Below are 72089 nucleotides of genomic sequence, written 5' to 3' on the forward strand. Positions count from 1 at the left end.
ACTGTCATGTCTTCTTAGTATCATTTGATTGCAAACAGTTCCTCAGTATTTGTCTTTCATGACCTTGATAGTTGTGACGAGCATAAGCCATTTATTCTGTAAAATGTCCATTTTGTAAGCTTGTCCGATGTTTCCACATGATTAGATTCAGCATATTAATTTTTTTAGCTGGAACACTACTGAAGTGTGTTGTGCCCTTGTGCATCGTATGAGGAAGCACATATCTATCTGTCCCTGTAATTATCTTTCATGCTAATTTTTCTGTCTGCCAATGTCTTTTTCTTGTGTATCTCCAGCATCAAATGCCAAAGTCTGCCTGACTCATGGTATATGTTTAATAAACATTAGTTAAATGAATAAATCTCCCTTCCTCTAAAAGAAAGCTATAGGGGTTTCCCTGGTGGCACAGTGGTTAAGAATCCGCCTGCCAATGCAGGGGACACGGGTTCGAGCCCTGGTCTGGGAAGATCCCATGTGCCGCGGAGCAACTAAGCCCGTGCGCCAAAACTACTGAGCCTGCACTCTAGAGCCCGTGAGCCACAACTACTGAGCCCACATGCCACAACTACCGAAGCCCACACGCCTAGAGCCTGTGCTCTGCAACAAGACAAGCCACTGCAATGAGAAGCCCACGCACAGCAACGAAGAGTAGGCCTCGCTCACTGCAACTAGAGAAAGCCCGTGCACAACAACAAAGACCCAATGCAGCCAAAATTGAATAAATTAAATAAATTAAAAAAAAAGAAAGCTATAACTCAAGCCAAAAATCTGTAAATCATAATGCTAGTTTCTTCACTCTCCTTTCCCCCCACAAGTAATAATCACTAAGCCCCACTGATTCTATGTCCTAAATATCATAGCAATCCCACCTTTCTCCATTCTCACTGCCATTGCACTGGCTCATTACTCCAACATCCTAGCCTCCCTGCCTCCAGTCCTGCCCCCTTTTAATCTATCTTTGGAAGGTGAATTAAAGAAAATACCACTATATCATGGAGAATGGGCACAATAATAGGTTTAATTGGGATAACTTACAAGCCCAAGTGTTAGTAAGATGAGGTAGGTGGTTTCGAGTTCTGTCAGTATCCCACAGTGAGACATTTGGGGACGGAAATTGATTGGCTTTTTCAGTGGGGTTTCTGAAGTTGGTGAGGATGGCAAAGAAGACGTTGTGAAACAAGGAGGCTCCTAAATAAGAGTACAAAGTTCATCATGAAAACTAGAGTTTTCTGAAACCTCTAGTCATGGACTCCAGACCAAGCCATGAGAAAAAGGTCCCAGGGCTTAGATAGGGAGTGGTTTAGAGCCCTGTGGCCAGCTCCTACAGCTTGCAGTGAGGTATTCAGCCAGAAGTTGGCCACAGTACACACTGTCTAGTCAGTAAATAACCCAAAGCTACGCAGATATCCGACACAATCAGAGGCAAGGAGGCAAGAGTATCTTTGGTAGAGAAACTCCCAGCTATCTCTTTGGTAATCTCCCAGGTGAGCCTTAGAAACACCCCTTGATGGGGGAAAATGCATGTAAAATGGTGATGAACTGCATCCATAATGCCCCCAAGGACAGCCTACTAATTGCACCAGAGGCTGGGCATATATAGACTGTGCCCAGTGGATCTTTGAATACCGAAGAGTTGTGTCGCTACCCACACGAAGAGGGTCACCCTGTGTCCAAGTGGGAGGCAGTGGAGGCAAGGGAGGCTGTCTTAGCACACAGAAAATCTAGTCCTGGAAGTGGGTGGGAAGCACATAATGTTGCTTTGAGTTGGGTCCAAGGTGACCCTCTGCATCCATTTAGCATGGACATCACAGGATATGGACACATGAGTGTAGAAGGCAAAGGCAAACAGTGGCTGAGGCCACTGCCTGGTAGAAGTGATACCTGAGGCATTGTTTGATAGTGGGATGCTGATAAGATCCCTCACAGACAACTGAAGTTGGGGGTGACATATCTAGCTTTGTGATAGTTGGCACTATGGTCACTGCCCCAGACAGGTACAGTCTGTCCATTTCTGGATTAGGAAAACGGAGAAGTTATTCACTCCTCAGTGCTCTCCTTGATTCACAGGTTTGAATCTGTCCGTGCCTCACCAGTTGGGGCCCGTGAGCTACCCTCAGGAATGAACCAGACCTGATTTTCTATCCTGGAATGAAAAGTTGCACAGAGACTTGGGCTAACAATTCCTTTACCCAAGGCAGTCTGTTCAGATGAAGGAAGATGGCTTCAGGACAAAGGCGACTTTGTTCATCAGCATAAAAATCACAGAAGTATCCCCCAACTTTCAGAGGAGGTGTGTGGCAAACCCAACATCAGAGTTGTCTGCCCAGTGGGAAAGGACACCAGATGCCATTCCAAATTTGTGTTTATCCACATTTCTGTGATCCATGCAGTAAAATCTTCTTACTCAGCATGGTCAGTGCAGGTCCAAAAAAGGAGGGAAATTATTATTATGTAGTATGGCAGCCAGGCAAGTGTGCCACTCCAGTCCGTTGTGGAGAGCACGATTGCCTAGCAGCCCCATGGTGGTGCCCTGCAGGCTCCACAACTGTGTTTGTGCCAAGGCCATATTGCCTATAGACTACTTGCAGTCAGTAATTGAGCACGGTGGAGGTACTAATGCAGATTCGGCTCAAGAACTCCCCATCTGCCTGCGATACTTGGAACTGCATTATAGTCTAAGATCGTTCTTACCCAATTCTCCTTACTTCCTTTTCCTTCATAGATGTCAGATCTGCATCATGGTCTGAAGTCTCTATTGACCTTCTCTGGCATGTGGCAAAGGTAGTCCGTCAGAGCCTTCACTTTACGTGTGCTATGTGATTGGAGGAGGTGGGCGGCAACCCTATACCTAGAGAGTGTGTCCAGACTATGGAGGGGCAGGGGGGCTGTGAAGTATATCTGCCAGTGTGAGCCAGTCCTATCTTTTGTGGTGTGACCAAGCTAACCCTGAATGCCATGCTTGTGTAGCTGCCACCCAATGCAGGCTCTGGGGGTGCCAGTAGTTTCTTGTGTGTCAAATGACAACCCTTCATGGTGGTTTTGTTACTGTGGTGGGTCTGGATGTGGGTCCCGTAGGTCAATATGGCTATGATGGCTCACAGGCCCGGATGAGTTTCTCATTGCAGATGCTTTGCTTTTCTCAGGATGTGCTCTTTTCTAGGAGACAAGTGCATATGTGACTTATTAACTGAGCTTGTGGGTGAGTTGTGTTTGTTTCTATGGGGTATGACTTTAATAGTCCTGCGTGGCTTAGTGACCTGACTAAAGAGTGAGGCCATTAGCAGCAGCCCCTGAGTCTATGTAAAGGGATATTTCATTCATTGAAGAGTGGAATGCTTTATGACCAAAAAAGCACTGCACTTCCACACAATGTGCAGAGCAGCCAGTGCCAGGGGTTGTCAGCATTTATCACCACATAACAAATGGCTTAGCAGTATTCCACTGAACTTGCTCACCCATCAGTGAAACAGGCTTCCTTGTCTGGTACCAAGTCTCAAAGTTGAGGCCCACTCGAGCCAGTAGCTCAGGCAAAGCAGGCAATAGGGCCATCTCAGTACCTACTGGCTGGGCAGCCACGTGTTCTTGCAGTTGGCTTGACCCCCCGTTGGATGTACCATTTCCATTTCGCATTTTTTTCGGTTTGTTGCACTTTGTCAATTATTAAGCTACTGTATCTCAGTTCCAAACCATCCTTCTACACTCTACTCTATGAGGCTGGGGCTGGGATTCTGCACACCACATTTCTCCTTTGCCGGTGCTGCCTATTAGGGTCTGCCAATAAGAGGCTCTAGAAGGAGACTGGAAGACCATGGTTCTTCACTCTGGCAGGAAGAGTTTGCTCCAGTAGCAGCTGCTGAATCCAATTTCCAGATTCCGATCCCCCCCGCCCCGCTCTCAGAACCAGCATTATCACGTCTCCTTGGTGCTCTAAGCCCAGCCACATGGGGGTCTGCCTGCATGTTATCAAGGTACCTGTACCGACCGATAGTACCCCTTTGCTTGAGATCTGGGTTTTTACTCTGTGGCCCTCATTTTTGAGCCTTTGGGTTCTCACCATCCCAGCCTCCTCCCTTTGTTCCCCCAGGCCTCAGGATGGTAAATGCTTCCCGCAGAACCCACCTCTGTGGAAACTTAATGCTTCTGTTTTGCATTTTCAGTCCTTTAAGGTCTGTTTAACCAATCCCTGTATTAAATTCTCGGTTAAAATCACTGGTGTGATTTCTGTTTTCCCAACTGGACCATCACTGAGACACCCATCTGATGGAATTGATTTCAGTAACAACCCCACTAGCAGGTTGGGAATGTTGGATCTGAGAGTCACACTTTTCCCTTCAGTGAGATAATCTGTCCCCAACAGGGCCAATAATTGTCATTCACAACGCATGTACCATCCAGTAGTGGTGAGATGACCCACCCCCAATATTGGCAGAGTCTTCTTGTCAAGAGACATCAGATGTGAGACTGGTCACAGATAATTAAAACTCCAAGGGATCAGAATGAGTTGGGGGCGGGGCGGAGCTGGTATTGTTTCATTGCTTCTGTGGCTGCTTCCTGCTGGGGTCCTCAATCGAATTTGGCTACCCTTCTGGTGACTTACAGATTCTTGAGTAACATTCCTATGTGCAGGATGTGCTGCCTCTAATACCCGAAGAGGCCAAACAGGCGATAAGGGCTCCTTCTGTGTAGTTAGTGTTTGAAAGGTCAGCAGTTTTTCCTTATTAGGTTGTGGAATATCTCTTTGGGCTGCTGCTCAGATAGCCCCCAACTTATGCACTCCAGTGGCCTGGCTCCGATATCTATCTTCATTCAAGGCCCTGCCACTTGCGCTTAGAGAGCATGCATTATGGTGAAAAGTTTCCTCTGGGCGCCACTATGGAAACTGTCATCAATGGAATGGAATGGAATGGGCTTTCCCAACGTATTATTGATATATTGCAGTATTGCTGGGGAAGTTCAACATGCCTGAGGTAGGACAGTAAAAGTGAGCTCCCTGCTCTGCCAAGTGAAAACAAAATAATTTCTTTTTTCTTCTTGGAGAAATCTAGAGCAAGGAACATGAGCAATGTCTAGGGCTATTCTGTCCAAGAGTAGTATATAATGTGAGCCACACGTGTAATTTTAAATTTCCTAGTAGTCACTATATTAAAAAAAAGGTAAAAAGAGACAGGTATAACTAATTTTACTAACATGGCTCAGTTAACCCAATAGATCCAAAATATTAATATTTCAGCACTTAAATATAAAAAATAGGTATTTTTCATTCTTTTTCTCAAAATAAGTCTTCAAAATCCGTTCTAAATACATGCATTCTAAATACACTGAGAATTGCACATCTCAATTCAGACTAGCCTTTGATCGCTCAGCAGCTACATGTGGCTAGTGGCTGAAGGCCCGGACAGTGCAGCTGCCGGCCACATACTGAGTGCCGGTAATGGATGCAGTCAGTTCAGTCACCTACTGGTATATCAAGTGCTTTGAGTGACATGGCGGCCACTATTAAAGCCACAATGATCTGCAATCAGGGGCCACAGACACTGGATTTACTCACTGGCTACACAGGCTGGGAGTTGGAAGGTAGTATGCGCTACCACTCCCTCCTGGCAACGGAATAAGCCTTGCGGGTTGTCTTTCTCACCTACTGGTACTTGATACTGTTTCAGCTGCACAATCCTGGCAGGCTTTGAAAATACAAGAGGCTCTGTAGTCACCAGGAGGGATGGCGATGACCACACCCACCCGGCAGATGAGGGTACTATGCTGGATTGAGGGAACCCAGCATGTCTGTACCAATCCTGCAGTCTGACAAAGGGACCATGAGCACGGTCCCATCAAAGGGGCCAATGGCATCTGAAGCAACTGTGCCAAGTCTCTGGGTGTAAGTAAAACCAGTCTCAAATCCTGCCAGAGAAACTTACTGTGGACCCATCGGGTCCAAGAATGACAGCTCCTTGGGCTCCAGTGGCTGCCAGGTCTGCAGAATCCTCCCCGCACCTAAGTTCCGGAAGACATGGACTAGGGCACAAACTCAGCAATCCCTATGACGAGGGCAGAGGACTGGCCCCCAGGCCGAGTTTGCTCTTGAGGGCACTCAAATCTGGATTGAAGGGCCCTCTAGCAGTCGGGCTAGAAAATCAGTCTCCTGGGTAGCACAGAGGCCTGTGGGGCTGGGGAGCCTCATTCCAGCTGCATTAACGTGTGCTTAACTGCTTCGCTTCCTCCCCTGCACCCTTCTCCAAGGACACAGGAGGCGGCTTTGGAGACTTGCCGTCCAGGTAGTGGGAAAACTAACGGCCTTCATCACCCAGGATCTCCTTGCGTCAGCTCTCCACAGGGGTCTCCTTGATGCCCGCTCAAAAATCAGTCATTTTTGATTCCTGCACCCCTACCTCCTCTCTGCAACCTCTTTAGAGTGTTTTTCCCATCTCTCCTTCCTTAGCAATCCCTTTGTTCAAGGCCCAGAGCCATAACAGTGCTGCCTGAGGGAGCCTCAGAAGGACGCCTGGAGTGTTCGCCTCCGGCCTTTTCATTTTCGCTGGGTCCTGGGGCAACTTTTACAGGGCCCCTTATCTCCTCTTCCTCTTTTGGGTGGGGCCTAAATCAGCACCGAAGGATTATCCCATCCCTCACTCCCGGGTAGAAGTAGCAAAGTTAGGGACGTCCTGCTCATGTAAGATCCCACTGGCTTCTCCAGCGTTCTCTGAATTAAGGTCACTTGCTCGCAAGTTATCCCTGACGCCCAGGATTTTCATACCGTCGGTCTATAGTGCCAACGTGCCTCAAAGCAGCTGCGACCTCAGTAGGGAAGTCTCCTCTTCGTGGCTACGTGAATCTGATTTCCCCGAGCATCCGATGCAAGCCCAGGGCAGGCACATGTGCTCTCTCCCCATTGGCTGGACTAGCCAGTTCATTCAGCAAACGGAAATCTGGTGGTAAACCTCAAATGCTGGCCATTCAGTGCCACTTACCTCATGGGTGTAGCTTCTTCATCACGCAAGCTGTTCAAGCCTCATGGGACTGCTGTGACTATTGTTGGGAGTCCAGTTCCCTGTGTTTTGAAGCCCCTCGGTCTGGACCTCAATCCCTCACCCTCTGCCTAATAAGCCCCTGGGCGGTACACTGCACAGTGCCAGGTTTCATGTCTGAGGTTAGGTTGCATCTACTGTTCCAGTGGCACTTGAGACCAAGGGCTCTTTTCTGTCAACTTCTTTTCCCTTAGGGCTCACAGGGCTGACTAACTTGTAGGGAGGGCCAAGGGATGGAAGAGTCTCTATCTGCCTCACACGGAGGACTTTCCAGAGCCTCTGTGGCACATGGTATGGCCCTAGACCAAGGCCGAAACATGTTCACCAGTGATTTCAGCTCAGCTAGGCCTCCCACCGCTAGCCCTAGGAGGGGTGTTGTGCAGCCCTCGTATGGCTTAGTTGATCCCTTTTGCAGTTTCCCAAAGGCCAGAGCTGGAATAAGTGGAGTTTGCCTCATGTGGGGCACTCACGTGGGTCACGATCTGTGTGACTCGGTGGGTGAAGGCAAACAGCACACCAGCATGCAAGAGGGGAAGGTTTTAATGAGGGAAAATTACCAGTAAGGGTCAGAAAGGAGAGGCATGTGGACGCCCATTCTCTCCCGCAGAGACACATGCAAAGGCCGCCCCCCCACCCCCACCCCGCGTGCTGCATCCCTGGGGCTGGGCTCCAGGGGAAGGTGTATCTTCCCTGGGAGTCTACCTTTCCACAGGGCAACGCTGATGGTGGTGGCCTTGCAGGCAAAGGATCAAACCAGGGCTCAAATGCCAGCTGTCAGGGGAGCTGTCTGGGAACACAGCCTGCTAGCACCTGTGACCTTTGGGAAGCTGGATTTGGACTGTGGGGCAGAGGAACGTCCAGGAAGTTGGATGTGGGCCCAGTCCCTCCTGCTAGGTGGTTCCAGGCGACCTGACAGAGGCTCCTGGAGTGGTGGGCAATCCTGCCTGTCCCTCCACACTCTTCAAGTGTAAATCTGATCTCGTTTAAAACCCTTCAAAGGTGCCCAAAAGCCAAACCTCTAACATGGCACGTAGGCCTTCCTTGGCCTTATCTCTCGTCTCACCTCTCTCACTCTCTACCTCAAATTCCATGGCCTAGCCACACTGAAGCTTCGGGAAGCTTCCCAAACTGACTTTTTCATGCTTAGATCAATGGCCCCAGCCCTTTTTATCCTGGCTAACCTCTCCAACCTGTCCTCCGTCTTAGGTAAGATTTCACTTTATCCGAGAAGCCCTTTACTGACTCCTCGCCACCCTGATTTGGGTTGTTTCTATGTGCTCCCACCTCACCCTGTGCATCTTAGTACTTACTGTACCATGTGCTGGAACTGCCCACTGACTCACTGAGCTCTCCCACTCGACACTAAGCTTCTTGAAGGCCTGAAATATTATCTCTGTATTCCCAAGAAGCCTGTGAACTGCTTGCTATATAGCGAATGTGCACTAAATATTTAATGAGAACCAGATGAAATCAGGCGGGTGCTTCATTAACAATTACTCTGTAGTTTTCTCCATATAAAACATGAATACCTTCTTAATGCATATACGACTTTGGAGTTAGGATAACTTAGCAACCACTTACTTAGCCCATGAAGAAACTGGAACCTGGAGAGGTGACATGACTCTTCTAGCAACCACCGAGCTAGTCTACGGCCTGGTCAAGTGTGGGATCTACCTCCTGATTCCTCCCTCTTCACAGTATAATTCCTTAGGTTCCTTTTTATCACGTAGTATCCATGCTGAGCTTGCAACTTTTAATGATATATATTCCTTGAGCACTAGTACTCTGTTCTTTGATGTAATACCTTACAGGTTTTGATCTCCAAGGAAATCTGACAAAGATGCCTTAGTATTTACCAAAAATAACACGAATTTTTTTCCTCCTCTTACCATAAACCATCTATGTTCTGTATGATACTGAACAATGATGATATACCCCAAGTTCTCAGGATTGCATGTAACCATCTTCTGTTGACACTTACATCTTCCTTCCAGTTTTGGACCTGTAATCAAGCGTATGGTATATAGAAATTGGTGGGAAGACCTTTAGGCACTTAGTTTTGAAGCCTATCTTTAATCATTTAGCAAGTGCAACTTGCAAAGACTTTTAATGCCTCTCCCATTAACATAGAACTCATCAGCATAAAATACAGATTTCCCCGTTTCTTCATGGAAAGTTCTGAGAGAAATGGAAAGTAGATCTCTAAATAGACCCCAATAAAATTTTTAAACAGCCCTAGATAAACACACAGAGGGAAAGACGATCAAAATTTAAATACTGGTACACATTAAGCCTTCTGAGCAATCAAGACTAGCATCTGGTAATGGCTATTTCAGAATAACTGCTTATCAGAGGCATCAGAGGGTCATGAGGGAAAGATGCTATTTATGGCCATGAACCAAACTGGCTCAAAAGTGATCAAATCGGTATATTGACTCTAAAAGGCACTATATTCCTAACCACCAGGAACGGGAAGATCATGGTCAGATGGGAGAAATGCCTCCGAGTGAGCCAAGTTGAGTCTCAAGCCTGCTGCCACCAATAGGTTGTTCACGTGTAGCGAGCACTGAAATGCGAGACCAGGAAAACCCAACAAAGTTACTTGAGGATGGCTGCTATTTTTCAACAGACATATTTAATATTTTCCAAATGGCAAGGTAAGTTTATGTGTGCTCAGACAAGAGTATGTGTTTAACACGGTTTAGTAGCATCCTATGTAATTAATGTGTTCAAATTCTCTAACTGGGGATATGCAGAATTAGTTTCAAATATCTACTTTTCTGCTTTTTAAGGGCACATAGAAGATTATTTGCAAGGCATAATGTATGCTTTGCATGATTAATACCTCCCCCCATCGTTAATTTTTGTTATATTTAGAAATTTAAGACCAGGAGCAAACATCTGTCAGACTAATTTTTTGCTTTTTCATAAGTGCAACTTTTTAATAAAAATTTACATCTAGATAAACAATCTTCAGATTTTTGAAACTTTAATAAGATTTTAAAAACATGACTTTGAACTGAAAAACATACACGTTTAGCACACAAATATTGTAATATGAATAAACTCCAACTCCGTTTGAAAACATGTGACTCAAATTACAGTTTTAGAAGTTAGTAATTCACATTTAAGCAAGTTAGCGCCTTGCTGAATTCAGCCTTTGTAAAAAAGAGACTTAGTGCATATTGTAATGGCACAATGTGCTTTTGTACCATTTTGTTGACTTTTTTCACCTTATTAAACAAGATCAAGTTCTTGAAAGTTGGTAGATAACGGCTAACTTCCTATGACATGTGAAATTTCCAATGGTAATACAGTTACATTTTGTAACAGAACGTTTTATAGATTTCTTTTCCTATCTTAAAATTTTAAAAGCAATCATTTGTAAGGATTGCATCAACGTCAATTTAGCAGAGGAAGATCAAACTTTATTGAAACTGCTTGCATACAAAATATATTGCACTATAACCAAACAAATGTCAACATAAAATCCAATCTGTTGTTGCTAATATGTACAGAGAATATTGCCCAAGAGCAGTTACATTACAAGGTCATTCTACCTTGGTTAATTATCTACAGTATTTTAAACCAAACAGCTTACAGATGATGTGTGCAAGGTACCAATTTCTGTTTTCAAATACTATACATTCCCAGAATAAATAACTAGAAATCAACATTAATGTTTGGCAATACTTTTAAAAGACTTTTTAATATTCTTGAAATCATGTGCAGTTTGTTGCCATTTTTATATGCTTATTTGTATGCAAGGAAAAGTAACCGTAAAATGAAAATTCAAAGAAACTAACCCACAAAATACATCAGAGGCAGAACTTCGGTTTGTACGGCTCTGTACAGATTCAGTGGTACCCCTACTTGGAGTTATTTTTTAAGAAAAATATAACATCTTAGAGTGAAGGTCCTTCACATATTTTTCCTCTGTAAATCTTGTTCATAAGAAAAAAAAAAAAAAAGAGAGACTCAAACCCAAAATCCAACACATCAAAAAACTAAAGAAAAAAAGTATCATTTGTTAACCAATCCTAGTCTGCTTTCCAATTCTGCTTATACATTTGGACCTAATATTTCAAAGTTTACAAAACATTTAACCTGCTTCCATTGTTTCTTAGACAAAGTACCTGTACTTCACAGGATTATTATGCACACATGGAAATGACCTTCCTATCTCCCCCAAATAAGCTTGAAATTAAAGTATGAAAAACTTCACAAAACATGGGGAGGACAAAATAAAAACAGCTCTAATTTAAAACTGGTCATCAGGCCAAAGAGAAGGCATATCCTACTAACTTTTGACCAGGAAGATTTGCTCCTAGCTGAAAATGTTTTAGCCTCTCTCAAATGAAAAGACAGTTATTTCTTCTCCTGTCTATATAGAAAAATTACACATCCCTCTCAATAACACTATTTGTCAAACTTCAGTGCAACAAAACAAAAACAAAAACAAGTCTTATTCTTTATACTGCCTAACCTGATGTTTATGTAAGAAAAAAAAATATGGAAAGCATGCATTCTTCTATAAAGTACTAATGTTTGACAGGGTTTGCTACATCTTTTAACATTTAGTGTTTCCAACTTATCTTCCCTGAACTCTGCATCCAAATATAATATTCCTACCTGCCAAGATATAAAAAAGGCACAGATCATACAACTTTTTTTTTGCTAATGAAAATGACAAACGTCACATCACACACATCTCAGGGTCCACTAAAATACTGGAAAAGTGGACCAAAACATAAACTGACACAGGACATGAAATGTCATTGGCCTTCCGTATGAGACTGAAAACAGAAGTGTAATATGATTACCATAAATGCTATTTATTCAGAAAAACTGAAATGTACCAGTGAGTTATCACCCAACGCAGGATAACGGTCCAAATTAAGAAAGAATACCACTGCTTGGTATTTAAAAAATAAACCAAACAAAAATCCTGTCCTGAAGTGCTAAGTATACTTAATTACTTAAAAGTAATGTTTCAGGGGCTTCTCTGGTGGCGCAGTGGTTGAGAGTCCGCCTGCCGATGCAGGGGACGTGGGTTCGTGCCCCGGTCCGGGAAGATCTCACTATGCCAGGGAGCGGCTGGGCCCGTGAGCCATGGCCGCTGAGCCTGCGCATCCGGAGCCTGTGCTCCGCAACCGGAGAGGCCACAACAGTGAGAGGCCCGCGTACCGCCAAAAAAAAAAAAAAAAAAAAAAAAAGTAATGTTTCAAAATTTTAAGATCTGTTTCTTTGTGCAAATCTGAAAACTGTTGCTTATGGCCAATATGACAAAAAATAAAATTAACAGAACTGGTGTTCATTTCATGCCCTGTGCCACCTTGCCTACTATTTGTCTTTGGCCTAACAAAGTTTCTAATATGGAATAAGAATTACGGAAATGGTATAGGGAATATAACTCCAGAATTATGCCGTTTAGGGTACTCCATTCACAAGTGGTTGCTGACCATCCGCGCTGTCTGGCTTTTCCTTCTTCTGGTTACGATCTTTACCCGTACGCAGCCGGTTACCTTCACCGGAGGTATTCTGTAATGTTTTAGTGTGGACACTCCTTTCATTATTGCAGTCAACTCTGATCTAAAACAAGTTACAGTTGTTATATACACAGACCATATCCTACTGTAATCTGTAATTGGCCTGATGAGAAATTTAAGCCCGAAGGGTAAATTCCACATCTTAAAAGGGGGATATGGGGGTGAGAATAGAAGAAGTGCAAGAAATTATGGTCAGGTAGGATCTTTATTTGGTTTCTGATTTTAAAACACTCTTCTTTAACTGGAACACACTGGTCATCTCACTGTGTCCAAAGTTAGATAAAAACTCACAATCCTGCCATGTCTTCTTCTAAGCTTTAGTTGACATCTTTCTGTCTATCATGAGTATAATTAAGTTTCCTTACACTGAGGGCTCTCACTGTCTTACAATAAAAAAAAATACGAGCGTTGGTTTCTAGTAGCTTCAGTAAGGCTACTTACTTGCCTTCAGTAAGGCAAGTCAGATGATCATACAACTTGAACTCTGAAGAATAAGAATGGTACAGGGAAATCTGAAGACACTAATGTGTGGAAGAACTGGAATCCCAGGAAGAGTGTAGAGATGAATACAATTTAAAAAATAATATTCTGAGATTTATGCAATATTTTAAGTGCCAACACTGAACACTTAAACACTGCTAAATAGACTTCTAAATGCTGTACAAAAGGAAGATAATATTGACAAATGGGCCTAAAACAATTACAAATATTGATCTGCTTCAAGTACAAATGTGACATATAATCCCAAAATGGTTTGCTGTAATTTCAAAGTGTGTTTAAGTGTTGGTCCTGGGTGACTGTTTTAACTGTTGGGTTGTGAAGAGCGGAATTATAAAACTGGTACATAAATGCCTTACATCTCTGTAAGGCACATGTGTGTGCATTATTTCATCGATCTCTATCTACGTCTAAGGTCTTTTCTATGCTGGTCCTTAAGAACCAGCCAATGGTTAACACCTACTTACAACCGCTATGAATTCTAAGAAATACTCCATCATGGAGTTTCTGCCCTTAAAAATCATCTCTCACTAATCTTGGGTATTGGTCCCAAACCAATCCATAGGCATGAAGGAACCCTAACTACTTGGATTAAGTCTTCAGAATTAAAGAAGCAGCAGAAGAGAACATGGGTTCTGGGAATCAGATACCAGTATTCAAATATCACTCTACCGTATGCCATCTATGTGATTCAATCTTTCTAAACATCAGTTTACTCACCTATAAAACAGAATAATAAAACTTTTTACACTTCAGGGGGCTGCTGAAAGATTAAGTAAGATAAAACACACACAGAGCACTCCGCAAAGGTGTCTGTCTGGACACGCTCAGGGGTAATTTTCAAATTACTTAACAATGGGTTCAGCACAGGTGATTACCACTTGAGATGGGGTTCTCAGAATAGAGGCTGGCTGTATATAAGCAGCTGACTGATTCAGCAAGTACCAGCTGAGTGTCAACAGCCCTGTGTATCATGATTATTACCCTTGAGCCAGACACCTTTTTTCTCTTACTTTCCACTCAAAGAGGACACTCTATCCATGTAACTCAGGGGAGGAGGGACCCACAGGGCTGACGCAAGTCTCTCTTGGTTCATTCCTGGATGTTTCTTTTCTTGGGCAGTTGGTGGGGGGGGGTGGGGGGCGGTTGGACCACCAATGTGGTATTGAAGTCACACTGAAGCTGCAAAGTCTTCAGAAATACTGAGACTGCATATTCTCTCGAGAAATCTTCTTTGTATACTTGTCGCAAAGGACTAAGACTGCCCACAAATGTAGTGTTGAAAGGAAAATATTTCAATGTACCAAATTCACAACCTTTGAACATGCTTAAAAATCAAGTAAAATAAACTCATACATCTCAAAGTACTGTAACTCAAACAATTGAGATGGAAAGAGGCACACAGGTTTACCTGGAGGGATCCATCTGCGGCTCTTCCTTTAGCCTCTCTTGGATTACGTGGACGATTATCTGTTCGGGAGTGATCATCGTTTCCTATAGGGACGTTTTTAAAAGGTTCGATGGTCACTGATTCTGACATGCTTATTGGAAGTTCTTTGTTCCCCCATCCTCAATTTATTTAGATCCACCACAGAATCTAACATAGGATCAACAACCTAGTGATTCCAGTTACACACTGGCTAATAACCTAGCATGCTACCAAGGAACAGAAAATATTTCTAAGGCATCACAATTCTGCATCAGCTGTTACAGGTCAACCTGAGCTAATGATCAGACTGTGATGTTTAGAATACCAGAAGAGGTGAAACTAGTTATCAGTGTTAATTCATGTATTTATTCTATGTGAACCAGAGGGAAAGGAAGGCTGTCTAATATTGCCAATTGCATGAGCCTTTCCCATGGTGACCAGTACAAAACCAGAGAAATGGGGGTCTTGGTAATACATCACTGAATCAGCAAGGTTCTTCACAGAACTTCAGACAGCTGTTACAACTGACCTTCATTTCTCGCCTAATGAAAACCTCTGTACCTTTGAAGCCACCTCCGCGTCCTCTTCCTCCCTGTCCTCTTCCTCCACCTCCACGCCGTCGCCCGTCTCCTCTGCGCAGGAAGTTCTCCCTCTCTTCCTCTGTTGGAGCTAATGACCAATCACTGAGTTCATCTCTGTGGTCAGATTCTGTTTCAGAAGCATTTGATGCTTCAGAATTAGTTCCTATCGAGAGTTAAAAGTTATATACCGTTGTCCGACTTAAAAAAAAAGTTAGGTTAACAGAAGCTTCCAGAGACGTTTCAGGGGTAATCCATTACTCTTCCCAATTTATAAGCCCACCAAAGAGTATTATCACCTTCCATTTTGTAAAACAAATTATCTTAAATTCAAAATGAAGGTCTCCACAATATTTGAGGTAATTTTTGTTTTAAACATTTTTGGTTCTCATTAAAAAAAATAAAAGATTTTATTAGCCATCTAAGTTCAAACCTGAGTATGCCACATCATTAAACAGCTGTGCTCCTTTAAACATCTGTGCTCTCTGGAGGAAAAGTTGTCTACAACAGTTAAATGCAATACCTTGATCAACAAAACCTCTATAAAGAGGGTTCCTTTTAACAAGGTTTGGCCCAGGCACAGAGGGGAATGCATACATTTTGGTCACCTCAGAGAGGGTGGCAAAGGTGGCCACCATGGCTACTATCTCAGGGAAGGGTCTCTTGTGCGATAAGGGATTGGACCTAGCTGAATGGGGATATGCTTGCCTGATGCTTGGTCCACAACCTTCCCTCCCACTCCCACTGGGATAATTGATTATTATAAAGGATTTATTGTAATAAACTTGTTATGCCTGAGGGTCTGGGTTAATGACATAAGGGATGGGAGTGGGGAAAAGAGCTCCACGGTGACGGGGGACTTCAACAGCATAAAGAACAGACTGCTGGGAGAGGGATTAGGGGTTAGGTTCAAGGTTGGCCTTAGGAGTAGGTGTCTCTCTCCCCGACTCCAGAATATCAGCTCTACTACCTCTCTCTCTTCCTCTGTTGGAGCTAATGACCAATTATAGCTTCACCATTATAGCTTCATTCCTGTGGATCTTGAAGGCTTTTCCATCTTAAAGAGTTCCTTTTTGAAATGCAAATATTTGTGAGATGGATTATACCTTATACCATCATAAGCAAGTTACATAGTAGATACACAGTTGAGCAAGAAAGACAGTAGGCACTGGCAGTGGGACAGCGTTCAATGAAAGGTACTGGGAGAGAAGAAAGAAGCACTGAAAGAAGAGCTGAGAAGGCAAAGAGAAGCTTCGCCTACTTCTTGACTGTGCCTAGGGCTCACTTTGGCCATGCCACTCAAAATCACCTGACGAGCCACAGGATGCAGACCCCTGATTTACACAGTCCATCCAGCAAGTATGACCAGCACATGCCTGACAAAAAATGAGCCACAGTACACAAATGAAAAAAGTTTTGGCTATACAGTAATAAAATCAGGAAAGGCCTTAGGAAAGTCATCAACGTACAAGGGCTTAAGCAGTTTTATCCCCAGTCAGAATGTGGACAGACTCACACCTGCCCTGTGAACTCTATGTGTTATTATCAGGTTTTTACTCTATGTCTCTTGCAACACAATTTGACGCACTGTGAATTGGAAACCATGTAGTGAGAAACTGTTATAATGGGGTTCTAATGAGTATTAGAGATTAGCAGCTATTAAGTCTAGGAACAGATAAAGTTACTGAGTAAAATGCTTAGTTTGTACCTGAAGTATATCCAGGACCGCGTCTGCCGTGCCCCCTATTTCTGTAAGGTCTACTACCTCGACCCATTCCTTGACCATCATCAGTCACATAGCCTTTTTCCTTATCTGTACGATTTGGTGGTGGTCTAGAACTAGCTCCAATCTGTCGCAACTGCTCATCAATTTGTAATCTCTCCAAACGCAACTGGTCTACTTCCTATTTAAAATATACAAGATAACAGTAAAAATAGTTTGACATTTTACTTAAAAATACCTTTCTCCTTTTCATCAGATAAAAAGTATACTGGAAATATTTCAATTTCAGTTCTAAATTTATAGTAAACACTGTTACACAGAATTATCAGGAAATTGAATGGTCTCCTTAAAAATAAATTTACTATAGATAACATATTATTGATGTCCAGAATTAGAGATATAACAAAAATACTAAGCATTAAAATTATACTGATAGAATTTAAAGTTATTTAATTTGGCACTATTATCCGATAGATCTCCTAAGGCACAAATATGCTAGTTTTTGGACCTCTTGATAATAGGATATTGAATAAAACAACTCTAAAACGTATGAATACAGATAAATGACATTTAAGGTTTAACCAGCTAACCTTAAAAATCACACATTGTAAATAATCTTAATTGAAATAGATTTGCCACTTAATATCTTAATTAACAAAACACTGAGTCTGGGCCATCTTCTGCTTTCAAAGAACATATACTATGGCAGGTCTTTGGACGTGACTATACAATTAAGAAACAATTATCTTCGATGAACTGAAAATGTTTATATTCCTTATATAGGGGAACTATTTAATAGTTGACAAAAACAAGTTGGATATCTTATATCATGCCTTGAAAACCTCTTAAAGACTACAACTCTGCTAGAACAAGTATGACGAACAGTATAGTCAGTTGATCAAAATATACACATGGGGTCCATTAACAGACCCTCACACACAATGCTTCCAATATGTTGGGTTCTGTCAAATCCAGATGAAGTCTCAATTCTAACCCTTCTTCCAATCTACCCATAAGCATCTATTTACTAGCTATAGGGAACTGGATCCACAACTAGAGTAGCACTGGGTGTCTCAGTCAAGCAGACGCCGTCATAGGGACCGTCCACATGAACAGTCACTGGGGAAGCCTCTGTAAAGCTAGGTTCCTAAAATCTTGGTTATGGCAGCCTCAGGAAAAGGGCAGGTAAGAATCTAGATGAGCTTCATCTGTGCTCTGAACCAGAATTTGTTTTACAGAGGACTTGAACAAAGAAGAGACTGCAGCTGAGTGAGTGGCTTACTCCAAAAGTACAGTTAGAGCTCATGGAATGGGTGTATCTTGCAAAACAGAATGGTAGTCCAGGTTATCCCACTGGGGCAAAGCAGTCACCTTTTGGTGAGAGATGCCAAGCCCACTCGAGGGAAGATCTGGTGATGGAAAGAATGGCAACAACAGGACAGCTGCTGATAACCAAAAAAGATACTCAATTGTGAAGAATAAATCAAAAGATCTAAGGAAGAACATTAGTCAAAAGAACAAGGGACTGATACAATGCAACCCTAACTCTCCAGGTCTTCAAAATTATTTAAGCTAAGAATATGAAGAAAAACACATACAACAGATTACACATAAAACACACTTTAAAACAAAAGTGAATAAGCAAATCAATGGGGTATCCTATCCATGCAAACCTTGCTGGATGAAACCTCCCCACTTGCAATTATTAACTGACCACCATAAGAATGATAAGAAGTGCCTAGCTATTGTATTTTCCTTCCTTGTTTACATATAACTATAAATTATTTAATTTTATTTCTTTAAGAAATCAGCAAAAAAATTCTTATTAAGATAGCATCATAAATAAAATAGAAACTTGGATTGCTTTAAAAATACTATTTAGTACCAGTTACAATGTATTTTTGATACATATGGATACAAAGAAGAAATTATAAAAGTGACATGGGTGAAATTCTATTTTATCGAATTACAGAACATTTGGCCAAAAGAAATTTTAAAAAGCACCTAGTCTAGGGAGGTGATTTGCCTATAGACACAGAGCTAGTTCATGGAAGAAGAGAGACCCCAAGCAAATCACTGGATTGCCAATCCAGTGCTCTTTCTGCTATGCCTTGCAGCCTCCTCGTTCCTGCTTTCCAGTTTGTAAGCTAGAGGAGGCATAACGGTACAAATACTAACTAAAATGTGCATTTATAAAACAACACAAATTGTTTCTATTTTGTAATAACAGAGTATAGAGAAAATTACGAAGGGTAAACATTTAAACAGAGGACTTCATGAAACCCTGGGATTTCCTTGATAAATGACATAAAAGGGACAACAAAGGCAAGTGTTACAGACACGAAATTTGTCCTGGAAAAAACTCACAAGGGCTAGAAAGGATCAATGGGATGAAATGTATTTTTGACAGGATTGTCTAAAGTGAGTATAAGGGTTTAACAGAAGAATAATGGGAAATAGGGGAGTTTCTTGAGAACTGGGATACTGGTCCTTAAATTTATAATGATGGAAAACTGACGTGTTTTCAGAAGGAATATAATAAGCTAAACGAAATGAACATTTTTTTCTATTATCTTTTACAGGTCTTTGATTATCATGTACAGGCTAGTATGAAACTTAATTGCTTTAAGACTTACTATGGAGTTTTTACATTTTAGTGCAAAAGGTTTCAACGTTAAAGTTCTTCCTGTCCTCACCTTTAAATAGTTCAGGTGATAATCCAGAAGAACAGTGGCATTAGCGATGCTGTCTTTTGTTCCCACAAAAACAAATGGTACCATACCCTGAAAAAGAGATGGCAACAATAATCCTATAAAATTAATGGTGAATTAATCTGAAAAATGCAAATAATGACTAAATCCCTAGCACAGGGTCTGACAAACAGTAAGTACATGAAAGTTTGTTGAAAATATAAACCAATACCTAAAAACAAAAGTAGTTGGTATATTTTACCCACCTACTGTGTATAAGGACAGATCAGTATAGCAACCCTTAAATCCATCAGGTTACTATGATATAAACACTACTAATAAATGTTGGTAAACTCATAAATTATGTAACTCAAAATTATATAAGCTTTAACATGAGAAGCATAAACAAAACGAATACTTTAAAATACTCTAAATCATTTACTACAGATTTTATCTAGATCAAATTCTTTAAAAAATAATTCAAAATTAGATACCAGGGTACAAAAGTAGAAACTAAATCAACTTTGCTAGCCGAGTCAACAGAGTACAAACAAAACACAAACAAGAAGAATAAGAAATTAAAATGCACTTAGTAATTATTCTGTGGGGGGGAAAAAAACTAGGCACATCCATGAGCATAAAATTTAGCATTTCAATATACTTCCATAATGCGCTCTGAACATAGTAAAGGACTGAATCATCAGGAAAGTTTGATCTCTCTATGGTACTACTTTAATATAAGGATAGATTTTAAAAAAGGAGTAGACTAAAAATGTATACTTCTAGCCCATCAGTACAAATGAGAAAAAAACTATTTCTTGTCACAGTTATAGGGAAGCCTAGGCCAGTTGTGCAAACTAATAGCTGGCAATTATGACATTCAAAGTTAAGAATAATTCAGGGAGGGTGGGAGGGAGGGAGACGCAACAGGGAAGACATATGGGAACATATGTTTATGTATGACTGATTCACTTTGTTATAAAGCAGAAACTAACACACCATTGTAAAGCAATTATACCCCAATAAAGATGTTAAAAAAAAAAAAAAAGAATAATTCAATATTCGGCTACTGATGAAATTCACATGGTTACTGATATTCACAAGTGACTAAAGAAAAGCACACAGGAGCTTTGATGTAGATACATTAGAATTCTCTAGGTGAAGTTTCTAGGTGTGAGAAGCCAAGAAGCTTACAAGTATCACCCTTTTAAAAAGAGCATTCAGGGCTTCCCTGGTGGCCCGGTGGTTGAGAGTCCGCCTGCCGATGCAGGGGACGCGGGTTCGTGCCCCGGTCCGGGAGGGTCCCGCATGCCACGGAGCGGCTGGGCCCGTGAGCCGTGGCTGCTGCGCCTGAGCTTCCAGAGCCTGGGTTCCGCGACGGGAGAGGTCGCGGCGGTGAGAGGCCCGCGTACCGCATTTAAAAAAAAAAAAAAAAAGAGCATTCATTTGATAGGTGTGGGTACCGCTGGGCTGCTTTTGTTTGCTTGCGCTCAGTACACAGAGTCTTACATGCATGTGGGGTTGAAATAGGTTTTTTCTTTTTCCTTCCACATGAACATGGCTGTTGATAGGGTACAAAACTAAACAATTAGGAAATACTGCTTGCAGACTGACATCCATCTGGTAAGCAAGGCACTGCTTCCTAGTAACAACAACCACCTAATGAATCAGGTGCCATTGAAAACCCATGAGCTTCACATGGATTTTTTTTTGATTGAATATGAACTATGGAAACAATCAGGCCTATGACTCAGATCTTTTTTTCTCAAAAACATTTCTGACGGTTGCGTTTTTCCCCCAGCTTTGTTACAAAGCAGTTAACCATATTATTTTCCAAAATGCCCTATGATGAAATGCTACGCCCTTCCCCCTGGATCACATATGACCAAAATAAGCTTGAAAATCCTATGTCACAGATTTAGTTGATCAACTGTGGAGCAAATAATGAAAAAAAATTCTCTTTCAACATTTCCAAACTGTTGATGTACCCAAGTGCCACTCTAATTTAAGCACATTACTAGTGGACCAGAATGGTTAAATTACGACAAAGAAAGGCAAGAGCAGACACCAGGAAAAAGTGATTTCCTGTTCTGGGATGAGAACTGGCCTGCCCAGCAGAGAGGAATATCCAATCTACTTGCGGTTATATTTCTTTTTACAAAATGGCATTTTTGCTTTTAATCTCTTGTGAGTCATAATATTCTCCCCATAAACAGTTCTCACAGGCCAGGTTGAGGGCGGGTGTCTGCCCTCAAGGAACTAACAATGTGACGAGATAACTAGTAAATATCTATGTAGTAAGCGCTACGATAGGGGCGAACACATCGGAGCATGAAAGGGGGAAAGGCTCTTGAGCCCGTCAGGGGGAGGGGACCTATGGAAAGTATACAAGGAAAGCTGCACAAGGAGTACGGTCAAAGCAAGGTGGCAGGTTGGAGGAAAAAGAGTGCGCCAGGCAGAGGAAACATGTGCATACGTCTAGAAGCAACAGAGAGCAGAGTAGTGTTTCAAGAACTCTAGGTACTTCAGGTATGGCTCAAGCCTCTCTCAAGTACAAGGGAGAGGAGTGGTAAGAGATGATATTGGTCAGGGGACTGTGAAAGAAAGGCCCTTATTATAAGCAACAGGAAGGAATATGAGCTTTTTCCCAGGGCAATGGGTCCACGAACCCACAGACACTCCTCCACATCCCCCAACTCTGACGATCATTTGTAGTCTTTCTTAACCAGGGGAATAAACATTAAAATATAAAATTAAAATGTATTTTTCAAGGAATGTTTTCCTACCTGCCAAGCCTTGAGTTCAGGTTTCTGGGATTCCCCTGCTACAATTGATGAAACCACTAACACCTAAAGCAGTATAAGGAATGCAAGTGATGTCATTAACTATAACAAACGATACACAGAAGCCTGAACGCAGGACTTTCACTGCAGGACTTCTAAATCCATTTCTAAACAATTAGGTTAGTTCAAATATTGAAAGTCAGTTTTAAAAATATGGTTTTAAGTAGTAACTTATGCATCTAACAGAGGGTACATTTTGAGCTACTACAACCTGTAAAATTTCAAGAGCTACAGCATGAAAAAATAAAAGTCCACCCTCAAAAGAAAAATGTGACCACTGAATACAACCCTGTATTTTATGTTTACAGCATAAGATTTGTCACTGTGAATAAACTGAAGAGTAGTTATCACTTCGGTTTGTAATATCTCATAAGCTGGCAATGAGATTTGAAACAAATATAGCATGAGTAGCCTTATGAGCCTAACCACAGAAAATACCCAAAACACCAACTGTAACATTTGGGCTGAAGAAATGACTTTTAGTATAATTCAAAGTGACCATTATTTCTTACCCTCTGGACTTTTGTGCTGTTAGGCTGAGAAAAATGAGTGCTGTTTTCCTTTACATCTATATGCTTTTTTTCTTCTGAAGGAGTAGGTCCAACCCTTGAGTTACTGGAAGGTAGGGAATTTGGTGGCATAATTTCCTTGGTGAAAAACACAAAACACAAAAGAGAAAAAAAAAGGACCAATTTCTAAGACTTTATTTAGCTCCATTATTGTACCAATGATCATATTTTTAAGAACAGAAGCTATTATAAACAGTCTTGGTAAACAAACTTACAGAATGCAAACATTATGCAGTAAAAGCGCACAAAGATTTAACTTCAGCTAAAAGAACCTTGACAAAAGACTATGAAATATATGAAAATTATGGCAATTTGAAAGGATTTTATTTTAAACAGTACCATTGTACAGAAGAGCACGCCCTTACCCCCCCACCCCAAATACTTTAAAAAATGTAAAGCACACAAAATAAGCAGACACACAAAGTAAAAAAGCCAAAGGATGAAAGCCAGAAGACCTAACTAGTGTCCCAATTTTGTCTCTGTCAGGAACATTAAGTAATATGTGAAGAGTGCTTCAGACTTTTTTTTTTACATTTGTGATTACTCCTGTTGAAGATCAAGAAATAAGGCTTAAAGGGGTTAAAATTACTAATCCACAATCACAGCATTAGAGAATAAACAGAGGCCGTTATCTACAACTGCAATTAACTGGAATGCCTGATAGACTTTTTACATTCACATTATGTGCATATTGGAGGCCTCTAAGTTACTATCTCAAATAAGACAATAAAAGACTTTTACTTTTATTAGAGAAACCAGAAACATACGCACTAGAAACATACCTCTTCTTGTGGAACATTTTTCTCATTTTCAGCTTCAATTCTCACCCTCACAACTCCTGACTTGTCCACAATCTCCTGAATCAGTTTTCCATTTTTTCCTATTACTTTGCCTAAGGTAAGAAATGAATAATTCATGTTTGGTTTTAAAAACACATACCTCAAACCAGTAAGCACACCCCACCATAAACGATCACATTTTATATATACGTATAAAATTTCATATAATTTCAGTTCTTTCTTTCTTCCTCCGTATCTGTCTGTCTGTCTATCTATCTCAAAACCAAAACAGAGACTCTTTTCAAAAAGACAGAGTCAAACTGGCTTTCCATTTTATGAGGTCATCATTGTTCAAACTCCTCTGGTCAGGTATTAGAGTTGATTAATACTTGTGAACTGATAATACTTGTGAACTGATACGGGCAATTTTGAATTTTTAAGGCAGTTCAAAGATAGGCTCTTATTTGGCATAAAAGGGCATATTTTAAATGTTCAGGTATAGTGGCGTGTATCATTCTTTCTGCAAAGTTCTATAAAAGGAATTAAGGAAAAGGACAGATAGTAGAAAATACATTGGCTTCGTTCTTTGACAATTTCAATTCTATCTGTACCTGATTGAAATCTGCTTCTTTGCCCATGGCAAAGATTTTTAGAATTTTATATGGCATATTTATAAAAGGTACTCTAAGTTTACAAGTGGCTTAAGCAGCTATAAGTACATCTAAAAGTACACATTCTTCAGGCCAATGTGTTAGTGGACTACTACTCTTGTGCATTACTCACAAATTATATTAGTATGTTAGAAGGTAAAGGGATTAGTCAGAGTAAAAGATTAAGAAATCACACTTTTAACTTAAAACCACAATGGAAAAGCTTAAAACCAATTCAAGATTAAGTTTTATCAGTATCATCTGTTAAAACTCCAAAGACTTCAAATACCAGTAATGAATGGGCACTCGATTCTCTCATTTTATAAAATTTAATCATATACTTAACTGGGAAATGACTGCTTTCACAGCCATCATCATGCATTAGTGTAAAGCAAGACATTACAAATATTAAGAACAAGGGATTCTAGAAATCTACATGTGAATTACATCTGATTCCAAGGGCTCTCCCAAGGTTCTTAAAGCACCCAGCACTGGCCACGCCCATCATGTGCTTGCCCCACCATTTCACCTGAGGTAGGGATGGGGAAAAAACTGGAATCGAAAATTTGCTGAGCCAATCCTAAATAAGAATGCAGGGAAAGCCCTGTCAAAGCACAACCTTGTGGTTCTTCTAATCAGCATAGCCTTGGCACTCTTGCTTTGCGTGCCAGCCTCACTCACCCCCATAACCTCTTCTGACTGGTCATAACCTGCATGACTGGTCAGTGGTCAGGGAAAAGAACTGACACCACTAAATCAGGACTCCTGATTTAGGTCTTTCTGTCAATTATTTCAGCTCTTCTTCCCTTCAAATGAAAAGGGGTGGAGGAAGGAGAGAGTCTTCCCATGGTTTTTTTCTTTATGTCTATAACACTTATTAGACCAATTCACTGTCAAAGTGGGTGAAAAACAAGCAAATTTTTAGAAAAGAAAGATAAATCAGTGTACGTACCAAAGAGAGTTTGTGGGAAATAAGAGAGATCATAAGTCATATTGTGGGACTTGAAAACTCATACAATACTTATTAGACATCTCCCTATAGATCTGCCTTGCCAAATTTTATACAAAAACGCTTTCTGAAAACTCCCAACATTCCCAGTGCTGGAAGAGACAGCCTCTAAAACAGAACTGTCTTATTTTTCTAGGTAGGAACAAAATGAAAATCAGGCTTTCTGGTGAAAGGTCACTGCTGGGATCCTCTTCTGTTTAGGTAAGACCACAGGTAGAATCTACTTTTAATAGCAAACAATCCAATTCTACGTTACATAGTTATTTCCAATTCCCAACTGACAGCTTACTATAATTCTGCTCTACCGAACTGGAATTGTTTTGAATAGGGGAAGGAAAGAGAACTACATTTACAGAGTCCCCTACTATATCCAGAGCTTATGTAATTATATCTTTATCTATAACTATCTATCTATATCTTCCTATTTAATTATCACAATCCTATACGGTAGACACTATGATCACATTTGTTTTAGAGGTGAGGAAAGTAGACTCAAGGAGGCTAAGTCAGTTGCCCAAGGCCAAATAGCGACCAAAAAGTGAAGTAGAGCTGAAATCTGGATCCAGCGCCTACACCCAAGACCTTTCCCTATCATCAAGCCATCTCCAAAATGAACTTTCGTGAATCTGACACATAAGTTTTTATTCAGTAATTTTTGAAAAAACTGTCTAATGGTTATATTTTCTAAGAATTTCTATATTTAAAATAACTTTTCTAACTATAAAATGTAGGCAATTGCTTGACAAACTGCAAATAAGAGGAAAATAAATATCATTCACAACCCCACTTATCCTGAGGTAACCAGGATGGTGCTAATCACACATTTCCCATACACACAACTGGTGTGCAAGTTACCTCAGTAACATTACATAGTCATGCTCTTCGGTTGTCTGTAGTATATAGTTGAGAAAATAATTCTGCATTATTTCACTAGTATTTTATACTTCATCTTCAAACTAATTGTCTTTGGGAGAAAAATACTATTCCAAGTGTTTTTTAATGGCATAGGAAGATGTTTATAATTCTATGCTGATAAAAAGAGCAGGCTAAGTAGAACTGAAAGTAGGTGAAAAAAATGCATAGAAAGTCCTTATCTTCTCCTTTAAACATTCCAAAGGGCATGCATTACTTTTTATAATCAGTCATGATATCAAGTTAAAAATTTTTTTAAATGTATAGGCAGTGTGTCCCAATTTTATTTATAAATTTAAAACATATGTAGTATTCTTGATAAAACTGCACTTTGTTGATATGTTCTACTAAAGATAAAGAGTTCCCATGTGTTTGCTGGTACTCGTGATTGGTGATGATCATGAAACAAGTCAAAATGAAGAATTACAGTTGACGTTGCAGAAAGCCCTAGAGACATTCGGAATTACTTCTAGCTTTGGAACTTATTAGATTTAAGTAACCTATATTCAGATCTTCAACTCTGAGATAATGAAGAGTGCTATCATTTTATAGCCCCATTAGAGAGATCAAATACCAGTCTATTCCAAATTATAAAAAGCCCCCAAATGTCATTAATTTTGAAAAAAACATATTTAAGATATAAATACATATAGTGAAGAGGCTGTGCAAAATTTATCCTTCCAGGAACCAGTAGGTTTGAACTAGCAAAGCAGTATCTTTTGCACACCTTCTGAAAATGTAATCTTTGACTGTATTTACCAAATATTTTTTGTACACTGTAGCAACAGACTATTTCAAAGACTAAGCTTCAGCTAAGTGACTCCCCAAGTGAGTGAAAATGGAATTCTATCGGTATAAATAAACTGTTTACCTAACTTTTGCTTTTGTAGTGTGTGTCAAAAGCAATTGACGACTCACCTACTAAGTTCCTTGGAACTTGTATGACATCTTCAGCAAATTCCAGAAAGCTTCGAGCCTTTTTCACTGCATCCTGATCCTAATACAAATGGGGAAAAGATTTAAATCAACAAAAGATGAGCCAGCTAAAATACTATTTTTTATTTTAGAAAAACACTATTTAGTAAAATATTTACCTCCCCATAAATATGAAATGTGCAGGTATCTTCATCTAGATCGATAGCTGTGACCCCAGGTACCTTTCTAGCTTGCTGAATATTAGCACCATGAGTACCAATAGCTAGACCCATCAGATCTTCTCGTACGATAAACTGTTCGTGAAACCTTGAGGCAAGTTGCCTTGAACTCTGAAGAGAAACACACATCTGATTAGTATGCTTTATCAACTATTAAGACAACTGTATTTAGGTCAGCCATGTAAATTATCTTGACCCTGTATATCAGGGACCTATAAATCAGTTTCACTTGGAAACTAACAGGTTTAAGAAAATATTTCGCACAGCGTAAGTACTTTTTAGGTCACTAAAGGTCTATGCCATTTGATATATTTTTGTTAACAGGAAAGGGCTTGTTGACAATTTTCCAAGGTAACTTTTGCAAACCTATTTGCAAGGCTGCCTTAGTTAACCAATGACATCAATGTAATACTTAAGAAGCAGATCAAATGTTCCCAAATAAAAACCAGCTCACTGGGTCTGACAGACTCAATATTAATTAAGTAAAAAAAAAATTTAAATACCATCTTTACAGAAAATTGTATTCATTTCATTTTTTTAATTCATTTTCATTGGAGTATGATTGCTTTACAATGTTGTGTTTCATTTCATTTTATTAAAGGATATTGGGGTGTGTGTGTGTGCATATATTTTTTTTTCTAGAAACAGTGCCATTTACATAACTTATCACTAGATACTGTGGGCCTAGATAGTCCTCTGATGAAGTGATGACATTAGAAAGACACCCTCCCACCCCCATCCCCAACCTGAGTAAAGGAATCATAAAGATTTTGGTATAGTAATTAAATTGAATGATCACAGAGTATCAAAGATTTACAGCTTATCTTACATATGTGCCTGCAACCTAAAATGAGATCAGAGTCTGTAAGACCTTGTGATCTGGATCCACAAGTAAGATGAATTCTTTCAAATATTCAGTGATGACTGAACTAGGTTATACTGACACCTCAAACTTGTGGATAATCACTCTCTTTAGATAGTATTATCAAAATTTAATGTTTAGTTCTAGCATGCCATTAATGAAAACCAAACATATTAGTGGCTCATGTTGAAAAATGGAAATTTCGTATCTGAATATGTGGATCTCTTTAATATTAGTAGTGAGAAAAGATAGGCATGCACGCTAGTTTCTCATTATTCAACATACCTGATAATTTGAATGAATGAGTGTAACTACTATAAACAATTTAAAAAGTATAAAATCCTTTTTTGTAGATTAGAGCAACAAAATGTATCAAATATTCCTAGGACTTTTCAAGAGGTCATGTTTTTTGAGTCCTGGTTCATTCACCTGGTTCATTCTTTTCAATTGATAATTCACTGATAAATGATAAGCCAAAGGTATGATAACAGACCATTTAAGAAGAATTAGATGTTTAAGAAGAGGTAAATGAGTATATTTCCACAATACTCACAATGAAAGTAAGGAGGCTGTTCTGGCCTAAAAGCTATGAGAGAATCACTAAAGAAACCACAAACTTGTGAACACAGGGACATCAAGAAAGAATGAGAGTAAAAAACCAATTAAATAGACCTCCATATGGCCGTAAGGAAAACAAAGTAGCAAAAGGAGATATGAATGTCTCCTCTCCTGCTGAGAGTTCAGCGATCACATAGTAAGTTGGAAGGTGGCACGTTTCACAGGGTTTTACAAGAATACAGCCTTTAGTAGTAGTCACCTTCTCTCTTAAAATGCAGTTTGGAACTCCTTTTTTTCTTTACTATTTCAACTGCATGGTGTTTTCCCTCTAACGAAATGAATAATGATGAGGAACTCTGGAATCTGACAATAATATACTTCAGTTGGCACATTAAACTAAGATCCATTTAGTTTCTATGGTAATGGATGGAAGTACTAAATAGTTATCAATGAAAATAAATGTATGGTGATGGAAATTATTGGAGGATTAATAAAAGTAGATAAAATGCACCTTAAGAGACGAAATAGTAAGTTAGGGAAATAGCCTCTGGCAGGAATCTGAAGACAGGAGTTTTAAAGAGTGACAACCAATTAGAATGAAGAAGTTCTATACCCTTTTAAACAGAGATAAACATACATAATGAAAGGAATATGATTAGATATTTAAATACTCTCTAGTACTTTAATGATAACATGTTATATGGAAGAAGCATTGCTTCATTTTATTAGCAGCTTTGATGAACTTCTAGTAAAAAGTGAGTTGGCCAGAAGTTCCTTAGCATACATAAACTGCTGCTTAATTCTGAAACCTCAGGCATAAAAATTTTAGTACGATTATGCACTGTACAATTTAATTTTTCAAAATATAGAATATAAGGAATTGCTAAGAAACAATAAATAAAGGACAAGCTGCCCATATTCAAGTTTTGTAAACACACAGTTATTTCTAGATAATCTTACAACCATCCCTAGGGAAAGCCACATACCTCTAGCTGCTTACTGGCTTCCTCATTTCTCAGTATCAGAGACAGCTTAGTGCGCAGACTCCGAAAGTGCATGTCAATCAGCATGTGTGCACGCTTTGAGGTGACTTCATTGATAGACTAAAGGATATAAATCGACATCATTATTATCAAAGCAAATGCCCTAAATGAAATACACCAAAAATAGACAACTCAAACACACTCACCAAAATGACAAGCTGATAGTTTTCTGCATCATAAGTTACAGAAAAGGCACCAACTGCCTTTTTAAAGTCCTTATGTGCCGATTCTTTGGCACACCTAGAAATAAAAACAATATCCACTGTGAAGTTCAGATGACTGATTACCAACTACTGGTACAAATATATACAGAGACATTTGCACTTAGTAGAACTGTAGATTCATCTTAAACTTGATTTATGCAAAATATGCTGTATCCATTTAACAGTTTAGTTCCTTTGCTGTACATTTCTGATATACTCAGGCCAATCAAGCATATGAGATTACAGAGAAAGGAAAAAACCAGTTATGTTCTTAGGGGATTACTGGTGGTCTTAGATGACCAGAGGTGACATCTTTAGGGGAACTACTCTCCCCTGCAGGCTTCCTGATTTCAGTTACATATGGTAGGTCACTAATTTTCTTGAGTCAACTGTTGAACACTTTTGGGGATAGCTACAGGATACCCAATTTTGTTTTGCTGTTTCTTTTCTAAAGAAAAAGTACTGACCAACTTAAGGGAGAGAAGGAAATGTATAAGAATCAGAAGGCACAAACATACATATGCAATCTCTATAATCAAGAAGCAGGATTTCTGTGTATTGTGAAATACAAGTTACTGTTTATCTAAGGTGTGACATGTCCAAATCAAACTTAATATACGCCCTTGATGAAATCTTTAAAAAGGAATTTCTTCTCTAAAAGGTCTTTAAGCATTACTTCAGATCAAGGATTATAAGAGAGATGACCTTTCGAAGCTTCTTTAAGCTCTACTTGTTACATATTTATCTGAAAGTACTAGCTAAAAGGGAAAAAACCTGGACAAATCTCCATTGCCTAGAAATTGATCTGTGACTTAGGACAGAATATCTGTATTAACCAGTTTCAAAATCTTAAAATTCTATGAACAATGTGTATTTTAGAAAACAAATGTACATTAGCCATGTATGTAACCAAGTAAGTTTAAACAAGTGGAATGTTGGCTTGATTATATAACTGGAAAAAGCTAAATATGTTTTTTTCACTACTTTTGCAAACCATTTTTGCCAAAGTTCACTGAATTTAAAAATTGATTTCTATTATTTGAAAACTTATATTCTTTTAAATTAATTGCATAGCACCTCTAAGTTCTCAGCCTTTTCTTGCATACCAACTTACATTTGTCGTAAGTCTTCTGGCACGTCCAGTTTGATTTTATGGAAAGTATCTTTTGTGGCAGGTTTGTTGGGATTAACTGATCGTAAACGTTCAATTGTGACAATTTCATTGTATGTAGCATCACATGCTGCATATTCTATCACATAAAACTGTGAGAAATAAATGAAAGTCATTCCTGGTCACAGCGTTTAAAGTAAGAACAAGAAGCTATACCTATTCAGTTGTTTTTCAATTCTCTAGAGGAAAAAAAACTATTTGATCAACTAACAAACACACGAAATATACTGAACATGTAAACATTTAAATAAAATGCTCAAGTTAGATATTACTTTCAAATAGAAATCCAGACTGAAATGTAGTATACCTGGCTTTAGAAAAGGGAAATCGCGTAAGAAAAAAAATTTAAATAGGCATTTTCCTACCTCACCCTTTATCATCCTCACTTTAGCTAACCACCAACAGCAAGGCTCTTTTTCATTTGCTCTGGAATAAACCTACACAAAAATTACAACATAGAATATTTCATGATTAACATCATTCAGAAATCTATAAATTATCAGACATCAAGGAAAATTTCTTAAAATGACCTTAGGTGTCTTTCAAGCCCATAAGCTGTAGACTTTAAGCCAGATTGCACCCCTACTTCTAGACATAGACACACACTCAGAAACTACCTGATTACCTGGGAGAGTCCTGTAAAAAGTGCTTTCCTATTTCTCTATGCTGCCTCAGTAATAATCAGTAATCTGAATATGAATGCTCAAGAAAAGATGACCATTCATAAACCTGGGCATACTTTCCTTGGGTACTTTGAGAGCTAAGAAAATGTATCTAAAAAATGTAAAGATAGATTTGTTTTTGTTTTACTCTAATAAGCAAATAACAAATTGGAAGTTACTGACCCTGGCCTACTTCCTGGCTGCATGGTCACTGAATGGGTAAGGCCGCTGACTGCTCAGCTCACTAAGGATACCACCTGGCATTCACGTATCCTGGGAACTAAACGGACAGATCCTTGGTCACTCTCTGGTCTCCTGTCCCCTCTCCACTAAAATGGACAACTCCACGCTGGCAATCCTCTGGATACCACGTTCCTGCTCTCACACACTGTGGATCAGTTCTTCTAAACTGATCTCTCTGGCGACCACTTCACAGTTCACTTATGATGTGCAGCACGGAACCTTTTGTGAAGACACTAGCAAATCAAGGTTAATAGGAAAAGAGACACATGGAGAGAGAGAAAGAAATACTCAGAAGCAGAAAGACAACACAGGGAGGACGAGGAGGATGGGGAGGAGAGGACAGGAGAGAAGACCGGCAACTCAAGGCTCTGACTCTCGTCTCCCTTTTACTACTGAAGTTAATAGTTACACAACACAGAGATGAAATACAACTGAACTCAACCTCCTTTCCCTCTTGCCCCCAACACTTCCTCTCACCTCTGCTCTAGCCAGAGAAATAACCTCAGTTATTTGTTAATTGTTATGTAACACAACGGGGTCATCCTGGCAACTGTGGTTCATTGGTTCCCATCTGTTGTGTGAGTAGGTTGGGAAAAAAGTCCCCTCTATTCATCACTATTATGAGCATTCGTGGTACAGACAGACCAAAAGACCTAAGTTAATGGTTATACAATACAGTGACTCAGTACAACTTGATTTAACCTACATTTCTCTCTTGTGACCATCAATTCCTTTCAGCTCTGCGCTAGCTAGAGCAACAACCTCAGTTAGTGAGGTCACTGTAGCAACAGCATCTCACTGGTTACCACCTGTCATGTGACTCAGTTGAGAGAGAAAAAAAGAAAAAACAGTCCCCTTTATCCATCCAAACACTATTATGAGGCCTTCTGATATAGACAAACCAAAAGTCCTGGTCCTTGACTTCAGGAAGCTCGTAGTCTCCTGGGGAAAGTGAACAGCTAAAGGTCCTCAAGTACAGACACTGTTTGTGCTCCCTACTGGGATCCGTCACAAAACCAAGCCCAGTTCCTTTCACCTAGTAAGTACTGAGTACATTTTTGGTAAATAAATAGCACTTTATTCTATTTCCACTATAAAGCTGTAGAGAAAAGAACACAGGCATGGACATCCAGAGACCTTCTCTGAGCACTCTCTAAAATAGCACTCCTGCCCCTACATCACCTTTCATCCTCTTTTTCTCTTCCTAGGACTTACAACTGCCATAATATTAGCTATCCTCACTAGAATGTGACCTTGTCAAGGCTGAGGCCTCTTCTGTTTCACTGACCATCTGTACCTAGCACAGGAAATAAGAATTCAAGGACCTAGTACACCTTACCTGACCTGTACAAATGGATTCTTAGCTGCTTCCATCATACCACAAATGCTCATGAAATTCAACTGTTAACAAGGCATTGTGGAGAAGAGAAGAAGCTTAAAATGGAGTACATGAACAGGGAGGAAGAAAAGGATACTATATAGACCAACTACAACATAAAGCAGACTCCAAGTGCCTTAAGTGTCACAACAATCTTCAGCGGCTAGAGAAATCACAAATATAATGTTTTTGTCAATGTGCTACATCTCCATAGCACTTTTTGGTCAGACATCAATGGCACATAAGCAGTTGGTTCATAGCATCTCCTGTGAAAAGATGTTTTACCTGTATGTGTATATACTAAAACTCGCAGATGAGTTCTTACAAATATCCCAGGAGGATTTTCTGCTACTTAAAGCAAGCCTAGGATGCTGCTCTATCGTTAAGGAATGATTTTTTCCTAACCCATTTTACTTAGAACGGGGACACAGTTGTAAACTAACAATATATTATTCAAACAAAAGATTCAGAGAATGAGGGAAGGGGGAAAAGAAATACTAGTGGGCAAAGGAAATCAGTGGTGACTTTCAAAGCTGCACCCTGAGTGCTGCTCGGGCAGCCACACTTAAGCATCCATAATGTATTATTTCCAATCATTATTAAGATGGAGCAGTCAAAAGCACACATACATCAGAGCTATAATTCTCAATGCAGATTGAAAAGTGTTAAAGACAAGGGATACAAAAGGCACAGGCAAATTAAATGCTCCCCCTTCTTCAGTGCTTAATAACTTGATGGCAGGGGAAACTTACCTCAACTTCATCGCTTTCATTTATATCTTTATTATAACCTACAGGTGGTGGGAATCTCACATCATGGAATGGAATCTGCCTCTCTGGCTGCCAGCTGCAAATAAGCAAATGCAATTATTTAACATGTTTTTTGGTTTAATGGAAACAATGACCATGCTGCCATCAACTTTTGGTTAAGTGTGACCCTTTGGTTTTCTAGTTTAAAGAAGCAAATGCTTTAAAACTGTCAGTGTTCTGCTGAGTGGGGCATAATGGCAATATAGACACATTTCAACAAACTCTGCATGCAGCACAGCAGCCTTGTAGTTCTAGTTGGAATATTTCTCTAAACACAATAGATCAACATTACAATTTTCCAAACAAGTCTTTCTTCCAATAATTTCAACCTCTAAGAGTTCTAAACTTAGGGCCACAACAGCAATTTCCTTTGATGCTTAAATACGTTAGTATCAGTAAGTGTTAGTAACGTCATCACCATACTTCCACTTGCAAAGGAATTGTAACCACATTCCGATGACCACAGAAACTGGTCCTAAGTGCCCTCTAATTCCCAAGCAAAATGGGGCAGTCAGCACATTAGCAATTCACAACTCACTTTTCCCCCTTTAAATTTTAGATCCCGCGAGGTGGTCAGTTCTTGCCATGGATAGCTGGCTGCTGATCAGTATGGCGTACCAGCAATGCACTGGCCTGGTGGGGTCTCCTAAACCACAGAAACCCGATGGAGACAGCCTACAGGAGTTCAGTAAGTTGCCTATGTTTTTTAATTTAAAGTTATGTGGAACAATTTTGAAAAACACCAAATTATTCTTTTATATCTACAATGATATAGAGTATTAAAAGATAAACTTTGCAGAAACACTGGAGGATTCAACTGCTAGAGCAGTCATTTCTGGGTTTTCTGCTAAAGGGCTCTCTAAGTAAAATCCTATTGAGAAAAGTGCTTTTTTTTTTTTTTTTTTTTAAGAAGAGCTATTATATAAGATAGCACAGTAGGTAAGTCAGAATTTGTGGAAATATGATTAGGGCCTATATTACACTGAACCCCTTTTCTGTATTATTATACACCCTTGAAAACTCTGAAACTTAAAAAAAATTGTCTTTAGGGAATTCCCTGGTGGTCCAGTGGTTAGGACTCGGTGCTCTCACTGCCAGGGCCCCGAGTTCAATCCCTGGTCAGGGAACTAAGATCCCACAAGCTGTGCAACGTGGCCAAACAAACAAACAAAAGTCTTTACTTCAGAAAAACTTTTTAATATACTTACTGAATTCAATGACTTAACATGTTAAAGATTCACTGCTAAATTTGATTTGTAAAGCATATAATAATAAAGTTTCTTCATTCCAAAGAATTATTTTGTCTTAAGTATAGAGATAAAAATCAAATTTTTTATTCAAAAAATATGAAATATGGAAGGCAAAAAGAAAGCATCTAAAATAATGTGGTATTATAGGAGTTTCTTTATGATTGAAAGCAAAGAAAGGGTAAATATAGTCTGAAGTTTTACAAAACATCAGGTTTGTTTTTTGTTTGTTTTAAAAAACCCAGAAAAACAAAAAGGAAACGCAAGGAAAGTACTACTTTGGTAGGGACCTATCAAATCCTGGTGACATGCTCAAACCCAGTGTTGAATCTCATACATACTACACAAACATAAGGAAAAAGTTGATCTATTTCAAATTCCCAGGATGACAGCTAGAAGAGAAACTTGTACACAGCTACGGTACGGCAGACAATTAGGAGGTCCATAGAAAGAATAATTTTAAGTTTACAGTAGAAATCTGGTTGAAAACAAATGAGAACTGATCTATCACTGTATAAACAAATACAGATACATTCTTGAATGCACAGAGGAAGTAAGTGTTTGCTTAATACCTTAGATTAAGGACTATAGGAGAAACTAAAAGAGTAGCAAATAAAGATAACTCTCCCTTTATGGGAAACAGTGTTTACCTAGTGATGGAAACAAGCAGATAAGAGTATAAGTACAAGAAAAAAAATTACTCTCCAAGTTATCAAAGATTCCTCTGTTAGAGGTGTGATGCTGTTATCTAGTGTATAATGCATGGATAATCACGCAGAGGCACATTCTGGAACTTTTGGCTCTATGTATTCAGAGAAAGGTATTCTATTATCCAAACTTGTATTTGGGACCAAGACTATTTGTCTGGAGCTGAGAATTGGGCTGGATACTCTAAATCCTTTTATCTGTCTCCCTAAATGCGTTTTAGGCATCCGAGAAAACTACAGTTGACCCTTGAATAACTCGGAGGTTAGGGATGCTGACCCTCTGTGCAGTCAAAAATGCACGGATAACTTATAGTCAGCTCTCCGTAGCCACAGTTCCTCCATATCTGTGGTTTGCATCACGGATTTAACCAACCCTGGATCGTGCACTACTGTAGTATTTACTGCTGAAAAAAATCCACATATAAGTGGTCCTACACAGTTCAAACTCATGTTGTTCAAGGGTCAACTGTACTTTGCCCTGTTGGCAGCTACAAGATTCTGCTAACATTCTAATTATAGCACGTCTGGGTCAGATACTGTATTTTAACAGATTTATTGAGATATAATTCACATAACCATATAAGCATCCACTGAAGTGTATGTACAAGTCAATGGGTTTAAGTATATTCCCAGATATGTGCAACCATTACCAGTCAATTTTAGAAAATTTTCATCACTTCAAAAAGAAATCCCATACTCTTTAGCTATGGTTCTCCATCCCCCACCAGCCACTAAGCAACCACTAATTTATTTCTTCTCTCTGTAGACTTGCAATCTGCTTTTGATACACTATTAATTTCTCTTGGTAAATAAAAGCCAAACATTATAATTGTTGGCCAGACTTCAGAGTTCAGTAAAATCCTAAGATCATGACCACATCTATACTCCGGTTAAGGAGGTTATATGTACTTTATATTCTTGAATGGCTACTCTGAAAATAGCCGTTATTAGCATTAAAAAAATTTAGTCAAGAGACCTGTCTCCCCCAATAAAATGCTAACATCTATACTATTGATGCCTTTGTATAGCTAATGTTCCTAGGCCTCTAGGTATTTTTATTTACTCACCTAGCAGAAGAAAGCAGAAACGATCAGTTACTGCTATTAATGATTATAAACATATGAAACAGATAAAAATGTTAATGGGCAAACAATTATTTCCAATAAAATATACCAGATGACTAAAACCATCAATTTTAGATTTAACATTACAAAACTCACATCAACTTTCCCAGTACCCATGAATCCATTCATTTTCATCTTTTAACATTTACAAATATTCCTATTCAAACCCTCAGTTACTAATACAGAAGAATCTGGTTTCTTTCTTCACATTCAAGGGGACTGAGATGTAAGGATCAAGATTATACAAAAGGGATCTCTGAGGTCATTAGCAGGAACAGTCATTCCATTGGTTTAATATTGAGTTGTTCACGAACTTCCTGGTCAGTAACATGAAGATCCATTCCTGAAAAACACTCAAACTACACTTGAATTTTTTAAAATGAGGAGTAAAAGGAAAAATTAGCATAAAATATTAAAGAACCTAAATATTAAAATTATATCAAGACACTTACTTGTTTTCAAATGCCACTGTTATTGAATCTTCATGAACATCTTTTACAAATGCCTATAAGAAAAAAAACACCAGTTAAATTAACTTCTAAGCTTAAACATCATTTTTGTTTTCAGTTACACTTTACAGATACCAAACATTTTATGTTTAACAGAATGAAGCTTCAAGTGAAAGTTTGTCAGTTTGTGAGGATCACTCATTCATGAGTCACATCTATATTTAGATACCTACTATGTGCTAGGCCCTAGGAATACTCATTAGTTAAAATAAAACACAAAGAATTGCTCCAGAGTTCAGCATCTCATAGGACAAAGACAGACAAGTAAATTGAAAATTACAATGCAAAGCTGAAGGTATACTTCAGGCTAGAAGTACTGGAAACTAAGAAACTTGTTCCAGAGCTATATACCAGTCAGTGTAGATCTGTTGTAACCTATCTTTTTCTCCTTAATACAATTTTAGGAGAATACAATAGTAAATAACTAAATATAATCTCAAATCTATATATGCACAAGTACACTAAGTTCTCTTTAAAAGCAATGTGCTGCTAATACCACTAAAAGTCCAATTACCAGAGTTTAATTAAATTCTCAATCTCGCAGGCACTTGGCAAAAAAGAAATAGTAATATAAAGTACAGAGGTTTAAATCTTTTAAATCTGATGACGCAATTGCTAATAATCTGCAGAAGGACATAACAAAAGTAATAGCTAACTAATTATCAAGAATTCTTTAATCAGCATGCTGTCCGTAATTCTATAAAATTAAGTTTTTAATAGGTGCAGGAAAGGAGGTTTTGTTTTTGTTTTGACAATTAGAGGAGTAGGATAAAGCATAAAGAAACCCAAGGGGCTTTATATCTTAATTCATTTTAAAATGGCTTTAGAGATTTAAGCTTCTTACTCCAGTGTGTTCTGTACATGTTTCTGTCCTTTCGTGGTTTCTCCCTGTCTGCAGGATTATGGTTAAACTCCTCTGCCTGAAAAAGGCCCTTTGTGACCTGGCCCCACTGCTCACCACTCCAAGCTTCATCTTTCACATCCTTGTAGGCTGTGATCCAGCAGTGCTAAACTACTTGGGCCTCTCTGTACATGCTGCTGTTCCTTCTTTCCTATTGTCCTTCCCCTCTTTTCACCTAGCTATCTCCTACTGGTCTTTTACAATTCAGTTCAGATGTCAGCTGCTATGGGAAAACCCAGAAGACTAAGTTAAATTCTATCCTCTACATACTTATAGCATCTTCTGAGTATCCTCACCATAAACTTATCCCACTATAGTCTTTTGCCCATTTTCCTACCAACAGTAAGTTTCCTGAGGGTGGGTGATATAGGCCTTTTATTTACTGTTGAACTTCAGAGTACCTATTAAGGATTCAATGAATAGTTGTTATCATGGATCATTGCCTAAGGGGTTCCTATCCTAGCCTTGGAGGAAAGGTATGCGGGTGGTGGGGTGGTAGTATGTTGGTCAGGAAAGACAAACAGAAGAGGACGAGGTTCCTATCCAACTTAGGGAGTGGAGGATGGGGAGGCCCAGCAGGCCTAATGGGCAGCAGGAGCAAAGGCTTAGACCTGGAGCAACAGCTTGGGGTGCGGTAGAAGTAAATCCTTTGTGGACAAGGAAGCCAAGACAATTCAATGGGGAAAAAAGAACACTGTTTTCAACAAATGGAGCTGGGACAACTGGATATCCACATGCAAAAGAATAAATGCAAAGCTATGCTAGAAGACAGTTTCCTTGTATGATCAAGGTGGACTATAATGGAATCTAGGTGTTCTGTGATACTCAAAATGGCTAAATTATTATTTCTAAATTAAGCATGTATGTGTATCTTTATAGTTGCTGGTTTAAAGTGGGGGGGGGAAATCCACATTTTCTTCCTATCATTTTGATCTTGCTTACTTTTCCTTAGCCATATTTAAATCACACCCATTCTCTTCAGAGTATTTCAAGAACTCTAGTTTAATACTGACCATGATATTTTAGAATATACTAGATTTTATAAGGGCGCATGCCCCCAGTGCTCTCAGGGGTTTGCCTATTACTTCAGCAACAGAAAGGCTTGATTTTGAGTTAAAGCTGGAGGAATTCGACGTTTAGTTTTATAAAGTAAGTCCCACAAATTACGGAGAAAGGAAAAACAGACCCCCACCCCACCCCAACTTCTCCCTTGTGTTTACATGATGGCGAATACCAAATTAACAATCTGCTTTTTGAGGGTGGGACTCCTATTAGGAGCTAATCCCTTATTTACCCAAAAATGTCTTTGCTCTGTCTCCATCCTCGCCTAAAATTTTATGTTTGCATGCCTTGGCAGTAACTAGTATTAGTTCTTTACTGTATATTATATGCTGAAAATGTTAAGTCCTTTAGTCAGCTAAGAGAACCTTGTTACAGCTGGGTGAAGAACTGTTCTCACTAAATCAGGTACCTTTCCAATACTACTGCCCTTGTCTAAAACCGTGCTGTTGCTCACCATAGAAGCTGCTGGTCATATGTACATATTTCGATTTAATTAGGTACAATTAAATAAAATTAAAAATCAGTCTGAGTCACACTTGCCACACTTCAAGTGCTCAAAAGCCACACAGGGCTCAGTACCTACTGTAGAGGACAGCGCAGGTAGAGACCACTTCCATCATCACAGAAAGTTCCACTGGATAGCACTGATTTAAAACATTTACAAATGTTGGGGACTTTTCAAATCCATCTTGAAAGCACTCTAAAAGTTAGTCTCATTACTTCATTGCTCTATTTTAATTTATTTCTATTTGCCAAAGAGTTATTGTATAGTTTAATCACACTCATTCACCACATTTGCCTATTTCCTAAAATCAAACGTCCCTTCAAAGGAGGAAGATCTGCAACTGTGTGACTACTAAAAACCAAAAAAACAAAAAACAAAAAACAAAAAAAAAGCTTCCAAGTTTTCAAAGACACTAAAAGCAATTCCGGATGTAGAGTGTCAAAAATGGTTTCAGTAATCATCACAGCTTACGGCGGCCACCGCCTCGAGTTAATGAGGCTTACCTGTATATGGATGTTGGCGTGACTATTCCCAAACCAGTCATTTTTAGCCACTGTTTGCATATTACGTGAATACAGAAGGCATGGAATACCTTCTTGTTGCTGCTGTAATAAGTGGAATAAAAGAAACTCAGAGGTTGCAAAGGTCTCCTCTGACTCCTGAGGCCTTTTGCTAAAATTCCAAAAAAGGTCCCGTCTTTCTGCTTCTCATCATACTTTCTCCAATAACCCTCCTTTTCGGCCCTGCCCCTGCCTTACCCCAACACTCATACCCTTCCCTTCCCTGGCCACCCCAAAGCATTATCACCTCACCCACCAACAACTATGGAAAACTATGTTTTGTTGTGCTCTCTACCTATCTACATCAAGCAAAGTTGATGAGAAGATAGGTTCAGCGGATTCCTGAGGGGTTGGTTACCAAAGAAGGCAACTGAATAGGTTTGAATGAATACAAGAAGGGAGCTGCATGGGACTGGATGAGAGCTAGGGCTCTTACAAGGGTCAGTAAACTTAGTGGTTAAGAGTTTTGCTGTGAATGAGAGATAGGTTCAAAACCTTGGATCTAAGACATAACAGCTGCGGGACTCTCCAAGAAATGGTCTCTGGTCCTCAGATGCCTTGTCTGTGTAAGTAAGGAATGGATACAGGGGAACTGGACTTGCCTCCTAAAGCTGTTGTGAATAATGAAATCACACATGTCTAGTGCCTAGCATGATGGCTGGCACATAGTTGGCACTAAATAAATGAGAGGTAAAGCAGAGAGGGGCATATTTTATAAAAGATGCAGAACCATAAACACTCCTGCATCTGAGAAAGTTACATCTCAACAAAAGCACACTTAAAAAAAGATTTAAAAATTAGGATAGAAAGAGAAAAGGCTGTTTTCTCAAAGATACTAAATACTAATAGGTTATTTAGACTTTCAGAAGAAAAAGTGATGAAAATCTTTGGGGTTTGAGAAAGGTGCTAAAAGTGCAGTTAAAGACAGACACAGTGGGACTTCCCTGGTGGGGCACTGGTTAAGAATCTGCCTGCCAATGCAGGGGACACAGGTTCAATCCCTGGTCCGGGAAGATCCCACATGCCGCGGAGCAACTAAGCCTGTGCACCCCAACTACTGAGCCTGCACTCTAGAGCCCACGAACCACAACTGCTGAGCCTATGTGCCACAACTACTGAAGCCCACATGCCTAGAGCCCGTGCTCCCCAACAAGAGAAGCCACCGCAATGAGGAGCCCACACACAGCAATGAAGAGTAGAGAAAGCCCGTGTGCAGCAATAAAGACCCAACACACCAAAAATAAATAAATAAATGAAAAAAAGAAAGGAAAAAAAAAGACAGACACAGGCTCCTTATCAGGGGGAATAAACAGAAAATCAAAAAATCATTATGGGATCCCCCACCTGGCAACTGGGCCAAAGAGGCAATCATAAAATCATACTAACCAAAGTGTGTAATGACTAGAGATATCTAAGTCAAACATTACATCACCGGGATTGCTGAAACTAAAAGAAAGTCTGTCCCTATTTGGGTGAAGTCTTACTCTCCCACTATACCTCACACCTTAGATTGTACAGAGAAATTTCAATGTAAGCCCCTGACCACCAATGAACACAACTACTACATTATCACTGAAGACAGCACATGTAGTGCATTGATAATTCTCATTAGAGAAAACTTAAAAGCATTGCAAAATATCCCTCCTAAAGAAAATCTGTAGGAGATAGACAATAAGGACATATGAAATGTGATAAAATACGATTCAAACCCAAGGCTTCACATATAAAGCAAGTTATTGCTTCGCCGCCCTTTGAATGTGGGAACTAACAATGTATGAGAATGAACAATGGGAAGGGAAAAGTACAATAAACCTCATCAACAATTCTTCCAACCACAGTGCATGACTAGGAATACTCGCCTTCACTTGGGCATTTACCACAAATTCTGAGAAAAATGCATCCTTTCTGGTTCACCTTGACGCAAAGACAACACACAGGTATAGAGAGAATAGTATTAAATGAGTTATTAATTTTCCTGTGTGTAGGTATTCTAACTTTTGAATGCTTCAGTTCTTATGTGTTCCCAATGTAACAAAAGCAAACTTCATAGGAGCATTAAAGATTTCTAACTTTATCTTTCATTAATAGGCATTCATATGAAGAATTACAGTGTAATGTGTCAAGGTGCAAGAGTTAATAAAAAGGAAGCTAATACATAAGCTCAATATTTTGTGATGTCTTTGTGTCAATGGTAATATCCTTGCAACTGTACTTACAAAATAATGCTAAGGCATTATTACAGTAAAAAATACAAAGTTACAATGAAATTTACAAAAATGGGTGGGAAATCCAATCCAATTCATTTCTTTAAGATAAATTTCATCATTTCAGGAAGGCAGATTACCTGATCTCAAAGCCCAGATCTGACCCTTACTAGCTCTGACACTTAGTAGTAACTCACTTACCTCATCTCTCTGTACATCTACGTCCGCATCTATAAACTGGAAATAACAATGGTAACTCAGGGTTGTGGGAGGTGATTAAACAAATTAAGAGAGGTAAAGCACCTAGAACCCTGCCTGGCACCTCAAGAGCTCTCAGCACCTGTTAACAGTTAAAAGCACGATTGTAGTCATCTCAGGAAGCACATTCCCATAGTGGGCAGGAATCAGAAAGCCAGTTCTTATACCACTGAATTTTACATTTAATGAATAATTTGGAGGTTTTCAGAGTGTGTGAGTATGAAGTTGGAAAATGCTCAACTCAAAAGGGGAGTACTGATGCTTCCATAAAGATACTAAACACTAAAAAGGTTATTTAGACTGGGAAGAAAAAAACATGTGGTTGACCTGAACAATTTACTTCCTTGAAGTACAGAAGACTTCAGAGAAAATGTGAAGAAAATTTTCATTACATGACTTTTTCTAAGTCAAAGAAATACCTAAGCACAAAAGTAGTGGCTCTGACAGTTACTAAATCCAACTTTCGAGTTTTTAAGAAAAAACACCAGAGGGAAAAATAGAAATGAGTTGTTACAATCTTAGGGTTTAGGTTTCATGGTTCTGGTAATTCTGAATCCTAAGTTTGAGTTAATTTTTTAGAGGAAAAAACCCAACTGTGCCCAGCATATACTCTACCCAGTTTATACTGCAAATTTGGACCATGTGCTCAGAAGATGGAGAACTCTACCTTACAATATGGTGGTTCTGTTAGGCAAATCAAAGTCTGAATTCAATTATACTGAAGCTGTTTGAGTTGTTTAGTTCTTTAAGCCTTTTCAATCAATCTGATGAACCCAGGTTCCCAATTTTTTCATAAATGTAACATTTCTCCATAATAGTTCATTTTTTATTCATCTTTATTTCCCATCTTTTCTGCCCATCCCACTGGACAAGTAACTCAGTTTACTTTTGCTTTACTTTTATAACTCACATCAATATGGAGCCTTATAAGAATTTAAACCTTTGTCATTATAGAAACTATTTTTCTACCAATACAGACCATTTGAGGTTTTCTTAAAAACAAAACCTTAACTAAATAAACATAACAGCAATTTCTCTGCACATGTTTGTTCATGTTTAATATTTCCCCTCAAGGAACTAAGGGACAACCCATTCCTTTTATTCACCTTCAAATTAAGCAACTTCGTTAAAAACAAAAATAGGGGGAGATTAAGAGCAGAGATAGAGGGTCTTTCTTATATTCCAATCAGTTTGCAAGCAAAATCACAGAAGCAAATCACAGGTTGCTCGAACAGAACAATATATCCTTCAAGACCAGGATGTACTACTTGCCCTCTGTAGCAAGCAAACTCCACTAAAAGACAGTAAGAGTGGCATCTCATCTAAGCTAATATCACAGATCTATTAGAATACCGCTCAACCATTAGCCCCTGCTCATATTTATTACAGCTAGTGCCCCAAATCTAGTGAGTAAAACTACCAATCTAGGAAGCAGAACGATTCTACACAAACTAACCAGCAGAATTATGGATCACTGAAAAAAATGCAAACAGAATTTTGACTGCATCATTTTGCTAAAAGTATGGAACAGTTTACATACTTTACTCATTCATTAAATATATTGATCTCCAAAATCTCCATAAAATTGGTAAACACATATATAGTTAAGTCAATGTTTATTTTCCTATATACCTCGTTTGAAACGTTTATGTAATACTATATAGATTTAAGAATTGCATTTGGACAATGGCAATATTTAATTCCCATGCTTCCTTCTATATGCACCTTCTGTCGCCAAGATACTGTAGTAAGGTGGGACATTACTTACAGAAGTTATAGAGAGACATTCAAGAGGAAATGAGAACTTATAGACTGCTAGATCTACAGCAAGTATGGACCAAGAGACGCACTACCGACATAGGAAAATATTTTTAAGCCTCCTTTTGAAAATGTAAGATATTAGTAAGGTCTGCAATGGTGTAACTTAAAAAAAGAAAAGCCCGCAGCAAAACCATGCATGCCTATTTAAAACCTCAACAATACAGTTCACTGCAACATTACACAGAGGAGATAGTCAAGCCCTTGGAGCACAGAACAATTATTTCCACTCACTTAAAAAAATTCCCCAATAATGATAATTTCCTGAAGTTTCATGGCATATATCCAGGCCTTTGGAGGGTTAATTTTTTTTCTTAAGTAGCAGAGCTGCCAATGTTTTTAGACGCTGAAGCATCTGTATTCCTGAATTTGCCCACATTTATAACAAGGGAGGAGGGGCCACGAATATTCAAGATTACCAACTTCTTTAAACCATTACTCGGATATGTCTGGGTCTTCCTGAAACTTTTGAATCTAAAATCTTTTCTGAAATCCACAAAGAAAGGTCACTAATAATCAGTTGCCACTGTGATTTGGTACCGACCACAGCTTCTTACTACTCTTTCTTCACACCGCTCGCCCAGAACAGTGGAGCTCTCCGAAGTCCCAATGCTGGACAGGAAAAGAGAAGCCAAAGGAGATGGCAAACCCTCTTTGCAAGGCAGGAGGCGGCTTGACGGAAGCGCCCCCTGCTCCTCGGCAACTACCCACACGTCAGGCCCGGATCCCACTGGGAGAGGATATTTAAGAAAACAGAAATAAGCCGTCACCGTCACTTCGCGCGGATACCGGCCCTTCCCGCCCGGATCTCCTACCTGCCGTCGGCCCTCGCCCATCCCCAGCTCTCCCTGCCGGGGCTCGGTCCCCGAAAGGGCACCCTCTTTTCCTTGCCCGCTTCTCATTCCGACAGGCGCCGGGGCCTCATACAGGAGAGGCAGCGGGGCTCAAGGGGCTTCCTACAGGCCCGAAGTCCGGTCCTTCCTTCCCTCCCAAACAACATCCCGCCGAGCGCGCCCTGGCTCCGGGCGCGGCGTTTGGGAAGAGGGCCCCAGGCCTGCCTCCGGCCGAGGCTAAGAAGAAAAGGGAGGGAAAGAAGGGCGAAGATGGGGCCTGCCCTGGAGTCAAGTACCTTGTAGAAAGCGCCATTGGAGCCCCGCACTTCCACCACCAGCTCCTCCATCTTCTCGTCCGCCCTGCTCGCTCCGGGAGCCCGCCCCTGAGAGGTGGGCTGCGGGCGCTCGAGGCCCAGCCGCCGCTGCCGCCGCGCTGCTGCACGCCCCCCGGCAGCGGCGCCGCAGTCACCGCCGCCGCCTGCGCTCGCCGTCGGCTAACCACCCGCTCTGAGGCGGCCCCTCACCGGAAGTGAAACCGAAACGGAGCCGAGCGCCTGACTGAGGCCGAAAGCTCCGGCCGCTCCGCGTGTAAACAGTGAAACCGCATCACATGACCGACGCCGCCTCTTCCCCCAGGGTTCGGCCCCTCGGCCCCGCCCTCCTTCCCCTCGCGGGCCCAGAAGCGCGCGCCTGCGCGCTGCTGGGCAAGCACCGGGGGCCGGGCCTAACGTAAGGCGCGCGGGCTCGGCGTGCGCGGGCTCGGCGGCGGGCGGGAAGGCGGGAAGGGCGGAGACAGGTCGCACCGCTTCGCGTCGCCTGGCGAGGACCAGAGCGCCCGTTCCTTTAGCGGGGGCAAGCCGAGGCGTGGGAAAGGGCCTCCCGTAGCAAACTAGAGTGTTCACTTATCCAAGTCCGGGCTGGCTTAGGTTGGAGGTGTTTTTGTTTTTGTTTTTTTTAAAGTGGGGCAGAGCCTAATTGAGCTGGAGGTGGAGTGGGGGACAAGAATGAAGTTGAAGAATTAGATTGAAGAAGACTTTGAACTAGTGACAGTGGCAACCGCGGTGACTCAGGCTTGTGTGACCCTTAGAGGCTGAAGGTGAGAGTAACGCCCTCCCTTCCCCAAGAGATTTTGGGCCGTCCTGTGGATGCATTCTGTGTCCTCGGAGGGGCAGTGGAGTGTGTCAGGACCTCTGGAAGTGTTAGTCCTTCCACAGACCCAGCACTGACCCACATACTTCCCTTTTCTCGATTCAGTTTCATACTTTTACTTGACATACGTAAAAAAGAAAATGTGTTAAACACTTGTTAATTTCTTTACAGTTTATTTCCCTACTATTTCACGCCTACTGTATGCCCACCGTGCCCCAGAGGCGACCTGTCTACAAGGGCCTGTGCACCTGTTTTCTTGCAGCTCTTTCCCTTTACCCTCCATAGTACAGCAAACCCCAGTTCTTTCTCATTCCTGCTTCTGCATCCTGCTTGTATCCACCTTGACCTAGGTTTCCTTTGGAAGGCTTGTATTCAACTGAGAAGTTTATTGAGCCCCTACTATATGCCAGACACCGTGCTGAGTGCTAGTGAGACATAGGTCAGAGCTGGGAAATGACTCCAGCTGGAATGTGACCAGTGAGAGTTAACTGGCAGCACAGAGTTGGTGGAGGCGGGTTGAACCGCCCCAGGCAGGTGCCCCAGAATGCGAGGCATCCTTGGGCCTCCAGTTCCCTTCCCACCCCACTCCTAGCCAGAGCAGCAGCATTGCTGCTGGTGGAACTCCAGCATGAAAGCCTCAGATCAAGGGCCACATTCCTTGAGGCCATGGTAAACAGGGATGATCTATTGAACTAGGGTTTCTGGAGTAGTCACAAGATGCAAAGATTCCAAGGAGGCTGAAAGAGAATCTCACCAGTTGGCTGCATGGAAGCAGAGCAGAGCATGAGCTTTAACCCCAGTGTAGTAAAGGGGGACAGATTGATTAGAATGGTGATACCTTCCATGTGTAGGGTGTTGTTCAAATATTCAAATAGTACCAGCTCTTCATAACCACTACAAGCTGCACTAAACCTGGTGGTGTTCCCTGAACCGCTGATGCACTTTCATGCCTTCATGTCTCCCCATGCTTCTTGGCCCCCTGAAATATTCTTCTCATTAGGGTTATTGGCTGGATTCCCATTAGCTTGTTATTTGTATCTCAGGTGCAGAGAGTTAACTTTGCTCCTCAATTCTCAGCACATTGTCATCATCAGTCCCTGCAAGGCCCCTCTCTTATTTATATTATTTTACATTGTTTAAATTATTTGTCCTCGTCTTTCTCAATACCCACTCTCATTCTTCTTCTAGACACAAGCTGCAATATGTTTGATATAGATCCTTGATCATTTAAGACATGCGGTGTTTTGTGTACGCCTTTTACATTTACAAAGATGGTGCTGGGCTGTAAATCTCTATTTCCCACTGTTTTCACTCAACACTGTGCTCTTGAGCTATATCCACATTGCTGTGATTTCCCTAGTGATGGGCGTCTAGGTTACTGCCAACTCCCTGATGTCACACTGTGGTGAAAATCCTTGTGAATGTCTTTACAAACCTTTGCAAGAATTTGTTTTGTGCTCTTAAAGAACTTTGTACACACCTCCTGCTTCCTCACCATACTGCTTGGCATATAGCAGGGACTTGGTAAATGTTGAATACGTCACCCATGATACTTAATATACTAGCATCACTTATTTATATTTCTGTTTTCCTCGTTGGACTGTTAGTTCCTTACAGGCAGGAAAGACGTCTTATTTATCTTTGTGTCCCTGGCACATTCAAAGTGGTTGATTTTAGGAAATGTTGGATGAATGAATGCATGCCTATCCTCACTACCTGTATGTGCTATGATTTCGTCTTTGCCCACTTAACTCTGAGTCTCAGCTCAGCTGAATTCAGACACAGGCTCAGCCCCGCTCATCAGCTTGTTCCTGCCACATTCTTCTCTCTCTCTCTCTCTCACTGGCAACCCCTTCTTCAGGGTGGTTGCTTAGGCCTAAAACTCGGTCATTTTGACCTTCTCTTTCTCTCACACGTTGAATCCATCAACAAATCCTTTCAGAGTCCACAATCTATTCCTCACCACTTGTGCTGCTAAAACCATGGTCCAAGTCCCTATCCTCTTTTACCTGGATTATTGTAACAATTTCACTGGTTTCCCTGCAGCCACTCTTATCCTCTGTCTATTCTCAACACAGAGACAGACCCTATTCAGGTGTCAATCAAGTCACTCTGCTATTCAAAACCTTCCAATTGTACCCTAAATGCCTCAGGGTAAAGGCCAAAGTCCTTATTAATTCTGGCCTCAGTGCCCTTCACCCACTGGCCTCTGTTATCTCCTTGATCTCACCTTCTACCTCCTCCCTTCACTCCATTCCAGCCATACTGGCTTCTTTGCTGTTTCTTGAAAACATCAGGTAAGTTCTGTCTCCTATCACTAGAATATAAGCTCAGTGAGAACAGAGATTTTTGTTTCTTTTATCCACTGCTTGTCCCCAGTGCCTACCACAGTGTTTGGAACATAGCAGGTGCCTACTGATTTATGAAATGAACGAATAAATGAATGAATATGTGTTGAGGATGCAGCTTGGGTCAAATCTGTTCCCGTGCTTATATTTATCCGATATTGGAATGATGCTTCAGCACCTCTAGACTTGCCTTGGCCCCTAGCTTCCATTAAATTGTTGCCTGTTGTCTTTGCATTGATTTATTCTGTGTTATTTCCTGCTCCTTCGAAATTTGAGCCCTTTGAATCTTTTTCATGCCTCAATCCCAGCTAAAATGCCCTTTGCCCTTTCCAACTCTAGAAATCCTATGGGCCCGCTTGGAGCCAGCTAAAACCTCACTTCTTTCATGACACGTTCTCTGACAATCTCACTTCACTTTGACGTCTCCTTTGAACTAGATATTAGAAAAAAAATTAAATAATAGTCTTTATGTTTTAGAACAGTTTTAGACTCACAGGAATATCAAGCAGATAGTAGACAGTTCGCACATCAGTTCCCTGGTATCTCCCTCCCAGTTTCCTCTATTGTTCACATCTTGCATTACTGTGGTTTATTTGCTATCATTGATGAGCCAAATTGATATATTTTATTAGCCAAAGTCCATACATTAGTTTACATTAAGGTTCACTCTTTGTGTTGTATAGTGTATGGGTTTTGACAAATGCATAATGTCATGCACCCCCCCATTATAGTATCATATAGAATAGTTCCACCACCCTAAAAATTCCCTGGGCTCCACCTATTTATTCATCAGCTCGACCCCCTAACCCTAGGCAACCACTGATCTTTTTACTATCTCCATAGATTTGCCTTTTCCAGAATGTCATAGAATTGGAATCATCCAGTATGGGGCCTTTTCACATTGGTTTCTTTCACTTAGCAATAGCATTTAAGGTTCCTCCATGTCTTTTCATGGTTTGATAGCTCATTTCTTGTCAGGGAAGAATGATATTCTATTGTCTGGATGTATCACAGCTTATTTATCCATTCGCCTACAGAAAGACATCTTGATTGCTTCCAAGTTTGGGCAATTACGAATGGAGCTGCTATAAGCATCCATGTGCAGGTTTTTGTATGGACGTAAGTGTTCACCTCATATGGGTAAATACCTAGGAGTGTGATCTCTGGATCCCATGGTAAGAGTATGTTTAGTTTTCTAAGAAACCACCAAACTGTCTTCCACAGTGGCTGGACCATTTTGCACTCCCACCAGCGATGAATGAGAGTTCCTGTTGCTCCACAGCCTCGCCAGCCCAACCCAACTTTTGGTGCTGTCAGTGTTCTGGATGTTGGCCATTCTAACAGGTGTGCAGTGGCATCTCGTTGTTTTAATTCGCAATTCCCTAATGACTTATGATGCTGAACATCTTTTCATATGCTTATTGCCATCTGTATATATTCTTTGAGAAGGTCTCTGTTCAGATCTTTTGCCCATTTTGAAATTGGGTTGTTTTCTTATTGGTGAGTATTGATAGTCCTTTGTATATTTTGGATACCAGCTCTTTATCAGATTGTGTTTTGCAAATATTTTCTCCCAGTCTGTGGCTTGTCTTTTCATTCACCTAACAGTCTTTCACAGAGTAGAGGTTTTTAATTAAAAAGTCCAACTTAATCAGTTTTTTTCTTTCATGGATCATGCTTTTGGTATTGTACCCCAAAAGTCATCACCAAACCTAAGTTCACCTAGATCTTCTCCCTTGTCATCTTCTAGAAGTTTATAGTTTTGTGTTTTACATTTACGTCTGTGATCCATTTTGAGTTAATTTTTGTGAAATGTATAAGGTCTGTGTCTAGACTTATTTATTTTATTTTTTATATGCATAAAATAAAATGCATATGGATGTCTAATCATTCTTAGGTCTTCTTTGATTTCTGTCTTCAAGGTTTTGTAGTGTTCCTCATATAGATACTGTACATATTTTATAAGATTTATGCCTAAGTATCTCATTTTTTTTGGTGCTCCTGTAAGTGGTGTTGTATTTTTAATTTCAAATTCCAATTGTTCATTGCTGGTATATACATCTCCCTCTAACCACTGCTTTTGCTGTATCCCATAAATTTTGATAAATTGTATTTTTTTAATTTAGTTCAAAAGTTCTCTTGAAACTTCTCCTTTTACCCATGTGTTATTTAGAGGTGTGTTGTTTAATCTCCAGATATTTGGGGATTTCACAATTATCTTTCAGTTGTTGATTTCTAGTTTAATTCCATTGTGGTCTGAGAGAAGACATTGTATGATTTCTACTATTTCAAATTTGTTATGGTATGTTTTATGGACCATTCTTGGTGAATGTTCCATGTGAACTTGAGAAGAATGTGTATCCTACTGTTGGCTGAAATAGTCTATAGCTGTCAATTAGATCAAATAGATTGATGGATCTGTTCAGTTCAACTATATCCTTACTGATTTTCTGCCTGCTCAATCTATCAGTTACTGACAGAAGGGTGTTGAAATCTCCAAATATAACAATGGATCTATTTCTCCTTGTAGAGCTGTCAGCTTTTGCCTCACATATGTTGACACTCTTGTTGGCTGCGTATACATTAAGAAATTTTATGTCTTCTTGGAGAATTGACTTCTTTATCATTATGTAATGCTCTTCTTTATCTCTGATAATGTTCCTTGCTCTGAAGCCTGCTTTATCTGAAATTAACATAGATAATCCAGCTTTCCTTTGATTCGTGTTAGCATGGTATATATCTCTTCACCCCTTTACTTTTAATCTAGTTGTGTCTTTTATTTATTTATTTATTTATTTATTTTTGGCTGTGTTGGGTGTTAGTTGCAGCACGCGGGATCTTTTCGTTGCGGCGCATGGGCTCTCTGTTGCGATGCACGGGCTTCTCTCTAGTTGTGGCGCGTGGGCTCCAGAGCACATGGGCTCAGTAGTTGTGGCTCATGGGCTCTCTAGTTGTGGCATGCAGGCTCAGTAGTTGCGGCGCATGGGCTTAATTGTCCCATGGCATGTGGGATCTTAGTTCCCCAACCAGGGCTCGAACCCGTGTCCCCTGCATTGGAAGATGGATTCTTAACCACTGGACCACCAGGGAAGTCCCCCTAGCTGTGTCATTATATTTAAAGTGAGGTTTTTTTTAAACAATGTATAGTTGTATCTTCTTTTTAAATCCACTTTGTTAGTCTCCATCTTTTAATTCATGTATTTAGACCATTCACATTTAAAGTGATTATTCACATAGTTGCATTAATATACCATTTTGTAACTCTTCTATTCATTGCACTTGTTCTTTTTTTTTTTGCGGTATGTGGGCCTCTCACCGTTGTGGCGTCTCCTGTTGCAGAGCACAGACTCTGGACGCGCAGGCCCAGCAGCCATGGCTCACAGACCCAGCCACTCCGCGGCACGTGGGATCTTCCCGGATCGGGGCACAAACCTGTGTGCCCTGCATTGGCAGGCGGATTCTCAACCACTGCGCCACCAGGGAAGCCCTGCACTTGTTCTTTTTTAATCTTCCTCTCTTTTTCTGTCTTCTCTGGCTTTAATTGAGCAATTTATATGATGTGTATGTTTTCTTCTCTCTTAGGATATCAGTTTACTTCTTTTAAAAAATTTTCGTGGTTTCCCTAGAATTTGCAATATATATCTACAGCTAATTTAACTTTATTTATTTATGTATTTATTTTTTAATTTTTATTTTCTTTTACATCTTTATTGGGGTATAATTGCTTTACAATGGTGTGTTAGTTTCTGCTTTATAACAAAGTGAATCAGTTATACATATACATATGTTCCCATATCTCTTCCCTCTTGCATCTCCCACCCTCACACCCTCCCTATCCCACCCCTCCAGGCGGTCACAAAGCACTGAGCTGATCTCCCTGTGCTATGCGGCTGCTTCCCACTAGATATCTACCTTACGTTTGGTAGTGTATATATGTCCATGCCTCTCTCTTGCTTTGTCACAGCTTACCCTTCCCCCTCCCCATATCCTCAAGTCCATTCTCTAGTAGGTCTGTGTCTTTATTCCTGTCTTACCCTAGGTTCTTCATGACATTTTTTTCCTTAAATTCCATATATATGTGTTAGCATACGGTATTTGTCTTTCTCTTTCTGACTTACTTCACTCTGTATGACAGACTCTAGGTCTATCTACCTCATTACAAATAGCTCAATTTCGTTTCTTTTTATGGCTGAGTAATATTCCATTGTATATATGTGCCACATCTTCTCTATCCATTCATCCGACGATGGGCACTTAGGTTGTTTCCATCTCCGGGCTATTGTAAATAGAGCTGCAATGAACATTTTGGTACATGACTCTTTTTGAATTTTGGTTTTCTCAGGGTATATGCCCAGTAGTGGGATTGCTGGGTTATATGGTAGTTCTATTTGTAGTTTTTTAGGGAACCTCCATACTGTTCTCCACAGTGGCTGTATCAATTTACATTCCCACCAGCAGTGCAAGAGGGTTCCCTTTTCTCCACACCCTCTCCAGCATTTACTGTTTCTAGATTTTTTGATGATGGCCATTCTGACTGGTGTGAGATGATATCTCATTGTAAGTTTATTTTCAAATAACACTATACTGCTTTATGTGTAGTGCAGGTACTTTATTAAAGAGTATTCCCATTCACTTGTCTCTCCTGCCATTTAATTTCACTTATCCATATACCATAATCACCAATGCATTGTTGCTATTAGTGATTTGAAAAGATAGGTCTATTAGATCAATTAAGATTAAGAGAAAATAAAAGTTTATTTTATCTTCATTTATCCCTTCCCAAAACCCTTCCTTTTTTTAATGGAGATTTGAGTTTCTGACCTGTGTCATTTTCCTTCTCTCTGAAGAACTTTTAACTATTTTTTAAAACATTTCTCTCAATCTTTGGCTGAAAATGTCTTTATTTCTTCATCACCTTTGAAGGATAATTTCACTGGATACAGGATACTAGTTTTTTCCCCTCTCTTTCAACACTTTAAATATTTTGCTTCATTCCTCTTGCTTGCGTGGTTTCTCATGAGTCCCTGGGCTATGATCTTCAGAAGCACTTCTTAGCTTTTTTTTTCTCCCTTTAGGTGACACAGAAAGGTTAGAGGGGACTACACTGGCTCAGCTTCTCCCCCATGTTAGGAAGGGCTCTGGTAAGGTAATTTCCCTTGGAGGGCAGGCCTTTGTTATGGAGAACACTGGGTGTATTTCAAAATGGTTGTGCTTTCCATCCTCCTGCACACAACAGGGAATTTTTCTCTGAACTTCACTCTGAGAACCTGGAGGGGGGGTGGTACCTGGAGGCAAAACCCTTGAAAATGTAGGCCTTCCCCCAAGATTCGTCCCCCAGGAGTTTTCAACTCTTCAGCTAGTCCACACTCAGCCTCAAGCAATTCATCAAAACCAGCATTTAAGTATTCCTACCAATAATTGGCTCCAGTGGCTTCTGCCTCAGGTAATTAGATCTCTGTTGTGATTATCTATGTTCACCTCTCTCCACATTTGGGGCTGACAGTTTGCCCTGTGACCTCCATTCTCTGGGTCTAAGAAAAGTCATTGCTTTTCTGTTGACTCAATGTTTTTCTGGTTGTAAGGTTGGGAGTGATAACTTCTAAGCTCTCTACACTTCAGAGCTTGATGTTAAACGTTTGGGTTGGAATTTCTCTTGTAGCTTGGGGTTCAGTGTCAGGACTCGTGTTCATAGCTGAAACATCACCAATAAGCCTGCACAAGTGGAAGTACTAATGCTCAAGGTCAGTTCAAGTATCTACTTCATTAGGAGATAATCACATTATTTTCTCTTTATCCTTTAAGAACAATAAGCATGCGATCTGTGGCAGACTCTGGGTTGGTTAACTCTACTTCCATTCCCAGCCTCATTCTCCCCTGCCTGCCTTTACCCTAGAGGCTGGAAAACCGAAATATGCACGTTTGCAGCCCCCCTGCAGCTAGAGTGGCCACATGACATGTTTCTTTGCAAATAAGATGTAAACGTAAGTTTTTTGGGAAGTTCCTGGGGAAGCTTTTGCTTTTTTGAGAAAGGGGGACAAAGTTGGCTGATGCTGCCTCCTCCTCTGTGATGCCTGCCTTGATTGTGGATGTGATGCCTAGGGAAACCTAGGGAAACCATGAGGGGCTAGCCAAGAGAATCACAGTGGTATCAGTGAACCACTGCCGGCAGCCACCTACCACCAGACTTCTTGTGTGGGAAAAAGAAACCTCTATTTGATTAAGCTTTCCTAAGGTGGGTTTTCTATAACGTGCAACCATATGCACTTCTAACTGATGGACCACCTAACCTATATGGAATCTGAGGTACAAAACCAAGAAATCAGTCTAATAGGTAACCGCTAGGAAAAGCAGGAATAAGTTTGGCTCCAGTGAAAGAGTGATGCTGACACCTACACTGTTCAAAGAATGAAAGGAAGGATTAGTCTTAATGTTGAAATACTGAGGACTAGAGCTTTGCTGATTGCCATTTGTCATATACATAGGTTACATGAGATGTGGGGGGAAGGTTGATTCTGTGTGAGTTCAGTGCCAGTGACCAGTAGCAGAAGAAGGCAATCTTCATGGCGGAGTGGGGGGGGGGGGTTGTAGCAGTGTCCCAGTGCTGCACACAGGGAAACAATCAAAGGACAGATTGCTCAAGTTTTCTGAATTCCAAAGAAGAGGCTCTTTGTTAGCCAGTCTTCTTGGGCAAGTTACTTGATCTCTGTTCAGTTTCCTTTTGTAAAATGGGGATAATAAATAGAATGCAGCTCATTGGGGCATTGTGAGCATCAAACGAGATAATCTGTGTAAAGAGCTTAACCAGACAATGTGTTGTATCAACGATGTTAAGACTGGATTGTTGGTCTCTGCTTGCTTTTGCCATCGCCAGCCACAGACTCACAAACTCCGCCTCGCTCTGCAGGGCAGCATACGCGACTGGCTTATCCTCCTGACATCAACAGAGCACTCCAAGAAGGGCTTTTAATACCAGGGCAGAGAAATGTTTCTAAGCTACAGTGGACCTTGGTTTGATCATTCATTTGGGCTCAACGAGCTGCCAAAGTCAAGTGAACTTTCACCTGAAAGGCAGTAAGCAAAGTCCTTCAGAAGTGTGAATTTGTTTAGTAAGAGTCGTGTTTAGAGTCCTGCCGGGAACTGACTAAGTTTGGAGGTTCATATGTCCTTTCTGAAATGTGGAATATTGTCTATCTCAAATCTCCTGGCATTTTTCTCATTCTCTTGATTTCTCAGAGATGATTTAAAGTGGTGACTGAGGGTCACTGTCTACTGCAGTACTGGGTCAGTGCGTGTTGCAAGCGTGGCTTTTTTTTATCAGTATGATTACATTAGATTACATATCACTTAAACCTGACAAATATTGACCTAATTAAAGGGTTTTATTTTTATTTTATTTATTATCACATGTAATAAAAAGTCTGGAGACAGGCCGTGTGGAACTGATACAGGAGCTCTTTATGCTTCCCCCTTACCGTCCTTGATGTCCCCATGCTTGCAAGTTGACTGCGCCTCCTCCAGGCCTTGAGATCACATTTTATGCAGGGAAAAGAGAGAAGAATAGAGGGCACGAGGCATATGCCAGCTGCTCGTTTTTTTCCTTTTTTTTTAAATAAGAAAAGGAATAGCTTTCTCAGAAGCCCCATCTAGTACACTTCTGCTTATATCTCATTGGCCAGCATGATGTTGCTTGGCCACACAGAGCTGCAAGGAAGCCTGAAGCTTGCCATTTTTTAGCCAGACACATTGCTGCGGTAAACAAAACTGGGTTTCTTTTGGAAGAGGAAGGTGTGAGTGGTGTTGGGTATGTAGCTAGCAGTGAGTGCCGCACTTGGCGTCCACAGTGTTGACGGTGGAACAGTAATAGCTGGGGAAACCCTGGCTCACAGTTGCAAACTAGTCAACCAAGCAGAGGGTGTGTGTAAAGTGTAGAGATTTTTGTTCCTGGCCTCCATGAAAAGGTTGCCTGTTTTGAAGGAGTAGAGGAAAGCCCAACCTCAGAAATATAATCTGTGATTGTTATATTATAAAGCAACACTCTAGAGCTTTCTTGTTCCTTTCTTTTTGACAAACCTGCCTTTTCAGAATTAATGGGAAGAAATATTTTCCATAACCTTTAGTATCTAGGCAGGGCGGGGCTCAGACTCTTTGTAGAACTGACATGAAAATATTTCAACCATTTAAAAATTAAAGGGACAAGGAAAGACTGAGGGATGTTAACAGACATGATGACAAAATGCCATGTGGTATTCTGGATTGGCTCCTGGGAGAGAAAAAGGGAGGTAGAGTGGGAAAACTAGTAGAATCTGAATAAAGTTTGTAGTTTAGTTAATAGTAACGTGCAGAAGTTTGTTTGTTACTTGTGGCAAATGTAACAAGGTACTGTGACACCCTAGGGGAACTTGGCACCCTAGGGTATATGAGAACTCTGTATTAGCTTGGTAACTTTTCTGTGATTTGAAAATTACGCCAACGTTAAAAACTCATTGAAAAATTAAGGGAATGTTGGAGGAAAAAATTGTTACATGACAAACAAAGTATTTACATTTCATTAGTTGCAGCAGTAATTATTCAGTGAGTGGGATCCAGATGCACTGGTATGAGTCTAAGGTATTTTCACAGCTGGAATTGAGTCACGTCCAGAAAACTGATGGGAGGAAGGCCCACCGTTAATCTGTTTTTCATGAGAGATGCGAAGCCTATTAGGAAAAACTTAAGAGTTGGAGTGGAGAGATCAAGCAAATGTGGTCCGAGGACTGAGGCCACCATGGGACAGGACTGATTCTTAGTGCGGTATTAGTAATTCAGATTGTTTCCTGGCTCTAGCACCCTGGGCATCATGCCAGAATTCTAGATATAAGAGAAGCAGTAAAAGAGCTCATAAAGCTGGACTACTGAGGATGAAAGCTGTCAACTGCATTGAGCCCAAGATCTTTTCAAGGAATGGACATAACACTGGCTGTTTTAGCAGTGCATAGTTTTAGTGATAGGATATATAAGTACAGGAGAAGGAAATATAAAATGCCTCAGGATCCAAGAAGGCTAGTTCTAAGAGAACACAGGAGGCACAGCCAGGGTACTCACCAGAAGTATTTTTGAGAAGCTGAAGAGGCCACCATTTTCTCATAATTGTACAGGAGCGTGGTAAGAGAAACGCTAATATGCAACTGCCATTGTGATTCTCTTTTTACACCTAGGTTGGTGTGACCTGAGAATCACAGTTTATATGAGAATGCATTTTGTAAGGCCTTCCTGCAGAACCGATTGCTATTTGCTGGGTTCTTTTAGTACGTGAAATCTGATTTATGGATGCTGACCAAAATACAATATGATAAAAAAGGAAATGAAAATCAGTTTGGCTTGAAAGGTGTGTATTTGAAAATGCTACTTTCTCCAAGTAAATGGTGATCTTGTCTTGTAAGAAAGAAAATAACAAGCTACATTTTAAGCACACTGTTATTATTTGTGGAAACTGACCAATTAATTATTCAGGAGAAATTAATTCTTCAGCACTAGGGTTTGGGGCTGGTGTAAATCTGATCACTGACAGGACTTGTGATAAGACTATGTGAAGAGCACCAAAAATGTTACAAATCTTGTAGTTTTTAAAATCAGAGGCTTCTTTACCATAATGAATTTCTGAAAATGCTTGCACTAAACCTAGCAGAAAATGGGGCAGAGTTTTCAAACTGAAAGTCAATTTATAGCTTGAAATAACAATTCCCTAATATTAGTGGAGTTACAAAGTCCTGGGAGTGGAGAGGGAGACTTTGGAATATAGGTCCGAATTCCAATCTCTCTACTTCTCTCTTTTTTCTTTTAATTTAATTTTTATTTTATATTGGAGTATAGTTGATTTACAATGTTGTGTTAGTTTCAGGTGTACAGCAAAGTGAATCAGTTATACATATACATATATCCATTCTTTTTCAGTTTCTTTCCCCATGTAGGTTATTACAGAGTGTTTTTAGAGTTCCCTGTGCTATGTAGTAGGTCCTTGTTGATTATCTATTTTATATATAGTAGTGTGTATCTGCTAATCCCAAACTCCTAATTTATCCCTCCCCCTACCTTTCCCCTTTGGTAATCATAAGTTTGTCTTCTAAGTCTGTGAGTCTGTTTCTGTTTTGTAAATAAGTTTATTTGTATCATTTTTTTAGACTCCACATATAAGTGATATCATACGATATTTGTCTTTGTCTGACTTACTTCACTTAAAATGATAATCCCTAGGTCCACTCATGTTGCTGCAAATGGCATTATTTCATTCTTTTTAATGGCTGAGTAATATTCCATTGTATATATGTACCCCATCTTCTTTATCCATTCCTCTTCCATGGACATTTAGGTTGCTTCCATGTCTTGGCTATTGTAAATAGTGCTGCAGTGAATATTGGGGTGCATGCATCTTTTTGAATTATGGTTTTCTCCAGATATATGCCCAGGAGTGAGATTGCTGGATCATATGTCTCTCTACTTCTCTTGAGGTAAACATATGCTGAGACCACCAGCTCTTGGGTGCAAGTGAAGATTTGGGCTCTGTGGGAGCTCCAGAGGACAGAACTGGTATAGGACTTTCTCCTCCATGGGCTGCAGAAATGCCTAGAGACCAGTGTCCAGGAGCCATGGGCTGAGGGGGAGGACACTGTGCATCCTGGGAGAAGCTTGGTGGTCAGAGCCAAAGGCAGAAATCTCCAGTGGCTGCTTGCAGGGCACTGGCAATCTATCTGCTTCCGAATTCTTGACCTGGGAGGCTGCGTCTTTCTCACCTGCCTGCACCCAGAGGACTGCTTCAATTTAAGGCTCTCTAGAATCTAGAACTGAGCCCCGGAGAGGGGACAACAACAATAAAATAACTACCAGCCCAGGGGCGTAGCAGCCAGAGAGGAAGATCCATCAGGACACATCCCAGTAAAAGACCTGCTGGAGGAAACAGGACAACTTGAATAGAAAATAGCAAGAGCATTTGAGGAGATTCAAGAGCAGAACATAGGAGAAGTCTGAAGCTATACAAGTTGATTTCCCAACTAAACAGTACAGTCAATGAATTAAAGGAGAGAACAGTCCCTGTTGAGATCCAAATTTGTGGCCTGGAACATCAACTCAAAACACACAAAAATAGAGAGAGATGGAAATCATGAGAGAAAAGAAAGACACATTTGGAGGACAGATATAGGAGTTTAATTAAATTAATTAATTAATTAATTTTTGGCTGTGTTGGGTCTTCGTTGCTGCGCAAGGACTTTCTCTAGTTGCGGTGAGTGGGGGCTTCTCATTGCGGTGGCTTCTCTTGTTGCAGAGCACGGCCTCTAGAGCGCAGGCTCAGTAGTTGTGGCGCACGGGCTTAGTTGCTCCGTGGCATGTGGGATCTTCCCGGACCAGGGCTCGAACCCATGTCCCCTGCGTTGGCAGGTGGATTCTTAACCACTGTGCCACCAGGGAAGCCCGAAACAGGAGATATAATGTGCAAATTATTAGAAGTTCTAGGAGGAGAAAAAGGAACAGGTGGAGGAGAGTCCACAGTAAAGAAATGAGAGAGTGACCAGGATCCATAGATTGAAGGAGGTCACCAAGCTTCCAACTGGGTGATTGGAAGAGTCACCAAGGGGAGATTGTCTTTCCAGGACACCAGAAAGCTGGGGGATGAAGTATTGCCCAGGGACACCGGGGCACTGACTGTGCTCCTGAAAGGTGCCAAGTTCCAGTCAAGAACCACGAGAGCTCATCGTTTGTAAACATTGCCTTAAAGGAAAGCACCAGATTATACAAATTGTCCAGAAGGCGATGTGAGCTTGAGAATAGAAGGGCAGTGGTGTAGCAGCTATACAGCTGCTTTCCCTGATCTGGGGACCCTACCTGCAGGGAAAGTGCCGCCAGCAGCTGGAACTTAGAAGCAAGGGAAGAGCCATGGCAATTTAGGCTGCATCTGCTCCCATGCTGCAGTAGCCATAGTGCTGTTTACCATATATTTCTAGTTCTTTCCTGTTCTGGGAACATAGCAGTAAACAACGCTTCTGCCCTCTTTTTTTTGTTTTAGTCGATTTTCTTTCTTATTTCTCTTTTTTAACAGCAAAAGAGAGTTGGAACCCTGAAGGAAAGGAAAGCCTTGATACTCAGGCAGAGGCCTGAATAGGTGTCTCAACTGGATACCCCAAGTTCTGATAGGGAACTAGGGATGTCTTGAGGACCACCTTGAGACCCTAACAAATGAACAGTTGCTGACTTTTCAGGCAGGGATTTGATAGCAACCAGGGCTTTTAGAAGTGGGAAGTGGTGACAGCAGAAAAGAAAAAGCTTTAACTTTCATGGAGCTAACTCTCCTTGTAGAAATGCTGTGAAATACAGAGATTACAAAACAAGGGGATTTCAATCAATATCTGAATTTTAAGTGCAGGAGGGGATAATAGTAATATCAATAGAGTTTTTTGTTTAACATCTTTTTTTTTTAACATTGGAGTATAATTGCTTTACAATGGTGTGTTAGTTTCTGCTGTATAACAAAGTGAATCAGCTATACATATACGTACATCCCCGTATCTCCTCCCTCTTGTGTCTCCCTCCCACCCTCCCTATCCCACCCCTCTAGTTGGACACTGAATAGAGTTTTAAAATTTTTGTTTTTATTAACTTTCCCTGCAAAAGTGGCTAAGGAGGAAATGGACTTCAAGTTAAAAATTTTTTTGTTAGAAGTAATTCTTTTAAAGAATGCTTTAAAGGCAGTTGGAATCTTTGAGCTCTGTGATTTATGTAAGTGAATTCTTTTGTTTTTAAGTGATGGTCAGAGGACAAGAATTCAGAAATGATTTTCTTCATGGAATGTGACCCTCCACCCCAAAAAACGTACATGTATATAAGACATAAAACTTTCATTGGTTAATAGTACAAAAGACAATTTGTGACATTTTCCTTCAAAAACAAATGAGTGTATGCCTTAGTCTTGGGCAGGAAGATCAGACAATGTTTGGGCTTTTAATAGGTGTAAGCAATTGATCTCTGTTTCAGCATTTCCATGATTGTGCTGTCCAAGTGTACTGAACAGAAATGGCCTTGAGACAATTTACCTAAAGGATTAAAATAAGTATAACTTTTTTAAATGAAGCACTTTATTTTACTTCAGACATGACTTTATTTAAGGGAGAAGATGATCCTGCTTTAGTGGGATGCAACCGAGACTGGGGTGTCTTGGGAAAGGAGTAGTTTGTTTGCTTTTCTTTCGCTTTCTTCCTCTTAGAAATGTTTTAAAATCTTGGCTTGAGGCTGAGGTATCTGAGCTGGTGAGTAGAGAATTTGGACTATCCCTTTAATAGAAGGTGGGGAAGTGAAGCTTGGAAAAGATCGGAGGGGTATTAAGTGGACAGTATTGGGTGGGATGGGAATCTGTTGTGTTCGTGGTGCAATAGTAGTTCTAGCACTGGGCACACGGGAGAGGAGAGGAGGGGGAGGAAATCCAGCAAGACATCTGAGACCCCCCACCTTCCCATCCTGCCATGAGATGAAAGGTGTCATGAGTCAGAAGGGCAAAGGAAGTCAGATAAGACCCGATGGAAGGGAAGCTGCTCCTGAGCTCCAGAGCTCGGAGAAGAGTCTGAGCATGGGCCCAGGGAAGATGTAGAATTAGGAAAAACAAAACTGTTCTGAAAACTGAACTCTGGGGAGACAAGCTTGACTGAGCCCTGCCCCCAAGTTAGATTGCTGCTGACAGCAGGTGCTGATTGGACATGCAAAATGAGAACTGCTGGTATTACCGGCCACTAGAAAAGGGTTAATCCCAAGCAGTTAAATTCCTGAAGAATGCATTACTGGCCCTGGTCCCACCCAAGTTTGAGTAGGAATTTCAATCCCTAGTTGGCTTGTTATGGTTCTGGCAGAACCACATCCCATACTTGAGTCTCTTATGGGTTGTATTCGTTAGATTACTTGGATGGAATGAACTTTGTGCTTTATCACTGTGTTGATTATGAATTAACCACAGAGTGCAAAATTGGGTTATTTTGTTTCTTTGGGTTTTTATTACTGAATTTACTTTACATAAAATACAATTTCCCCCTTTTTTTTTTTTGCGGTACGCGGGCCTCTCACTGTTGTGGTCTCTCCCATTGCGGAGCACAGGCTCCGGACGCGCAGGCTCAGCGGCCATGGCTCACGGGCCCAGCCGCTCCGCAGCACGTGGGATCCTCCCGGACTGGGCCACGAACCCGTGTCTCCTGCATCGGTAGGCGGACCCTCAACCACTGCGCCACCAGGGAAGCCCCAATTTACTCTTTTTAATGTATGGTTCTTTCTATGAGTTTTGACAAACGGTTACAGTCCTGTAACTATAATCTCTGCCTCTCACACCCAGCCTCTGGCAAGCACTCTGACATGTTTTCTTCCCCTATAGTTTTACCCTTTCCAGAATGTCATATTAATGGAATCATACAATATGTATGCAGCCTTTTGAGTCTGAATGTTTGCACTTAGCAAAATGCATTTGATATTGCATGTATTAGTACCAACCAGTTCCTTACTTTGTATTGATGAAGTATTACGTTATGTGCATAAGCACGTGTACCACAGTTTGTTTACCCATTCACTATTTGGAGGCCATTTAGATTTCCATTTACATTGTTTCCTGTTTGGGGAGATTATGAGTAAACATGGTATAAACATTTGCATGGAGATATTAATATGAATATAGTTTTTTATTTCTCTCCAGTAAATACTCAGGAGTGGGATTGCTGGGTCATATGGTAAGTATGTACTTAACTTTATAAGAAATTGCCAACCTATTTTCAAAAATGGCTGTTGTACTATTTTGCATTTCTATCAGCAATGCCTGTTGCTCAGCATTTTTGCCAGCACTTGGTATTGTTATTTTAAAAAATAGCCATTCTAATAGGTGTGTAGTGATATCACATTTGGGTTTTAATTTGTATTTCTCTGATAAGCAGTTACATTGAGTTCACGTGTTTATTATCCACTTGTGTATCTTTTTGGTAAAATGCTCCAAAATCTTTTCCCCATCTTAAAAATATGTTGCTTATTTCTCTTATTATTCTGGATACATGTTCTTTGCTAGATATGTGTTTTGGAAATATTTTCTCCCAGTCTGTAGCTTATCTTTTCACTATTTTAATATGTCTTTTGAAGAGCAGTGGTTTTTAATTTTGATGAAGTCCAATTTATTTATTTATTTATACTTTATAGATTGTGCTTTGTGTTTCCTCCCTAAAAAATCTTTACTTACACCAAGGTGGCGAAACCTTTTTTCCTGTGTTATCTTCTAGAATTTTTATATTTTTAGCTTTTAGGTTTACCTCTAGCATCCACTTCAATTTAACTGTTGTATAAGGTGGGAGATATGGGTTGAGCTTCAATTTTTAAAAAATGTATATTGAATTGTTCCAGCATAAAATGTAGGGGTTAGGTTGAAAGATATGAGGTGAGACGAAATGAAGGCCTTTCAGAGGATAGGCAGAAGAGGGTAGAGTAGAGTGAAAGTATTCTCACTGTTTCATCTTACTGGGATGGGGAAAAATGGGGGAGGAAATGGAGCATTTTGATGGAGACAACATTTGATGTCTTATTTTAAATAGATAGTAAAGAAATATGTGTATTAGAAGAAAGGAAAAATACCAAGCAGCAATACAAAATAAATAGTAAATATAAAGCTACATGCAAAACACAGAATCAAGCACATCAGACTTAATGTTATATTTGAAAGGACTGACTTATCCCATTAAAATATAGAGACTGTCCAGTAGATTAAAAATACACTTAAAATGATAAAGATTGAAATTAAGGATATGAGCAAAAATATCATGCAAATACAAAGAATACAAGAGGAATTTAAAATTAAAAGAACCAAAGAGGACAAAGAAGGACATTATGTAATTATAGGGGGCAAGGCTATAATAAATGTAAACACAAACCTATATGCAGTAAACAATATAGCAGCTAAATACATAAAGTAGGGGTGGTCACTGACCTGTAAACAGAAATCATTGGGTGGGGGTTCTAGGAAAGCTCTTTGAAGAAGGCTGACTTAACTCTAAGATCTTTTTTGCCCCTTCCCTCCCTCCTTCTTCTGCCTGGAATATTGGACGTTATGGTTGAAACTGTAACAGCCACCTTTTGGCCATGAAGCAACTTTGAGGATGGATGGTGGCACTAAAAATTGCAAAGCAGAAAGATAAAAGGAACCCAGAGCATTAATAAATTCATAGAGATGCCATATCAGTCCTGGGCTATCTCTTGTCAAATTTGCTCTGTGTGTGTGTGTGTGTGTGTGTGTGTGTGTATGTGTGTGTGTGTATGTGTGTGTGTGTGTGGTGTGTGTGTGAGTGTGTGAGAGAGAAAGAGAGGGAGACAGAGACAGAGAGAGAGAGAGAGGGAGACAGAGACAGAGAGAGAGACAGAGAGGGAGAGAGAGAGAAGATAAACCATTATCTTGTTGAAGCTACTGTTGTATTGATTCTCTTTCTAGCAGCTGAACATTATTTCTGTCTGATACATAGAGGACTTGAATAACATAATAAATAAACAAGTTAATAGCTATATGTGTATTGGTAAGTATACTATTTCGTGAGGGTAAAGACAGGGGAGTAAGGAAACATTTACACTGTCAGTCATGAGTTGGTCCACAAGGAAATTCGAAGCAGAATTTTATAAGTAGTTCCTTTATTGATTATACTCATTGATAAAACTTAAATAAAATTTGAAATAAATAATATAAAGGTGACTCATCTACTTTGATATCAAATAAACCCCACGTTTCTAAGTAATCTTTGGATCAAAGAAAAAAAGAAAATTGAAAACTTAGAAAGCAAGGTGTAGTTCATACAAAAATATATATTCTCAGAGGAAAATTCATGGCCTTAAATGTCTTCATTTTAAAAAGGACCATGAAAAATAAAGAAACTAAGTACTTATCTAAAAATATTATAAAACGACAATGGAAGAAAGCAGAAGAACTAGGAAAAAGCAATTAAGAAAAATAAAAGCTAACATTAATAAATTGGGAAACAAAAACGGTGGTAGATAGGGTAAAAATCCAAAAGCTTATTCTTTGAAAATAATTATAAATTAGATAAACCCTTTACTAGACTAAAGGAAAAAAAGTAGAAAACAACAAAAATTGGTAAAATTCATAAGCAGAAATGAGACAAACTTGTGTGTAACATATAGTGAAAAAATTATAAGTCAATACATACGTGTGTTTGGCAGCAGATCTGAAAACAAAGAGGGATCGCTGATTTCTTTTTAGTATATGATGACCAAAATTGAGCAAAGTAGAAATGGAAAACTGCAGAAGATCAATTTCAGAGAAGAGATTGGAAAAGTGACTTAACATGTACCATGGCAAAATCCACCAGAGAATGTTGGATAACCTCTCACAAACATCCTATCCAAAGCATATCTGAGCTCAAAAGAAAGTAAGGGCAATTCCCAGCGAATAAACCAAGTGGAGCTGAAAACCAGAGGGGTAAGCTGGAGCTGAAGTTGAACCTATACTGTCATCTCAGTAACAAAGGGTTTAGAAAGATTGACTGTGGCAGGACAGGAGATAAGCCCATGGGACTGCATAACATGGAGAGTAGAACTGAGATCCTCAAATAAAGCTGAGGCACTCTAACTGGAAAATGAACCGGAAACATTTCATCTTCCAGTAAATGGGGAGAACAAGGAAAGTTGTCTGCTTTAGCCAGGGCTCTGCGTGGTCCGTCCACCTGTGTGCTCCTTCCCTCTCCCAGCCTCAAGCTTTCCATAGCTATTATTCTGAATTTTGTGTTTACACAAATACCTGCTTGTTTTTGAGCTTTATGAAAATGAAATACTGAAGTAGTCTTGTGACTTTTTAAAATGCAACATTGTATTTATAAGATTTATTCATGTTGCATGTAGTTATAGTGAATTTATTTTCTCTGCTACATAATATTTCATTGTCTAGATTTACTACCATTTGTCTTTATTCACCTGTTGCTGGATGTTTTTTGTTTTTCCATTTTTATTTTTTGCTGTTATGAACTGTGTAGATATAGTCATGGTGCACATATGCAAGAAGCTACATGCATATATATATGTAGGCTATATTCCTAGGAGTAGAATTGCTGCTTTAAAGAATATGTGAATGTTAAACTTTATAACATAATGCAAATTGTTTTTCAAAATGTTTATACCTGTCTGTACTTCCACCAGATGTTCCTAGTGATCTGCATCCTGACAAATATTTGGTGTTACCGGACTTCTTAATTTTTGGCAACCTAGTGGATATTAAATGATATCTAATTATGGCATAATTTGTACTTCTCAGATTATTAATGAGGTTGAACATCTTTTTACATGGCTATGTGCCATTCATTTTTCTTTTCTATAAAATGTCAGTTCAAGTCCTTTGCCCAGTTTTCTTTCTTCTTTTTTTCAAAGTAATTAATTAATTTATGGCTGTGTTGGGTCTTTGTTGCTGCTCACGGGCTTTCTCTAGTTGTGGAGGGTGGGGGCTACTCTTCATTGCAGTGCACGGGCTTCTCATTGCAGTGGCTTCTCTTGTTGCGGAGCATGGGCTCTAGGCGTGCAAGCTTTGGTAGTTGTGGCCCACGGGCTCTAGAGCACAGGGTCAGTAGTTGTGGTGCATGGGCTTAGTTGCTCTGCGGCATGTGGGATCTTCCCGGACCAGGGATTGAACCCATGTCCCCTGCACTGGCAGGCGGATTCTCAACCACTGCACCACCAGGGAAGTCCCTGCCCAGTTTTCTATTTGGTCATTTGTCCTTTCTTTTTTTAATTAATTAATTAATTAATTAATTTATGGCTGTGTTGGGTCTTCATTGCTGTGTGTGGGCTTTCTCTAGTTGTGGCAAGCGGGAGCTACTCTTCGTCGCGGTGCGCGGGCTTCTCATTGCAGTGGCTTCTCTTGTTGTGGAGCACGGGCTCTAGGCACACGGGCTTCAGTAGTTGTGGCATGTGGGTCCAGTAGTTGTGGTGCACGGGCTTAGTTGCTCCGCCGCACGTGGGATCTTCCTGGACCAGGGCTCGAACCCATGTCCCCTGCATTGGCAGGAGGATTCTTAACCACTGTGCCAGCAGGGAAGTCCCTGTCCTTTCTTATTGATTTGTAAGAATTCTTTATGTATTCTAGATATTAACATTTTGTTAGGCATATTTGTTGCAAATATATTCTCCCAGTTTATCACTTTTTTACTTTCTTTTTTGATGAACAAAAATTAATAATTTTCATGGAGTCAAATTCATCAGTATTTTCTTTAATTGTCATTGTTTTATGTGTCTTATTTAAGAAATGCTTCCTTACTTTGAGTTTATAAAAACATCCTCCTATAGTGTATTAAATTTTTTAAAGTTTTGTTTTTTCATATTAAATTTTTAATCCACCAGCAACTGATTTTCGAGTGTGGCATATGGTAGGATATCCAACTGTTGCAGCACCATTTGTTGAATAATATATCTTATCTCTGTAATACCATTCCTGGCATATATCATTTTTATATATTCATGGGCCTATTTCTCCACACCCTATTCTGTTTCATTTTCAGTTCTTTAGCCCTATACAAATATCACATTAATGTTGCTTTATAATAACTTTTGATATCTGATATAGCAAAGGCAAACCTTGGATATTCTTAAGCATATACATTTTAGAATGCACCCATTGAGCTCCTTTAAAAAGATCTGTTGGGGGCTTCCCTGGTGGCACAGTTGTTGAGGGTCTGCCTGCCAATGCAGGGGACATGGGTTCGAGCCCTGGTTTGGGAAGGTCCCACATGCCGCGGAGCAACTGGGCCCGTGAGCCACAACTACTGAGCCTGCGCGTCTGGAGCTTGTGCTCCGCAACAAGAGAGGCTGCGACAGTGAGAGGCCCGCGCACCGCGATGAGGGGTGGCCCCCGCTCGCCGCAACTAGAGAAGGCCCACGCACAGAAACGAAGACCCAACACAGCCAAAAATAAATAAAATTAAGAAGAGAAAAGATCTGTTGGGATTTTAGTTGGAATTACATGGAATTATGTATCACTTGACCATGAACAAGGCATCTTTTTCCATTTTTAAGATTTTCGTTAATAACTTAAGAATTTCAAGACAATGACAGCAGAGTAGTAAACCATGTACTTAGCGCTTCTTGGTGTGAGGCTCTGTGTGATTGCATAGGTCGCATGCCAAGGAGGCTGGCCCTGTCCACATTCCACCTCCCATATTGTCAATATTGCTTATATTTGCGTTCTGTCCAAGAGATACTATCAAAAGTTGATGGAACTACAAATAGAGCTTTAAGTACAATATTTAAAGTTACCAAGGTAACCAGAGAGAACTAAAAATAACAAAGATCAACAGTCAGGAAGATGAGAGAGGGCCAGAAGGATGTTGTAAATTAAGTGCTTCTTTCATATCAGGGCTATCAGGGCGTCAACAGATACAAATCAAGAAATAGGTGTCTAAGCATAGCATTCATACTTCCAGAGAGCTAAAGAGAGAAACAGCAAAAACTGATTGCTTTTGAGAAGTGGGTTTACTGTTGGGGAAGGGTGAGATGGGAGAGAGTCTGCAGCCTTTTGTCTGCGGAATTTTTGTTGGCTTGTTACCATTTGCATTCATTGCTTTTATAAAATAAAAATAAAGACAGGGAAAGATGCTTTTTGTTATGTGTTGTGATAAGCTAATATGCATGAATTACCATAATTCACTCTTAGCTGATTTTGGACAGAGTAAATTTGATTGCTTTTTGAATATGAAAATACAACGTTTATAATGATTAATTAGACTCAGATGTTTTCTTATTCTCATGAATTGGATATTTATAACAATGAAATTTCTTTGTGTTTTATACTCTTAATAATGGTTTAATCTGAATAGATGTTTACCGAATAGAAAGAGATTTTATTAGGCGGCTGGCATTTCCAACTTTTATATTGTGTGGTTTTCTGTCAGACAGGACGAACTAAGATTTTTTTTTCAGACTGATTAGCTACTTCCAGGGGGCATTTTAAAACTAGTTCTAGTTGTAGGTACTAGAGAGAGGTGGTTAAGATTGTGGGACTGTAGTGCTGGAGGTTCAGATCCTGATTCTTCTACTTACTAGCTGTCAGGCCTCTGGAAAGTTACTTAATAACTCTATGCCTCTGTTTCCTCCTTTCTAAAATGCAAACAATAATAGTACTCACCACACAGGATTTTGTGACAATTAAGTGTGATAAAATATGTAAAGTACTTAAGCAGTGTTTGAGACAAAACAACTGTCCAGTTCCTATAAGAGCCATAGGAAAAGTGTGCTTTAAAATACCTTTCTTTTTATCTAAGAAATGGTGCAGAAGCCAATAATTTCGTGTATTTTAACTTTTTTGAAAGTCAATTCCAAAGAATCAATTTCAAAGTGATTAGAATATTGTTTAGTTTTCAACTCCCCTAAAAATCCTAGTTGACTCTGTATCCTCCATGGTGAGTAACATAGATAAACAAAGTCAAAAATCTGGATCAAGTGTTTTGATGGCTCCAAATCCATTTAAACTAACCAGAGATAATGTCTAGTAATAGATGGTTTATTTGATTCTTCATTCTGGAAACAGTATGATATTAAACTGCAAAGTTAAAGCTAACTGATTTTGAAAACTTTCTTTCCTTCTGAGGTACTGTGGTGGGGAAATACATACTCCTGAGTTACTATTTGTTTATACCAAGCTTAGAACACATCAGTTTGGGAACCTGGCATGATAGACTGATAATTATGCAAAAATCTTCTATCTTGTATTTTTGTACCTGAAAATTAGAAATTACACTTATAATTAACAAATAATTCAATTCCTACCTATTCTTTCCTTTTTCTTTGCTTTTCCTTTCTCTCTCTCCCTCCCTCCCTTCCTTTTTCCTTCCCCCTTTCTGGAAAGGAAAATGCATACATTCAATTTCCAAAAGAAAAACACCAAATTAGAACCTCACACTAATCTGAGTCCCACATAAGCTCATTGTTTACAACAGTGTTTAAATACATTTTTCTCTCTAAATTCTGAAAATATACCTTGAGGAGCATATATATATACAGACTATGAATAGGAAATTATAACAATTATAAAATAATGTTTGGAAAATTTAAGAGATTCCAAAGGATTTGTGAAACTTAGCAGAACAGAATTATAAACGTTTGTCATGTCTTCAGCTGTACCATATATCTTAGAGCTCACATTTGAGATATATGTCATTTCTGAAAATAACACTGCCTTTTTAAAATTAAGTTTTTACACATACATCACTAATGATGAATTACAGGTACAAAATTACTTGATAGACAAATAGGATCTCTCTCTCTATTTCCTTAAAATATCTCATTGAAATGTAAGTAAATCCTGCAAAAACTTTTATAGTTGTTACTTGAATTTTTTGAGTGTCCTAGGAATGCTTGCTACTGTTGCAATCTACCCTTGGGAAACTGACAAAGTTAGCATATTCTGGTGATTACTGTCTCATATGGTTATTCTTCTCTGAAATACCAATGCAAAGAATTGTTGAATGGGTCAATACTCTTTTGGTTTTAAGTGACAGAAACTTATCT

The 72089-nt window shown here is 39.9% G+C and overlaps 1 protein-coding gene across 10 annotated transcripts; it reads right to left on the reverse strand.

Moving 5' to 3' along the window:
• Positions 1–9934: 9934 nt before the first annotated feature.
• FMR1 (fragile X messenger ribonucleoprotein 1) lies at positions 9935–46687 on the reverse strand. 10 transcript variants are annotated; one of them, XM_030847115.3, is made up of 17 exons: positions 46359–46687; positions 37865–37917; positions 34278–34371; positions 31608–31679; positions 31186–31334; positions 30015–30108; positions 29812–29928; positions 27346–27516; positions 27170–27248; positions 23684–23793; positions 22845–22979; positions 22276–22338; positions 19496–19582; positions 16785–16980; positions 15060–15167; positions 14481–14563; positions 9935–12563 (listed from the first exon to the last, which is right to left on the reverse strand). In XM_030847115.3, the coding sequence occupies exons 1-17, from the start codon at positions 46407–46409 to the stop codon at positions 12453–12455; spliced, it is 1773 nt and encodes a 590-aa protein (XP_030702975.1). In that variant the 5' UTR covers positions 46410–46687; the 3' UTR covers positions 9935–12452. The 10 variants fall into 10 exon arrangements, with proteins under 10 accessions (XP_030702975.1, XP_030702972.1, XP_030702973.1 ...); XM_030847112.3 differs by having other exon boundaries at positions 9935–12614; XM_030847113.3 differs by having other exon boundaries at positions 15060–15206.
• Positions 46688–72089: the final 25402 nt, after the last annotated feature.

The sequence above is a fragment of the Globicephala melas genome, chromosome X, assembly GCF_963455315.2.
Source record: "Globicephala melas chromosome X, mGloMel1.2, whole genome shotgun sequence".
NCBI lineage: Eukaryota > Metazoa > Chordata > Mammalia > Artiodactyla > Delphinidae > Globicephala > Globicephala melas.

Coding starts and splice junctions, on each gene's coding strand:
- FMR1 (XM_030847108.3), bottom strand. CDS start 46,409: ATGGAGGAGCTGGTGGTGGAAGTGCGGGGCTCCAATGGCGCTTTCTAC. Junction 23,794..27,169: donor AGTTCCAAGGAACTTAGTAG/GTGAGTCGTCAA, acceptor TTCTTACCTTAG/GCAAAGTAATAGGAAAAAAT. Junction 14,564..15,059: donor ACGCGGAGGTGGCTTCAAAG/GTACAGAGGTTT, acceptor ACGTCCCTATAG/GAAACGATGATCACTCCCGA.